General features: G+C 41.5%; 2 protein-coding genes across 3 annotated transcripts; both read left to right on the top strand.

Moving 5' to 3' along the window:
• Nucleotides 1-20531: 20531 nt before the first annotated feature.
• On the top strand, nt 20532-40069 carry LOC117721039 (uncharacterized). The gene is made up of 7 exons (XM_076913177.1): nt 20532-20643; nt 20782-20922; nt 21753-21915; nt 23087-23218; nt 23909-24095; nt 39553-39736; nt 39822-40069. The coding sequence occupies exons 1-7, from the start codon at nt 20532-20534 to the stop codon at nt 40067-40069; spliced, it is 1167 nt and encodes a 388-aa protein (XP_076769292.1).
• Nucleotides 39896-50214, top strand: Steap1 (STEAP family member 1). Of its 2 annotated transcripts, none has more exons than XM_034518742.2 (5): nt 39896-39986; nt 43910-44024; nt 46069-46581; nt 46984-47148; nt 49865-50214. In XM_034518742.2, the coding sequence occupies exons 2-5, from the start codon at nt 43941-43943 to the stop codon at nt 50120-50122; spliced, it is 1020 nt and encodes a 339-aa protein (XP_034374633.1). In that variant the 5' UTR covers nt 39896-39986; nt 43910-43940; the 3' UTR covers nt 50123-50214. The 2 variants fall into 2 exon arrangements, with proteins under 2 accessions (XP_034374633.1, XP_076769207.1); XM_076913092.1 differs by lacking the exon at nt 49865-50214 and adding an exon at nt 47837-49858.
• The last annotated feature ends 5770 nt before the right edge of the window (nt 50215-55984 follow it).

Below are 55984 nucleotides of genomic sequence, written 5' to 3'. Positions count from 1 at the left end.
AAAAGGCCTTAGTCCACACTGCATACTCAGGAAAGTTTAGTCTATGAAAGGCAGATGTCAAGCTGTTTTTTGCCCACACAAATGGCAGTAGTAAGAGCCAGGTTAATCTGCCTGGCTGGTAGCAATCATCAAGAGTCAAGCACTGTGCTGAGGACCTACAAGTAAGTAAGCCCCAGGCTCCTTCCACAGAATGGACAGGTTGACAAGAAGACTTATATCACATGATGGTGACTGGTCTCCTGTGTGTTTACAGGTGTCCCCTCTGTGTCAGCATGAGCTTAAAAAGAGTTGACCAACAGTGAGTAATTGAACCCCTTCCCTCAATACTTCTCAGGTTGCTGCTTAAAAGCCATGGTTTGACAGCATCAGGTTGGGGAGGCAGGGGATTGTGTGCTTCACACATGAAGTTTCTGACTCACTGTTAGTCTCAGAAATCAGATCTGTTTCAGTGGAACTTCTGAAGACTGAAGCATCTACTGGAAGAAATACTTCCTCAATATTCTGAAGTCTACTGTGGTTAAAGATCCATATCAACCATCGCTCGCTCCCCCTTCCTAGCTTTGCACAGGCATGCCCTCCACTAGAGGCATGTGACCTCTGCATCAGGTTCCATCCTGGCAGAATAGTTTGAAGCTTCATCTAAACACTGGTCAGCTGACTTGAAATGGTGTTTCCTTCCTCCACCTCTGCCCCAAAGAGGATCTACTTAATTGGGCATTTCATTATTAGGCATTCCATGCCTAATCTGCATGGTTATCCAGCATGAGAGGTGACAGATCTCCTCCAAACCTGACAATCTGTGATTCTAGGGCATAATCTTGAACCCACAAGAGTACTACATGGGTGCCTGGTAACCTAAGAAAACTAGCATGCCATCTTCAGGCACCTGTACCTAAATAAAGGTCTCCAGTAACTTCTATCTTTGGTTTGGGGTAATCTCTTTCAATGAGAAACCACACAAGTCTGGAAGGACAAAGATCAAATGTAGGGACTGGAGAGAAGGCTCTACATTAAGAGCATTTGTCCATCCACAATAGTACCCAGAGGGCAGTTAACAATCCCATTACTCTGGCTCTAGGTGGAAGGCCATGCCCTCTTCTGGCCTTGAGGGGAATTGCATGTGTGTGGTTCACAGATATCCAGCAGAGAAAGCTACATATAAATAAAAGAAAATAAACAACCCTCCAAAACCAAGCAACACCCTAAAAGCTCCGAATGTGTAGCCACACTAATATTAGATAAAAATAAAGCCACGTCTCCACATGTCTGGGTTTTCTCAATATGGAAATTTGGGACGTCTCAATGTGGGAAATCTTTTCAAGTTTACAGTTCTCCCCGAGGCTGTATTTCAAGGAAATGAGAGGCAGATGGCTCTGGATTTCCTGGTTTCTTGTATACACCCAGAATGAATACTTCTTTCCTAAGAGGCTTTAGAACAATACAGTTGTGACTCTCATTAATTTGGTCTGCATGACTAGTTCAGAAACATGTGAATTCCTGCACCATATTTTAGGAGTTTCTAAGTATATGACCTAAAGGATACAGTATGGATACATTTTTCATTATTAAGTGAGTATCCACAGAGTAGATCATGACATCCATGCCCCCTAAAAAGTACTGTGTAGAACTGGCTGGCTGGGAATTCACCATGTAGCCCATGGTGCCTGGAGCTCATAGAGATCCATCTCTGTCTGTGAATTCTGGGCTTACAAGAGTGTGCCAACACACCTGGTGACAAGAGCGGTCAAAAAGTGAAGACTTGGAAACTCATTTTTTTAATTCACAAAAATGCAGCCATTTCTCTTAATAGGGGCTTAAAGGAACCTCTAATCAGCTAGATCAGTGCAGTCAGTGTATATTGCCACAGCAAAATACCAAAATAAAGACCAGAACAAAAGAAAGAAAAATAAACATCAAAACCACAAACCAATGGAACAAAAAGCCTAAACCCCAAACCAAACCAAACAAACCCAAACCTAAACCAAACAAACAAACAATCAAAATGAGCAGTATTCTCTTGCTGCAGTTTCACAGCACTGAACTAAACCATATGGACAGCCCTGAAGACAGGGTATAAAGGAAGTTTCAAAGGTAATAGCCTATCAGGACAATGGTTCTTGCGCTTCTTTGGGGGCTTTTTAGGTGAAGCCTTCCCAAGGCTAAGGATTAAACATATTATAGGCTTTTGTGCAAAGACTTTTAACTTTAGTTAACTCTTCTCCTCTAAAGATTATTGGATGGCAGATCAACAGAAGTATTAATTTTTACTCTTGAACTTTTTCTCCTGAATTCTGAGCCACTATGGATGTGCTTCTGCCTTCTCTGAAGCCCTGCCTGGTGCAAGCTCAGCAAGAGGGGTATCCAGCACACCTCTGTGTACAAACAGATTCTCTTGCCTATCTGGACCCTCATGTTACCTCTGCTCAAGTATTTCTACTCCTAAGAAGATGAACTTCTTGATGTACACCAATAATTTTGTAACATAATATATAATGTACACAATATAATACAGGCTATAATTTCTACCATCCTAAGGGTTCTTGATGCTTTGTTGTGGATACTCATAGCTATCCTCCTGCTTTTTCTGACACATCCAGCACACAGCAGCACTGACCTAGATATGCTATTGCTTCCTTGGCTGTGGAATGGCTGTTGAGCCTAATTCTCTTAAGGCTTTGTTCATTCCCAAGTAGGCACTTTTTACAGTAGTTGCAAATAGTGAAGTTTCTTAGGTTCTTAGCTTGAACTATGATACAGGTTCTTACTGTTCCCACACAGGTATGTCTAATAATGACCTGATCCTGACCTATAACATTGAGAAATGAATAGTGGCAGTTAAACAGTAGCAGCAGAATTCTCTGAAATGCTATTTCACAGAAAGTTTTACAATTACACTTTTGAGATGATCCCTCTGAAACTCTTAATATGTCATCATTTATCAAAGGCGTTTTAAGAGTGGAGCAGGAATCCTAAGTTCTGTCTGTGACACTGGGTTTAACTTAATTGTGGATGATGCACTTCATATCCTGGACACATCTTCATGCCACATGCAATGGACAGCATGTATCTCGAAGAGTCCATGGTACCTCATGCTCCATAAGTTTAGGAGGACCCATCTTGAAAGAGCATACCCAAGACCTAGCATACCCAAACTTTTGGGACACAAGAAAAGCAGTGTTAAGGGGAAAATCACAGTACTGAGTGCTTTTATAAGGAATCTGGGGTTATCTAATCCCAGAAATTTAACAGCACACATGAGGTCTCTAGGACAAAAAGAGGCAAACCTATCTAAGAGGAGTAGATAGCAGGAAATACTCAAACTCAGGGCTGAAAACAACCACATAGAAACAAAGAGCAAGATACAAAGTGTCAACAAGAGCAAGAGCTGGTTCTTTGAGAAAAGCAACAAGAAAGATAAACCCTTAGACAAACTAAATAAAGGGCACTGAGACAGTACCCAAATTAACAAAATCTGAAATGAAAATGGAGATATAACAACAAAAACAGGAAATTAAAAATTCATCATGTCTTACTAGAAAAGCTTATACTCAACAAATCTGGAAAATCTAGATGAAATGGATGATTTTATAGACAGATACCACATACCCAAATTAAATCAAGATAAGGTAAACTATCTAAACAATCCCATAACCCCTATAGAAATAGAAAGAATCATTAAAAACCTCCCAATGAAAAATTCCCAACACAAATGAGGACAGTGATTCTCTGATCTGGAATGAGTCTGCACAAATCATCATTGAGACTTTGAAGACAGGTGATTTTGGCTCCAACACTAGCACTTCCAGATACCTCCAAACCTTTTCATCTACAGGCCCACCTTTTCATCTACAGGCCCATGAAACAAAAGCTACTGCAAAGGGTGTGGAACCATACATTTTAGGACATGGAATCACAGTGTCCTACACCTGTCCAAGCTAGTGGACCATGTACTGTCTGGCTTGTCCACTTGTGTAAGAGCTGTGGTGGCTACCAGTATTCTAGTGAAAGAAGCAGAGAAGTTAACTCTAGCATCTTATACTTACATTCACCCCATGCAGTTGAGACTCTTCTCAAAGGAACATGAGAACCCTGGCTGTTTAATGCACGTGTGAAACAGTAGCAGGTCCTATTTCTGAACCATCCTGCAGTCTGGTTTGAAAACCCCGCTGGCATCAATCTTGCCAGATGATGACCCACATATGCTCATCAGTAACTGTATGAGAAAACAAACATGATGAAAGAGATCAGTCTAGTACTAATAGAAACGCCCAGAATTCATGTAAGAGTCTGATGCAACACACAGGATGGGTGGTAAATCTTCATTAAACATGGAACCAGGTACACAGGGGCTTCAGCAGTTATTACAACAGAAACAATTTGGACCTAAGACTTATAGCCCAAATAGATGGTGAAAAAGAAGACCTGTTGTCAAGTATCAGGACACTGCTATGCTTTAGTTACTGCATATGTGGATGTTATGATCTATCAGGAAAGAGGGCTTATCACAGCTGGTGAGAAGGACATTAATATCAAAGAGGGATTCTTGGCTCTCCTCCAAACTATTTGCCTTCCTTTATGAGTTTTTTGCTTTCAATGCTGAGGACATAGAATTAATGACTCCTTCAGGGCCAGAGGTAACATGGAAGGGTGCTGTGTGGAAACAACAGGGCTCTGTGAGGAGGCCAGCATGAAGTTCTATGACCTATGTACCAAGCAGCAATAGGTACGATGCATGAAGCATCAGGGGCAGGTTGCCCCCTTACTAATAAACAAAGTCAAGCCCATGAAACCATCCTCCACCTTATCCAGGCATTCTCCTATGTCTTATCCAGTTGTTCTGTGATAATTTACAAGACATCTTCTGGAGTTAGCGTCTTTCAAGAAACTGCATGATTGGCAAGCAACCCCTCTACTCAATTACAAACTGCAGTTAATTAAGATAGATAAGCTGAACACACATTACACACCTACAGGCCATTATGCTAGAGGGGTTTTATTTGGGTGCCTACTTGACAGGAGCACAGAGCTTTGAGTTATATAGTCAGAGACTGTAGCTCATTTGCTTTGTAGGGGTCATATGATGTCACAGGTAGGAAGCAATTTGCAAGTTTTAGTGCCCTCTGGAATTGCAAAATGAGTGGTTCTAATTGTCTTTTTGCGGGGTGGGCACGGGGCAAGGTGTTGGCATGTTTTCTTTCTCTTTTCCCTGCATTGCAAAATGGTCTCTTAACCCAGCCTAGACCTTGGTTCACAATGACAGAGCCTGAGTAGCAGCTTGTCACTCCTGGTTCATGTCAGTGTTGCTAGGGTTCTTTCCTGGAGCTTCTATTCAGAAGCTGACTGGATGAACAGGGATGTGTGAAGAAAGGCTTCTCTCTGGCTGAGGGTTAGGGTGAAAGATGTTAGGCTTCAAGAAAAAAATGTCTCCAACTCTCTCAACCTAGTCTGCAGAAGAAGCTGCTCACTAAGCATTTTTAGTCCCTAAGGGATGGATAGCAGAGTCCTGGGTCTCAATTGAAACTTTAGCGTTTTTACATTCGATGGATCCTCCAGCATTGAGGTTTCCTTAATGCTTCCTGCTCACTTATGGTTTCTGGTGTGTCTGGGGTAGGGGCATGTCTGTGCCAATATGTATATTGTTGGGTGTGCTGAGAGGCCAGTTAATTACATGTGGTTTTACAGTCTTTCTGCAACATAAGCCCAGGTCTCTCACTGAATCTGAAACTTCCTGCTTTGGTTAAGCTATCTGACAAGCATCTTTGTATCATCTGTCACCTCACAGCAGAGCTCCTGGTATTATTTGGTCTCAAGTCACTGCTACAGGGTAAGTTACTCATAGAGAGGAAGAACATGGTAGCTCTTTCCACATTTTTACATATTTTATTGTTTTCAGTTTTGTTGTTATTGTTATAAAAACCACTTTATTAACAGGGACAAAGCCAATGCTGTCTGTTCCAAGTGTCAGACACACAACTTGGCCCACTGTGTTTTCTCATGAATTTCTTGTCATTAGGCTGAAATCCCTAGAGAAAGGGAGGAGTGTGTTGGTGACCCAGGATGGATCTTATCCTACAAACCTAGGCTCCACGTAAACCACAGGTGAGTTTTCCAACCCAATAATACTTTATTAAACAAACAGAACCCATATTGCCAAAACTTAAAAGTGAATAATTTCATTTTTAGCCCATCCTACCCTTCCCAAGTCTTACCATGTGACCTCAGATTCCCCTTCCCAGTCCTTCCCTCATTCATTACAACTTCCTATCCCTGGGTTGGTCGGCCCACCATGCGAGGAACAACCATGAAGCAGACATGTTACTCTTAGAACCAGAGCAGGATATGGGGCACAAAGGGGTGCTCAACAATAGCTAGCTGCATACATGTGACCAAAATTGTCTCCAAGGTTTTGGTGGTCCAATTAAATGATCAATAGGAATCTGAACACCAGCCTCTGATTCTCAAAAGGGAGTATGAGGCTCTTAGAGGGAAGAGGGCAAGAGTCCAGGAACCCCAGCATCACATAGGATGGTCCCCTAGTCTGATGGGAAAGCTGTGGGTTTGGTTGACTGACTACTGAGGCCATCTCACCTGGGTTCTTATAACTGGCCATCTGCTGGTCTTCAGAATCCAGTGGCCCCAGAGACCACGCTTCTTCCAGAATCTCCAGGTCAGGGTCCCTCCATGGCCCAGGGACTTTCACACAGCACTCTTCCTCTCACCTGCCTACCATATGGTGGCAAGAAGAGGAACATCTGCATCTCAAACACTCAGGTCATGGGGACAGGCGCCTAGGCTGGAAGTGACCTTCCTGGCTGATACTGCAAGGGCCTCTCCCTCTGCTCCACCTCCCAGGCTGCCAATGCTACCCTATCACTCTAGGCAGAGAAGCTCCTGGTCCTGAGACCACCACCCCTTCCAGCTCTATGGTATGGAGAGGTGTCTAAGGATGCCACTTCCGGAATTATCTAGGATACAGGTCATCCCTCCTGCTCTATGGTGCCTCACTCAGAGATGCTCTGGTCCAGCCTTCTCTAAGAAAGGCACCCATTTTATTGTTTTGTAATTAGAGTCTTTCATAATAAAAAGTTTTAAAATGTAACTATTATAAAAATAAAAAGTTAGACTTCTTTGCCTTTCCTGTACTGAGATAACACCCTGAAAATTCATGGTGTGTCTTATTGGCTTCACCATGAGGATTCACAAGAGGAACCCAGGCAGATTCCTGCACTCTAGATATAATAACAGTCTTCACTTGAATGGTTGCTAGGCTTCCTAGAAGGCCTCTGCACAGTGCTCTACTCAGACATTGTTATGCAGTTATTTGTCAATATAATATATATGGACCATTGGAGAAATGTGGTGTTTTATTTTAGCTCCAGCACAGTGTGTAGTTCACAATTCACTTGGAAGCTGTTTATTAAATCTGAGAAAAAATTCCAGGCCCAGATGCTCTGTGGCACTCCTTCTTTGGGGATACAGGGAAAGACCTTAGCTCAAAGGTCATACTGGATTGTCCTGCTGAATAAGCCTGGTGTTTGCTGGATAGCTGACATGACAGATCCTCACCAGGCCTTTATGTCTTCCTCCCTTAGGTCTGAAATACTCCAACAGAAACTCAAACAGGGAACAGAATAGGCCAAGATCTCCCGCAGACACAGTTCTTCACCAGGAGCACTGATTGTGCAAAGCAAGTAAACCACCATTGCATCTCATCCCTATAACCATGGCAATCTTGGGCTGCATTTTCTTCCTTTCTTTGGGTACCTATATGTCATAAAGGCCTTTATTTTGTCTAGCCTCTGGTCCAGCAAGAGTGCATGTTTGGAAGGCTTCAGAGAAGTGCTGAGGGTCATTAAGATCTGCTGGTCTTCCAGGAGGGGCCTGAGAATGTAAATTTTACTTGTCCTCATGGGTCATCGTGAATAATTTCATGGAGATCAGTCAAGCAAATTTTAAAGATTTTGAGGTATTGTCTGTAACATGACTCCTGCTTTGCCTTGCAAGGACTTGTCCAACAGCACCCGCCCCAGTTGGGGCAGAGCTACATTCATCTTGAAGACATTGTTACCATTAGTCACAGCCTTTGCACTGTATTTCTAAGGCCATCAACAGACTGTAGGTCTCTGTTGCAAAATCTACAGCAAGAGAATGCTGCTTACCTTAAGAATTGTGTTTTGGTTTTGGTTAGTTTTGGTTTCCTTGAGTATATGATTTTCTTTCTTTTCATTTGAAGTTTTGTTATTTATTTATTTTGTTACTATAATTAATTTGCTGTTTTGTGAAGGCTATGTAGTATATAGTTTGACTCTCCTACTTTAAGCTTGTATTGAATAAAATTAATGTATTCTTATGAATAAAATCATGATCTCTAATTTTTATCTCATAAGAACCTTCTGTATTCATCTGTGGTTCACAGTCTTGTAACACTAGAAGTATCAGGCAGGAATGGACCTCTTCAAGTGTAATTTGGCTTAGTGTTCATTATTCATTCCCAAAGAGTCACAGCTACACAGATAATTATGCTTTTGATGTGGATAGTGTGTCAAAATCTGTGGATCCTAACTTCATGATGAAAAACATATCCATGCAGTATCTTTCTGGTCATAAATTCAGCTTTGTTAAAATGTACTGTTCTGTGGATGCTCATGATAAACAAACAGAGGAGAAATGCAAGAGTGTTTTTTTAACACATCCCAAGAAATAAAATTATTCACTAAGGGAGTATCAAAGAAATCAGTAACCGCAGAGCTTTATGCCTCTTGTTTCCTTGAAAGGTAGCATCACTTCTAAGTGCACAGCAAAGATCATGAATTCCAAGATCATTTGGCAGACGTTAGGATGTTTGTATGCAGAAGAGAACACAGGACTGTGGTGGTGAATATTTCAGTTCAAGGCTAGCAGAGAGAGGGATGGTAGATGTTGCCTGTATCTTTGCTCTACCTACTGCCTTTACTCTGGGTAGTGACTGCTACCAGGCCCCTCCTAGCTGCCCTTAAATCTGAGGCTAACACACACACAAACACACACCCACACATTTTTACAAAAATACTTTATCTCAAAAAGATTAGGGTATCACATACCCACCATGACCTTCTATTCCTGAGAGTATGATGATCTGTATGTACAACCAGAAGTTTGAAATGTATAAGGCATTCAGTGATTAGTGACAGGCTTTGGTCCTGGCTGAACCCCAAGGCTGTACCTAGCATTCCTGGCCTGCTTGCCATGCTATTTTCTTTCCCACCAGCCACATCTGCTGCTCAGTGTCATCATTGTAGGAATCCGCTGTTAGCGGTGGTATAATTCGCCATTCCAAGATGGTGCGGACATCGTGTCCTCTCCACTAGTAAACAATTAACTGTGCAGATGCAAAGGCAGAAAGCCCGCCAAAGTCACTGGCCAATCCCAAGGCGTAATATTGGGTGATGAGTGAACAGCCAATCAGAAGTGAACACGTCACTCTAGGGTGTATTTAAGCTGTGCCTCTTCCTGTCTTTGGCCCTTCCGCAGTTTTCTCATCTGCTGATACAAGATTAAACCCTCACTGTGGTAATTACCCAAATACTGTCTCACGTGTCCTTGTTCGCGGGCGGAGGGGACACGGGAGGCGCACGGAACAACTGGTGCCGAAACCCGGGAAGCTGTGCCTCTTCCTGTCTTTGGCCCTTCCGCGGTCTTTCACGTTTGCTGATACAAGTAAAGCCTCGCTGTGGTGATACCCAAATTCTGCCTCTCGTGTTTCTCTTCCACGGGTGAAAAGGGGACATGGGAGGTGCGCGGAGCAACTGGAGCCGAAACCCAAGAGTTTCAAGGCAACGCGGAGGCCCCCAAGTTTTGGGGCAGGTTAAAAAACTACAGGATCGAGGTACACCTCTGGAAGGTATGCCTGGGGTAGAAACCTTTGTTGCGAGCGGATATTCACCCATTGCCTCTGCTACAGTAGTTGGCCTCTTGCTTGTGTTTTCGCTGTTAGCTTAATTATGTTGTGAGGATTCAGCCTGCAGCACAGCTATTAGGGCAAGTCAAGAGGTTGCAAGAGAGGTCCACTCCAGGCTATCAGAACCAGAGCTTGTTAGCCGGCATCAGGCTAAGGAGCCTGGAAAGGAAAAACAGGCAAAAAGGCCTGGACAACAGAGGCAGGCTAAAGAGCCTGGTCATAGGAAAGAGTACTCAAAAAGAACAAGGGCTACTGCAGAGCTCTTTAAGCTTATGGAACCTTCACTGGAGGGTGGAGAGAGAGTGGAGGATAAAAGGATCCTCCTTTATGACAGAATCTTTGGGGAACCAGAGCAAGCAATGCCAGTGATAGAACAGATGATCTTTGAAAATGCCACAGCTGAATGCAGTTTGGGAGACACCCTTACTAACGCAGGACTAGCGGCAGCTGATTTACAGAGGGCTGCTGTCCTTCTCCAAGGTCAGGGACGAGATAGGCCCGAACCATGGCCAGGAAGGGGGGCTGTTTGTGCTTATTCCACAGGTGAAAACAATTCAATTTGGGTCCCTACACGGCTGGTACAGATTGTGAATAATGAAGGTAGGTTGCAAGATTACAACCCTGATTCTCCTGACACTGATGTTCGATTTGGCGATAAGTATACCACTGTGGGACATAATTAGATCTTGGCCTGTTCCCTTGCCAGTACATTCAAATGCTGAAGTACTGCCTATTGTTACAGCTATTGAGTGTTACTTGGTTGCCCGCCCTCAGGGCACACCGGCCAGCAGCCTGAGTTATACAATGCTACAAGTTTTCCATTAAATTTTACACTTTGTTTTGTGGCAGCAAAACTTTATAGCATAAAGGTAATCTACTTGGTGTTGATTTGAGAGAAAATAGATTGCTTACATCGTTAAAGATTGGTTTTTTGATTTGCCTATGTTTATAGAGAAAAGATACAACATGTCTTTTAAGGTTTACAGTTTAAATTTAAGGTTTAAAGTTAAGGTCAAAATCACACAATTCAGGACTAGCCAAGCCTCAGAGAGCAGGCTGAGGGAGGTTAAGCACATTTACATTTGAATTAAGACAATGCAGACTGAGCTACAGAAGCCCAGGTGCTAAGCATTCCCTTTTGTCCTGGGTCTTTACAACCTGGCCCTAGAAATGTGCTTACCGGAATTCGTCTTTTGTCCTCATTGTTTCTTGTGAGAAGAGAGATAAATCTAAGACTCAAAGACTTTACAACAGTCTGTGGACTAAAAGTTATGATTTTAATTCCTTTATATTCAAAGTTGTTAAAGATGAGATGCTTTGGATTCCTCTAATGTATGTAACTATTATTAGAGAATAAGGTTGGCTTTTATCCGATATTCTCATTGGACTAAAAAGATTAGTTATTAGATTAATCCAAAATAAAGTTCAAATTTAAGAGTTATACAGCCTAACTTGTCTACTCCAGCTGCCATTTCAGTAAATGCTTATATAAAAGATGTTTTTATACCATCCCTTTACATTTCTGGTAAAGGTGAGAGATTTGCAGTTAGTAAATTTATTCATAATTTTTAAGAGCCCATAAAGCGATATTTGTTAAAAAATAATTGCTTCAGAAAATGGTTAATTGTTTTACATTTTATATATATAAATATTGTTGCTGCTTTAATACAAAAAATTAAGAGGTTAAATCTTTTAGTGTGTATTATTCATTGTGTGATACTTTATTAGTGGATTTCTCTAAAGAAGTTTTTTCTGCAAGCCATTGCTCCAATATAACAAGCTTTAAAAATTTTTAGAGTACTTGTTACTCCAAAAAAGGATTCAAAGACAGTGTCTTTCAATATTTGAGACCTCAGTTATATCCTAATCAGATGGGGCTAGAGAGATGGCTCAGCCGTTAAAGGCTGGACTTAATTTAAATTATAAAAGCTGAATTCCCAGCAACCACATGGTGGCTCACAACCATTTGTGGTGGGGATCTAACGCCATCTTCTGACTTGTGAATGTACATACAAAAAGAAAATGGTTTACTTTTAATCTTGATTTGCTCTTAGCGATTTTTAAAAGTTGTTAAGAGATATTATTTGGCCAAAACCTCATCTTAAACTTACCATAGGAGGATTTAAAACTCTGTTTGATGTTTTCAAAGGGATGCAAGTCCTAAATTAAATCATATGTGTATTTTCTTGGGTTTACCCTTCTTCAACACAATTAAATTATGTGTTGTAGCCACTGTTTAGAATGTTTAAAAGGGTGTATCTGCCTTTGTCTTGTTAAATGGTATATTTCATGAAGTGCAGAATGTTTCAGCTACATGATCTAATATCTCTAGCCATTTGAATAACATTAAAATTAATAAGGTGTTTCAGAATGCATCTACACAACCGGTGTTGGTGTGTGTGGACCCTCCATTTTTCTTTATGTTATCCAACTTTCAGAATAATTCTGATATCTTGGATTGTAAGAATGTTACATGCCTTTTGGCACAATGTTAGAATGGATCACTAGACATAGCCTTGGTTAATCAAGTTACAGCAGCTACTGTTGTTAATCAAAACTCAGAAAAGACTTCTGAGGCTTTGACCATTTTACAGAAAGTGGATGCACATCAGACATCCTGTTGGTCAATCAGAGAGTTGATTTGCTCCAAGCCCATGTGGAGCAGTTCATGGATGTGGTTCATATAAACTGCGTGTCAGCAACCCCACATCCAGGTATAACACCTCTGAGATTTGTGAATGATACATTTGTTCAAAGCCATAATCTTTCTGCTTATTTAAAAGAGAATTGAACTGGGGAGTTGGACCAGGTGCACCAACAATTGCAGATCTGGATTTCGAGCCTTGATGGAGCACAGATGGACCCTGTTTCCCTTGGCGATTTTACTTCTTGAATTTCTTCTGCTTTTTCTTTCTTTCTTAAATGGGTGGGAATAGGCCTGTTTGATGCAGCCCTATGTTGTGGATTAGTGTTCATGATGGTTGGTCTGTAAGCTCAGAGCCCAACAAAAACGTGACAAGGTCGCTAGCTCCCAAGCACTCGCAGTCTTGGAGCAAAGATCTCCCCCTGAAATTTGACTATCTAGGCTAAGAAAGTAGCCGATGACTGAGACCCTCAGTCGATGCACCCCAAGGGTTCAGTCCATTGCGCTGGGTCGATGAGAGGTCTAAGTCCAGCCAGCCCTTGCCTAAATAGCTGTGGTACCTGAATAGTAGGTTGACAGCCCTTGCACTCCTGGGAGCTATACTCCATTGCACAGAGATGGGTGTCAATTCCTCTTTACATCCCCTTAGCCCTTGCACCCAGAGGACTTGTTTCCATTGCACCTGGTAGGGTAAGGGAGAATCTTCAGGCTGTAAGCTCTTGATCGCTTATTCCCCCAAGATGGAGTTTGCTTGATCGGGCTTGAGTTCGAATCTTGATTGGTGCTGCACTTAATAGGCAAAAGGCTGTTCCATATTAATAATTTAAACAGGGAGAGATGTAGGAAGCCACTGTTAGCAGTGGTATAATTCGCCATTCCAAGATGGCATGGACATCGTGTCCTCTCCACTAGTAAACAATTAACTGCACAGCTGTAAAGGCAGAAAGCCTGCCAAAGTCACTGGCCAATCCCGAGGCGTAATATTGAAAGTGAACAGCCAATCAGAAGTGAACACGTCACTCTAGGGTGTATTTAAGCTGTGCCTCTTCCTGTCTTTGGCCCTTCCACGGTCTTTCACGTTTGCTGATACAAGTAAAGCCTCGCTGTGGTGATACCCAAATTCTGCCTCTCGTGTTTCTCTTCCACGGGTGAAAAGGGGACACGGGAGGCACAAGGAACACATCATGATTTTATCCAACTCTGCAGAGCAATTGTCCTGTCATCTCCTTAAACTTGGAAGTCCTACTGGGATTTGTTGAAGGTTTCCTCTTTTGGGGGAGGTCAATAATAAAAAGAAGGTAGTCTAGAATAAAACCTGCAATGGGATCATCTCCAGTTAGCTCTCTTTTGTGCAAGCTAGGAAAAGACAAAGTGTCTTGCCCTAGATCTTCAGTGATTGTCAACCCTGGTTATGCATGCTGACCTCTGGAAGTGTCTTTATACTAAAGGCTCACCCCTATACTCTACATTCATTGACTCACAACTCCAGGAATGTGACTGAGGCATAGGTGTCTTCAACAAAACTCTGGTGGTCATTCTAATGCTAAGGCACCGCTGTAAGCCACAATATTGCCTTCTCCCTCATTAGAGCAGTATTCTCTAATCCCAAGAAATACAGTTTTGGTGCAAACTAATAAGAGGTCATCAAGACTTTGAGACAGTTGGTCTAGGGAGGAAAGGGCAGGATTAGAAATTTTACATCTGGGCCCTCTTCAGGAGTGTTCATCTTTTCAAAAAATTTAAAAGCCCTTATACAAAGAGCAAAGACACAAGTCTGATGTATTTTAGAGGAAAAAAACAGATCCTCTGTCAGTGGAAGCTGACATCACTGGTAGTACAGGCAGTGAACCCCTTGCCATCAGATCCCATAAACAAGGGGGTGAGTCCCGGGTCTCCTTTGCAGGCTACTTGCTCCTCTCCTCCTCAGGCCTTGGGAATCTGCTCCGGGCCGAGGAGGAGGGGTGAGGAGGTCTCAGGAGTAGGCAAGAGGGCAGTGCTGCTCCAGGCAGCCCAGGTCTGATCGCCCCTTCAAACCCTCCCGGCTCTAGGCGAGCCCCTCAGGGAGCAGGTCTCTTGGTCCTGGTGCTAGAGCATAGGGTGCTGGTCAACTTTGCAGTCAAACTGGGTTTCACCACTAAAGTTTGCCAACTTGGCAGTTTCCAAAAGTTTGCCTAGCTGGATGAATGCTGGTACCTCATTGTGGCATTTGGGCTGGTTTACTAAATTGTGGATTTTCTTTCATTTTAAGTCCTTGGAACACCAGTTCTACTCTTTCAGGATCTGGGTAGGATTCAGGGTTTCTCCAAAATAGTCAAAACTTTTAAATAAGGCACTCTGGTGAAAGCAACTAGCAGGCATTTGTAGTGGTGGAATTTAAGTCCACTTCAAATTTGCTTATGCTGTTCCCTTGGGGTGGGGGATGCATCCACATCTCCATATTAAATAAAGGCAATATATTTAATATTAATGTTAAGCACATGGAGAAGTAATGCTTTAAGAAACAGCACTTCTTTAAACAGCTTCCCATCATCCAATAATTAATTGTGACAAAGCAAAAATACATTTGGAACACTCATGAGACATACCCTGCAAACCATTATGTGTTCCAGTCATTGGGTTTCTTGGAATCTAAACTCCTGGACATACACATGAGTCTGCTGGCTTGTGTCAACATTTAGTAAATACAGCAAGCCAGCCATCCTACTCCAGCAAAACAGAAATCACTGTTTAACTTGGAAGAAGGCTGGTGAGTGTTGGTTCAACACTGGGAGTTCTTGACATCTCTGCACTATTATGTTTCCTGCTGGGTTTGCTGTGCAGACTGATGAAACCTTCTCTCCTGTAGAAGTTCAATTACAGGTTTAGCTAATGTCTGGTGAAAGAAGGCATGTTTCATTTAACTGGTACTTTGGTTTCTCAGTTGGGGGCATACAGTCAACAATCACCCTTACTGACATGGGTTCTTTTCTTAGTGATATCCCTCAGCAATGTACCATGCAGACAAATGGCTAGGCATCTCTTCTGGGCCACTCTGGCCTTCCACCCAGAGTCTCTATGAAGTGGCTGTCTGTCAGAAAGCACCAACAACTTGCTGCAGGTCACCACCTGTCTATAAAGTGTCATCCTTATAAGATGACACTTAAGAGGAATGGAATTACCACACAGTTCTTGCTGGACTGTTTGCCTGCCATGCACCAAAAGGTTTTTGAGAACAGACATTTGAGTTTGTATTTGCTGTGTCTCCCATAATTGTTCAGTTTGGTTAAGGAGTTAACAGTGAACACCTATATATTTATGCATCGCTGTCTGCCAGCTTGAACCACCAGACTTAAAATACACTTAGAGTAAATTGTTTCTTATAATTTAGTACAATGAATGCTACTCTATTCCTAGGTACCTCATGCCAAACCACTCAATTTATAATATTGGTTAAAGTCAGCAAATGGCATGGAGTAATATATCCTGAAGACAGACTGTAAGCTCCTCACAGGCAGGCTTGAACTCTCCTTCTCTTTCTCCTCTTTAATGCCTATGTAATAACCAGCCTTCTAAGAACTTATTGAATGTCATAGATTTTGCCCAGAAGTCTTTCAAGTGGCAATGGTCAATATACAACTCAACTCAACCTGAGAAGTGACCTGGCTTCCGGTGCTTAAACTATTGCCAGCAGGATTTCTCACTGCCCTTCTTTATTTCTTGTTTGGCTTTTCTGTGTTTGCATTCTTGTGTTCACATGAAGACATTTTTTGTCTTACATGGACAGCATTCTAACTTAGCAAACATGTTAAGGGTATCACTTCACTCATTTCCACTGGAGATGATATCAGAAGAGGACTGTAACTTACCAACTAGATTTGGCTGCCATCCCTAAACATCTCAGTGTGATCACAGGAGTTAACTCTTGATGGCCAAACCTGTGTCATTTGCCTGTTTCTATAACCAGAGGATGGCTGTTACATGGGCCAATCAAAACAGATCTGTGTATCTTACATTCCAAATCAGCACTTAGAACCACAAATATTTTGTGTGGTAGGGTTTTTTAAAGTCCACATATGTAACATACAAATGTAATAAATTATATAATCAAAATAAGAGACCTTGCAGATAAGATAAAAGTTTAAACAGGAAGCTCATTCAGGTTTCATTTACACTTCATATACATATGCTTAGCCTGAAGATAATTTAATATAAATATTAGGACTTACTGTCAGATGTGGTGGTACACACTTTTAATCCCAGCACTTGGAAGGCAGAGACAAGTGGATCTCTGAGTTTGAGGTCTGCTATCCATAGCAACTTCCAAGTCAGCAAGGACTATATACTGAGAAGCTACTATAGAAATGTACAATTAGAATATATTTACTATGCCTGAAATTTCCATGCAAACCCTCATGTGAGGTCCCCTTGTGTTTTCATGAAGAGACTCCAATTTTGCACTTTGGAGCATTTCAACACTTCTGAGTTTTCACATGACGGATGCTCAATCTATCATCTCCTCCTGAATGTTCCAAGATAGGGAACTCTAGAATTTCCAGAGCACCTTAGTAAGAAAATACACAGTGCTGCTGTCAGGGAAAGGTGACCTTTAAAACTTGAAAACATTCTAAGTATTATAATCTACTCCTGAAAATAACTTTCCATTCAATAAGGCCTCACAGGTGGTCCAAAATCCCAAAGTATTTGAAATATTTTCCAGCAACCTACCTGGTGTGTACCTAACTTGTTTTTCTTTCATTGGACAAGGTACAGGTTGGAGGTATAACCTTCTAGAAGTGAATTAGAGCTCATTAAACACGATGGAGACTATGACTTCCTGTTTGTCATGCATAAGATGTGCAAAGCCAAGACTGGATCAGGCTCCATGAGGTTCTTAAGGAATAATTTTCTTGGTTTGGGGAAATTTTTAACAAGCTCCTCTCCACAGGGTTGACTGAGAAAGTGGGCTTGTTGGTGACTGAACACAACTTAATACCCATCAGAAATAGATGAGCAGCCACTTTTACCAACGGGGCTTGTCCAAAGGACACTCTGGCAGTGCAGCCTTTTGTGCCTTGAAGCAACTATTGGGATTCAGCTTCATGATTGTATCTCTTCTCTTTCCTACCTTCAGGAATGTTTCAGCAGACAAGCCAGTTCATTTTTGTTTCAGATTCCATCATTAACATGGAAGCCTAGGAAACATTATCTTCCTGAAGTTCTCTATCAACTGCCTTAAGCCTTGATGATAGAATCAATGCCCAAAACTGAAAAATGCATTCCTAATTCCATTTATCTTTAAGGGGAGCAGGCATTTGTCTAACTGAGAACTTGGAGTAAAATCTTCCTGAAGAAAAGAGAAACAGGCAATCCTATATGTTTCTTATAAGAAACAGGTCATTCATTGAACAAATAATTGATATTAGTGAACTGGTTGAAGGCTAGTTAAATGTGTAGCTTATTCACTATTTGAATCTTAATTGTGTTTTTCTATTCTAGTTCTCAACTGAATAAGTACTTTACATTGTTCCATCAAACAATAGTATTGTTTCTGGAAAATGGTGGTGTACACCTTTAGTCCAAGCACTCGAGAGAGAAAGACACAGACATATCTCTGAGGCTGAAGCCAGCCTGGTCTACAGAGCAAGGTCCAGGACAGCCAGGGATGCACAGAGAAGAGAAGCCCTCTCTCAAATACAAACCAACAACAAAGCAATAGTATCATAAAGGGAACAGACTTTCATTTTCTTTCTTTAGGTGGCTGAGGCCACACTATTTTATAGCATTCAAGGGGATCAGTAAAGATATTACAAACCCAGAACAACTGTGGAAAATGAAGCCTCAGCAGCACCTGGAAGATGACAGTTACTCACTAATACCTATAAAAGGTAATAATTAAAACCTATATATTTCAAGTGTATTCTGAATCTCCTAGTGTTGGGAAGGGCACTCCTTTCTAATCTGCTGATCTCTGTGCTCAGATGCCTGTAGCTGAAGCTGTATAGTACAATTGAAGTGACTTGACCAATTATCAGGGCTTAGCTGTATAACCTCCATGGGTCCTGAAAACCCTGGGTGGTGCATTTCTATGAATCAACTGGATCAGATCATCCCCAGAGCCTTTGGGACCTTTCTAACACCTGTGCTTCTGAGTTTCAAAGCAAAAGTCATGATGGCCTGTATAATAGTAGTTTTGTAAGCATTTTTATAGGCACTATGGTAGATTACTAGAGAGTTCACCACTTAATCAGTGACTCACTGCTTAATCCAAATAAACTTTTGTGTAAAGAATCATTTTTCTCACTTTAGATCAATAGCAATGTTTCTTGCTACATCATTTAAAAGGTGGCAGGAATTTTTGGTGCCAAAGAGTTACCATTTGAAAATATTTGAAGTGCAATTCTAAAAGACACAGGCAGATACGCCATAAAACAAAATTACTTTCACTTTTCAATTTAACTCTCTTACTTGCTGTAATGGAATGTGTAGCCAGAAAACTGTTCTTGCTGGTTCACTCAGGCTGTTTTAAAATGCAGGAATTACAGAGCCATTTCCTTTCTGGGTGGAGTGATTAGAAAGATATTGGATAGAAGAATGATTTATGTCAGCTGACAAGAGAACTCTTCCTTAGACACTGGCAACTGTGGGGTACTGTGGGGATGATTCTGTGTACAATGAGGAGGAGAGCCCGAACATCTGACAGCAGTGGAAGCTTCTCCTCCAGCACACTTGCAGCTATGAAAAAAAAGACTTAAATAAGCAACCAGTTCAAAAAGAACATGATAGGAAACACTCTGTGGTCTTCATTTGAGTCTTTAAAATTTTTATTTCACTTTATTCCCTGTGGAAAAAACAAATTGTTCAACACACTTTTTTGAATTGCCGACTGGCACAAAACACAGTGGGCAGAGAAGTATAATTTGTTGGAAAGCAGATTGTGTCTGCAGAAGTTCACTAGATAGTTAAATGGCTTTTTCTAAACTTTCTGATCATTAATTCATCTCATTTAGAAATATAAAAGCAAAGAGTAAGACTATACAATGAAATTCATACTTTCATTTATTAAAATCACCTTGCTATTCCTGCTGTTCTCATAAAACCACAAGCACATAATGAAATTCATTTCTATACTAGGATTGACTATTATTCCAAATCCTTTTCATTTTACCCAATAAATCCACTGCCATTTCTCTTCATAATTGCCACTGTTGATCATTGTTCTAGTGATACTATGTGGCTGAAGGAAGTAGCCCAGGACAACACAACCAATTTGGAAAGGACTTACATGATTTTTTCACTCTTACACCTGAGAGGTTAGGTCACATTGCAACATAGATTCAGAAGGCAGAAGCCACAGATGACAGTGCCAAACACAGTCCTTCCTGAACTACTGGACACATTTAAATTGAGGATTCACTGGATCTCAGTGAACTCTGAGTTCTCACTGGAACTCAGAAAGGTAGATATTGGAGAAGTGATGGCTAATGGAACTACAGAGCAGCAATCCAATGTCCCTGTTGAACTTTGCTCAAAATGCCTATGATGTCTGGTTGTAATGGAGAAAGGGAGACAGGGCGATTTTATCTTTTGAAGAAGAGACATAAACTACAATTGGATATTCCCCTGTACCTGAACTCCTTCATAAATTGCCATGAACAAGGGAGTTTACATTGCAAAAATGGGATTCACAGGTCTGAATATATTGAAACAATGTCTCCTCTCAAGGAATGTGCACAATAAGTAGATATAATTCAACTTGCATAAAATTAAAGGTGCAAGAGAACAATTGTTGCCTCTGGGAAACAGGACACCCTGGGGAACTGGACTGTGGTACATGAATGGAGCCTAAGGGTAGATTTATCATGGAGAAGAATCTCCCTCAAGCAAGGACCCTAGAGCTTTAGGTACTGACAAAGATGAGCTGCCCATGCCAAGGCCCTAAACAACTCTCCCATTAAAAGTGCTTGACTTGTAATGAAGCAGAGAGAAATCTCTAGCATTGAAAGAAGTTGTCAAGGGGTATCCCCTGAGTCAAAAGAGAGACTCCAGGAAAGGGCACCTCAGAAACTGGTCAATGTGGGGCAAGGTAAGCCATGACAGTTTCCAGTGACATCATCAGTAGTCACTTCCCTGGACAATCTCTTGTATCCAGGAGAACCCTAGAATCTTCTGTGATGTCACCAGTGTTGTGGTGACACCAACTGCCTGTGGGGTATTCCTTCAGAGCCTCTGGGTTCACAAGCAGTCATGTTGTCCATGCTGCTCAGGCTGTTTCATAGGGACAATACAATACAACCAGAGACCAGACCTAGGCAGAAGGCATTCTGTAAAGCAAGAAGAAGGAGATGGCCCTGGGGAAGACACAGTGAGTCCTGGGCAGTACATGGGGAAGCTTCCTGGAGTAGGGGATTTGAGCAGGTCCTTACAGGAGAAGGGCTTAGCATCTGGAGCCTTGACATTCCTCAATGGCAGACCCAGAGTGGAGAATTTCTGATGATTACTTTGGCAGAGATCCAGGAATTGACAAGCCTTCAGTTGCTTTACTGACAGATCTGAATTTCTTGCTGAATGGCAAAGGATGCAAGGAGAGAGTTCTGTGAGAATAACAAAGTCTTGCTCTCAGGATAGAGTGCTGAAGCATTTCATCCTCAATAGATTCCTGTAGGTTACATGAATATGTGATGCTAAGAACAGAGAGGGATAATCCCCTTGTCAGGTATCAAGGTCTCAGAGTCTTTGGTCTTGAACACACATGATGTGGGCTGAATTACAGTCTGGGATAAGTGTAGTAGTGTGTGGTTTTTCATCATGCATTTAAAAAGCAAGGATAGCTGTTAGGTTGTGGGAAATGTTTGGTGCTGGTGTTTATGGTCAATCTTTTTTCTGCTAAACAAAACAGACTACATCTTCAGATATAAACTGACAATGCCCTCAATTTCTTCTTGACTGGGAAAGCTTAAGCACTTCAGGGTTAGTGGGACTGCAGTAGGGACTGAGCCATATGTTTAGTGATGGAGGTTGGGAGCAGGGACATAGGTGAGGAGCCCTGCTTGAAGATAGCTTTCCTGCTCTTTCAGGGATTCACTGTGTCTCTAAAATTCCCTCTTCCTCAGGCTTCTCTTTGGGACTAAGTATGGTTTCTCCTTTCCCTGTCATATTTTCCCTTCAAGTTTCCTTGTGTTTATCTACCTGAAGGGTCTGTTGGGAAAGAGTCCTCCCAAGCCTACACCATCAGTGAGCAGGAGCAGAGAATGAAGAGGTTGGAGAAGCTCAAAAGGGACCTTCAACGAATGAATAACGAGAGAGACAAACTCCGGGGAATCCTGGCACATTATACCAACAAGGATTTGAACAACAGGTAATCATTATGCCCAGTTCTCACCTGACTATCTTGGGCCCTCTCTGATGACCCTAGATTTTTACATATCATAGGAGGCTACAACTCAAGGCTGTCCTCATGTCCAAATGCATTTTGCTGATTGGATATTAGACACAGAACTTGAAGTTCAGACAGGAGTGAGATGGGGTCACAGGCTCTTTTGATTCCTCCAAAAGAAAATTATAGCCTGTGGCATGAATCATTCAGAAAATAACAGTATTACTGTGTGAGCTCTTATCATGCATTTGAAGATGCCTGGACTGGTATTGCTTTCTGGGAGATGCTAGCTGCTGTGTGTTTATGGTGAATCATTTTTGTAATTTTCTGGAGCTGCTTTGGGTCCATTTAGTGCTGTCAACAACTGGGAGGACCTGGTTCTATATGTTGCCCCTCAGTGTGAGTGGATTTCTGGCAAGTCATCACTGCTGTTCTCAAATTCTGTTCATTTTACACTGAGATAATGTCACATCACTGTATGTATTTGGCATTATGATAGTGTGTGTTTGTGTGTGTGTGTCTGTGTGTGTCTGTGTGTGTGTGTGTGTGTGTGTGTGTGTGTGTGTGTGTGTCTGTGTGTGTGTACTCCTCTTAAGATCCAGGGAGTGTGTGTAGTGTGATGGGGCTGGAGAATTTGCCTGACTGACTTTTTAGGTAATGATAGTGATGAGGCCATAGAGAGTCACTTGTAGCATCACAGCACATGATCTCTTTGTGCACCTCTGATGTACATTGGAAACTCCTGATATAGGCAGTAAACCCTCTCCCCTGTAAATACTGTCCTTTGGGAATTTATGTAGTGATAGAACCAAGGATTGAGAAAAACTTGTCTACAAGGAGAAAAAGAGTCATTACAGGTTTAAGATGGACCCAGGACTGTGGCACAGGCTCCTGGAAAGTTCTTGGAGACCTAATCTATTCCTTCAAGACCCCTCATGGAGCCAAAGCAGGTCAGCTCCCATTTTTAATTCCCTAGCTCTACTGTGCCCAGATAAAGTGTAACACGTTTAATAAGAACCAAGAGGACCCAGTACAAAGACATCAGGTTGTGGCATATATGGGCTGGGGTAGCTCACGATTCAACTTAAATTGATGTAATCTTTAAATCCTTAGTTCAGGGATAATTTGCTCCTTGGGCCACACCCTTCCACAGGTTCAACTTTGACACCATGATGCTGGAGATGCAACACGACCAGGTGATGACCGATCTCAAACATATCCCACAGCAGATCAGTGAGGCCTTGTACAAGTGCCAGGAGTTGACTAAAAATAATCAACTTTACTGGTGAGTGACTCACACTGTTGTTTCCCCAGCACTAGGCACAGAATGTGTCTGCCCATCATTGTCTTTGAAACAAAATGAGGAATCTGGTTCTATACTGTTTGCCTCTCAACAGGAAGCTTGCCTCCCTCAAAGAAAGGCTCTAGGATTCTGACCTCTTGGACTCATTTTGATCAAGTGTGATGAGTCTGTGAGCCCACCCCCCCAATCATTGTCCTTCCCAACTCAGTATCCTCTAAATAGAAAAGGAGTGCACATGAGGGAGACATCAATCAACCTTGAGTCTCTGGGGCACTGAAAACACATTTATAGATCTGGTTTGCATGAGACACATAGAAAGAAGTGTACCTGTTGGGTCTTCTCTTTTCTCCTAGAGAAGCTTTGCCCTGTCTCTACCTAGAGGTGGTTCCCTAATACCAAAGATATACATGCAATCATGGGGCCCATATCCTCTTCTGGGAGATACATGAGTCCCTGTTGATGTCAGGGTTTTCAGAAGCACCTTGAATCTTCTGGAATGTTGCTTTCTTCTGGATTTGACCTTCCTATAGGTGATGTTCCATGGCTAATCTGGTCTGTAATGTGGGGCTGTCTGGGGATCAGGGCCCATGATGAGAAGGGATGGTACTTGGAGAAGTGGGAGGAAGATAGATGCTGCCTGGGAATAATCACCATTTCTTATTTGTGGTTCAGCATCAGGAGCTGTCACCTCCTTACAGAGTCTCTTCACATGAAGAGTGAAGTAAAAATGCTCTGGAATGAAAACAGGCAGCTGTTTAAGGAGCAGATTACACTGGAAGTGTGTTCTAAGGAAACAAGGAGGCTATGTGTGGAGGCCAGCATGAAGATCTATGACAAATATTCCAAGCATATCCAACAGGTAGGATGCATGAAGAATGATCAGGAGCAAGTTGCACTCATGTCTAACCATAAACAATGCCAAGCCCAGATAACCATCCTTCACCTTATCCAGGCACTCTCCTAAGTCTTATCCAGTTGTTCTGTGATCATTTACAAAACTTTCTGTGGTGTTAGGCTCTCTCAAGAAACTGGATGATTGGCCAGCACATCCTCTTGATCAACTACAAGCTGAAGTTCATTAAGACAGATGGGGTGAACACAAATTACACACCTACATGCCATTGTACTAGAGGGGTTCTATGTGGCTGCCTCCTTTGCAGTAGCACAGAATATTGAGTGATGGAGTCAGGGCCTGTAGCTTGTTTGCTTTGGACACATGGCTCCAGCTGCATATGTAGGGGAGGATGGCCTTGTGAGACATAGGTGGGAGAGGAGGTCCTTGGTCCCATGAAGGCTGGATGCCCCAGTGTGGAAGAATTCAAGGGCAGGTAGGTGTATGGGGAGGGTCAGTGGTGGTACTTCCTCATTGAAGGAGGAGGAGTTGGGATGGGATGGGGGTTTCTGGGTGGGGAAGATGAAGAAAGGGGATAACATCTGAAATGTAATAAATTATGTAAGAAAAAATTATTTAAGAAAAAATGGTGAAGGTGGAGGACTTGTTCCTTTTCTCTTCCTCAACCCCTGCATTGCAAGATGGTCTCCTAACCAAGCCTAGACACTGGTTCACTGACAGAACTTGATGGGTAGCTCTTCAGTTCTAGTTTCTGTCAGTGTTGCTAGAGTTCTTTCCTGTAGCTTGTATTCAGGAGCTTACTGGATGAACAGGGTTGTTTGAAAGGCTTCTCTCCTGCTGAGGATTGCAGTGAGGGATGTGAGGCTTCAAGAGAAAAATTTCTCAAATTCTCTCAACCTAGTCTGCAGAAGTTACTATGTTTTTTTAGTCCCCAAGCGATGGATTACACAGTCCTGGGTCTCACATGAAACATCACATTTTCACAGTCTACATTCAGTGGTTCCTCCTGCATTGTGGTCTCCTTATTGTTTCCTGCTCACTTATGATTTCTGGTATGTGTGTGGGGAGGGGGTCCTATGCATGTCTGTGACAATATGTATATTGATGCGTGTGTTGAGATGCCAGTTAATTATATGTGGTTTTGATCAGTCTTTCTGTTTTGGTTAAGCTGTCTGACCAGCATCTTTGAATCTTCTGTCACCTCCCAGACAGAGTTCCTGAAATTGCTTTGTCTCAAGTAATTACTACAAGGTTTCATTACTCACAGAGAGGAAGAACATGTTTACATGTTTCATTGTTTTGAGTTTTCTTGTTGCTGTTGTAAGAAAACAATTTCTTAACTTAGAAGAAGCTAATGCTGTCTGCTCCAGGTGTCAGACACACAACTTGGCCCACTGTGCCATCTTATGAGCTTTCTTGTCATTCAGCTGAAATCAGCAGGGAAAGGAGTCGGGCGTTTATTTACCAGTATGGGTCTTACCCAAGACACCTAGGCTCCACATAACCCACAGTTGAGTTATTCAACCCTTTATCAAACAAACAGAACTCATGTTGCCAACACTTAAAAGTCAATAATTTCACATTTAGCCCAGCCCACCCTTCCCAAATCTTACCATGTGACTTCAGTTTCCCCTTCCCAGGCCTTCCTTCATTCATTACAATTTCCTAGCCCGGGGTTTGGAGGCCCACCCATGTGAGGAACAACCACAAAGCAGACATGTAACTCTTGTAACCACAGCAGGATATGGAGCACAAAGGGGTGCTCAGCAACAGCTGGCTGCACACATGAGACAATAGGTGGCCCCAAGGTGTTCCTATTCAAAGGAAACTTATGGACCTGAACACCAGCCTCTTGTTCTAAGATGGGAGTGTGGGGCTCACCACAGTTAAAAGTGTCAGTTCACTTTGCATCAAGGAAACATGAAACAGAGCAGCAGGTCATCATGCTGTTTCACCTAGCTCAATAGAACAAAAGGAGACAAATAGTGGTGTAAAGTCAGATTGTCAACCATTGGTAGTGGGAAATCTATTTTTCACTATTGAAACTGGTTATAGAGGGACATCTATTCACCCATATTGAAATCATTTGTAGGGAAACCAAACACTGTGGTACATGGAGGTGAGTAGGAGGCTGCTGTGTCAAATCTATGGGCCTGATAGTCAACAAGGCTGGCTAAGGGTCTGTGTCCATCTCTCTGCTCTTGGTGGATAGTGACTGCCTGCTGGAAGGTCAGGTGGCTCATTGCATCTTCTCAGCATCCTAGTTTGTTTTCCTCATTACCTCCTACCATTTTTTCCAAATTTGCCTAAGTTTGACTCAGTTATCTTTGGCCTTGGAGTTTGTCCTGGGTATAACTCTGTGAAACACTGAGTTGCTTGGTGTTGCATCTGCATCAAGCAGAAGGCCCATACCTATGATGAGGTGCTAGAACTGGGCTGCCTCAGACAGCCCCTTAGGCTCCTGGTAGTCTATAGCACTCACCCTGTGTTCTGTCTGTAGCACTCTGTAAAGGCTGTCATTCAAAAGTGATTTGCTTTGAGTTAAAATCATCCTCAAGGAGGGCTGGAAGAAAAGAGGAACTTCAGACATGGCTGATGATATAAAATGGGGCAGCCCTGTGAGAAGCCATGTAGAACTCTTCAGAAACTGTACAGTTTCTGTAGTCCCCACTGACCCAACGACTCCAGAACAAGAACTAGGTGTCCACAGAGAAATTAGGGCAAATCATGGTTGTAGTGGTACTCCACAGAGCTGCCCTGAAGTAGAACTATCCAGATGTTCTTCAGTCAAGGAGTGAACAAGTAGACTGTAGTCCAGCCCTTCCATGGACTATTGCCTAGGCTGATCATACATACCACCATTTGGTCTTGAACTAGTCAGACTTATTTTCCACAAAATATCCCTGACAGAATCTCCTTACATGAAGAAAAGTCTCACTTTGCATCCTGGTTACAGAGATTTCCTAGTTGTCTGGGCTCATAGCTTTGGTTACAAAGCCACACAGGCTGTGGAAAATGGAGGGCCTGTTGGAAGATGCTGCTAATGTTAGAGTCCCTGAGAAACAGGGAGCCAGAGGCAGGAACTAGCTTGTCGACCCTGATCCCATGTGCCTTTGCTGGGAACCAAGCTGACTGTGCACAGCCTTGGGAACTTCCTAAGCAGGCTTGCATACCAGGCCAAAACTCCATATTTTCATCCTTTGTTTATTATGAGATAGCATTTATTTTATTGAGCTGTCTATAGGCTATGCCTACTATGTTCTTGTCCCATTCAAGATTTTTTTCTTTTTTCTTTTTTTTTTTTTTTTTTTAATTTACTCAGATTATGTTTGTGAGTACACTGTCTCTCTCATCAGAGACACCAGAAGAGGGCATCTGATTTTACTAAGATGGTTTGTAGGCTACCTTGTGGTTTGGGGGAATTGAATTGAGGACTTCCAGAAGACAAATCAGTGCTCCTAATCACTGAGATATCTCTCCAGGATTTTGTCAATTCAAGGGTTTATTTCTTATGGCTTTATAGTGTCCTGGATGATCTCTTATATTAACATGAACAGGGAAAGTCAAAATGTTTCTGCAACTGTATGTATGAACATGTGCTTGTGTGTGTTCAGGAATGTGTATGTCTGTCTCTGGGTGTGATTGTGTGTGTGTGTGTCTATGTATTTGTGAGTATGTGTGTGTGTGTGTGTGTGTGTGTGTGTGTGTGTGTGTGTGTGTTTATTTCTGGGCTCAAACAATGCAGGATCATTTTGCTGTCTCTGAGATATGAGGTACTAGGATGGGATAGTGGGAGCCAAGAAGATTTCCTATACCTGGTAACTGTATTTTTGGGTCTCAGGCCTTCCACATGATTCTCTGCTTCAGTCACCTAGGAGCAGCTCAGAATATTGTTCTGATCTAGTTTAAAAGAAATCCTGTCCATGATCACTCTGGTGATCCACAGAGTTTGTGTCGATTGTGTACTCTTTCTTCCCTTCTGAGCTCTCTGGTATGACCTGAGCCTGTTGTCCCTTAAGTCACCCCACAAATAATACTACAGTAACTATAAATATAGCAGGGGTATCCTTTTTCCTTCATGAATATTTGTTTTAGAGCTCAAGGCTTTCCCTTGGGAAGATTTGCATGCAGCATACTCTTGCTGATTATAGTATCACTTCAGTGAGCATGGATTTCCTGTGAGATGGATTCTCTAGGGATTCACAGATGGAGGGGTTCACAAGTAGAAGCAGGCAGATTCCTGCACTCCAGATATAATAATAACCTTCCCATCAATGGTAGCTAGGTTCCCTAGAAGGCCTCTGTATAGTGTTTGATTCAGACATTGCTACACAGTTATTTTTCAGTATAATATATATGGACCATTGGAGAAATGTGGTGTTTTATCTTAACTCCAGCAGAGTGTGTAGTTCACTCTTCACTTTCAAGACATTTTTTAAATCTGAGAAAATATTCCAGACCCAGGTGCTCTGTGGCCCTTCTCCTTTGGGGATAGAGGGAATGACCTTAGGCTGAAAGGTCATACTGGATTGTCCTGCTCAATAAAGCTGGGGTTTGCTGGATAGCTGTCATGGCAGGTCTTCAACAGGCCTTTGTCTCTTCCTCCCCTAGGTCTGAAATACTCCTCCTGAAGCTCAAAAAGGCAGACCAGGTCAAGATTTCCCTCAGACACAAATCTTCACACAGAGAACACATGTTGAAGAGATTATTACCATCGTTGGCAGCCTTTGGACAATATTTTCAAGGCCAGTAACAGGCTGTAGGTCTGTGCTGTAAAATCTGCAGCTAAAGAATGCTTATTAGTTTAATTATAAAGTTTTGGATTTGGTTAGAATTTTGATTGCTTTGAGTATATGGTTTCTTTGTTTTCATTTGAAGTTTTGTTGTTTATTTATTTTGTTGTTATTAATTTGTTTTACTAATTTTATATACTATATATATTGACTCCCCCACTTTAAGTTGGTATTGAATAAATGTAATGTATTTTCATGGATACAAATGTAACCACCAATTTTTCCCTCATGAGACCTTCTGTATTCATGTGTGGTTCACTGTCTTCTAACACTGGAACTTAAAAGTTTTCATTTGAAGTTTTGTTGTTTATTTATTTTTTATTATGTTATTAATTTGTTGTTTTACTAATTTTATATACTATATATATTGACTCCCCCACTTTAAGTTGGTATTGAATAAATTTAATGTATTTTCATGGATAAAAATGTAATCACTAATTTTTCCCTCATGAGACCTTCTGTATTCATGTGTGGTTCACTGTCTTCTAACACTGGAAGTATCAGGCAGGAATGGACATCTTCAAGGAGCATGTGGCTTCGGCTTCATTATTAGTTCCCAGTCAGTCACAGCTACACAGAAAATTGTGCTTTGGATATGGATAGTGTGTCAAAATCTGTGGATCCCAACTTCATGATCAAAAATGTATCCATGCTGTGTCTTTGTTGTTATAAATTTACCTATTTAAAAATGTACTACTATGTGGATAAGATTAAATTGAACAAAGTAGAAACACAAGTGTATTTCTCTAATACATCCCAAGAAATAAAAATATTCAATAAAGGAGTAGAAAAGAAATCAGTAAACATGGAGCTGTATGCCTCTTGTTTTCTTGAAATATAGCATCACTTAGGAATTCCCAACAGAGATAATGAATTTCAAGACCCTTTTGGAGATGTTGGTTTTTTTTTTTTTTTCAGGTTTGATTTTTTTATCCTTTGTTTTTTTTAATGTTGTTCTAATGATAATGATGGTTTCTTTTTCTTTTTGCTCTTGGTCTGGACAATGTATTTGATGCTTTTATAAAAAATGTTTTTTATAAAAAAATTTTGGAGGCATTGTTTCTGGTTTTGAGTTATTTCTTTTATATGTATGGGTGTTTTTCCTGCTGTAGGTTTTTGCACTACATGCTTGCAAGTCCCCAGAGGCCAGGCCAGAAGAGGTCAGTGGATTCCACCTGGAACTGAAGTGTCAGGGGATTGTTAATCACTGCTCTTTGGTCCTCTGAGAAACAAATTCTCAAGTGGATAAGCCATCTGTCAAACCACTGCCTGGACTTTTGTCCTTCCTTGAGTGGTGTATTAGCTGCACTGGATCGCACCCAACCAAAGAGAGATGATTCTTGAGACCTGTAGGGTCACATTCTTGGGGTAGGCATGCTCAGTGTTTAAACTTTGAGGCCTCCATGTAGGGCATTAGAGTGGCTTCCTGATCATACCTCTGGATCTCTTATTGTCATGGTTGGAGTTGATCTCTCATGTCTCTTCCTGCATGACAATGCAGATTGGGTTTATCAGATGAACTGCAGAATTGAGAACTCTCCTAAAGGTGGTAAATAAATCATGTTGAAGTACCATCAAAACAGTGTTTAGAGTAAGCTTCATACAAACCCAGGGGATGGAGCCTGCAGCAGAGGACACAAGACTGTGGGGTATTTCAGTTCAAGACTAGCAAGGGAGAGGGATGGTAGATGTTGCCAGTATATTTTTCATGTGGTCTGGAAATTTCATCTGCCATCCTTTAGTTTTGAATTTAGCTTTATTTATAATTTAAAACTGAAAGTAGAATGCAGACATATTTTTCTTTCTTTTTCTATGTTTTTTATTGAAAATGTTTCTTTTTAATACTATACATTCAGATTATGGTTTCCTCTCCCGCAACTCTTTTAAGATCTTCTCTCCCACTCTGTCTATCAGAATTCACACATTTTCAAATCTCTCCTAGACAACAAATAGCCATTTAGATAATATTGATCAACCAGCCTGCCTCCATCTTAGGTTTGAAAACCATTTTATAGGATAGGAAAATAATGTTCATTGCTAGTTAGGATTAAATATATCTCAAGGATTGGGCTATACTCAACCAATAACCTTAACTCAAATGGTTCTGTAGTAGCTGTTTCAGAATGGCAAAAATGCCTTTGTTTATCCTAAAGATAATCACCAACACCTGTGTTGATGACCACCTGTTATGACCACTTTGTCAGGATGCTCACCTTGCAACCATGTTTTGTCTCCGGTGGTTTTCATGATCCACTTGTTATTTTTAGGTTCTGCTTCTGTAACAACACTCATTTGCCTGGAAGTCACTAGGAAGACTATGTTCTAAACATAGGCAGAAACATGGAGGCAGAAACTGAAATAGAACCCGTGGAGAAACATTGCTCAATGGCTTACTCCTTAGGGAAGCTACTTTCTTATAATATTCAGAACCATCCCTTCAGTTGGCAACACCCACAGTGGGCTGGACCCACTCCTAACAACAATTAATCAGGAAATTGTCCAATAAAGTTGCATATAGGCCACCTTTATGGAGGCATTTTCTCAGTGGTGGGTCTCTCTTATTCCAATTGATTCTAGCTAATGTCAAGTTGATTATAAACTAGCCAGCATATTTAACAATGATAAATATAGCCTGAGAAAGAAATCAAAGAAACAATTGAATTCACAACAGCCTACAAAAGCAAATGATACTTTGGAGTAAACCTAACCAAGTACATAAAGGACATCTAAAGTCTAAAACACTGAAGAAATTGAAGATGACACTAGAGGGTAGAAAGATCTCACAGAACCACAGACTGGTAAGATTAATATTGTGAAAATGACCAAGCCTAATTGTCACAGTGCATGTAGATCCATGCCCTCACATTAGCCCACCATAGAAGATCATATAGCTAAATAGCCAGGGTAAACTTCCTTTTACCTTATAAGGTCATGTCCAGCAGCACCTGGAATTCCTCCTTATGCTAATGAAGCATCTTCAGCACACTGGCCCCAGCCAATGATATACACTCAACCTGAAAGCTTTTACTCACCCTCCAAAGGTTTAAATAGCCTTTGATCTCCCCTTAAATGAGCTTTTTCACTGAAGCTGCCCCCCAAGAGTCTGTTTTAACACTTTCAATGCAGCCTGTTATCTCTTTTGCTCTTGCTATCCACCTTGCTTCCCATCTCTAGATCCACTAATTATGATCAGTAGTAGGCTGAACAGGACACTATGGGTAGGCAGTCAGAAACTGAATAGCAGATGTTGTCTTTGGTTGCCTCCCAGGATCTGAAGGTAAGTCCCCATTGCTGAAGATACTACAGATTTTGACATAAGACTTAAAGAATTCAAGTAAGTTCTGACCCAGCGCTTCCACTCTGAGTAGTTTTCACACTACTCACCAGAGAGTGAAATGCAAGCTGTAAAGACAGGAAAGCAGTCAATATTTTGTATTGAAGTCAATACTTCTACCTACAAAGTCAGTGAACCACAACATGGCAAGTTCTCTCCAAAGGTGTAAAAGTGGTACTTATATCTCGGTGGTAACCAACAACTGTCTAATTGGACTCAAGGAGTGCTCAACAGGAGGGAAATGAGAACTGTCAACCTAGCCAACTGTTTGTGAGTAGTCAGGACATGGGTCTTGGGGAACATGCTACTGCCGCTTTCCTAAACCATCACTAATCCTAACTGTATTCTGAGTACTTATCCTTCTATCCATGGATAAGTAAGGTTCTCACCCTTTATTAAAGAAGCTTCTTATTGCAGCAGACAAAGACCATACTCATCAAAATGCAGGTAACCACTGACTGTAGGCTGCCCAGCACCATCTGATACATGTACTACACAATCCCTATACCTTAGGCTGCGGTGCCATCTCAGAAGTGGGGGCAAAAATGTTGTAAGAGTCTGTGGACTAGCAAGTCTGCTGTGAGACTGTGTCTTCTTGATATCACAGGGAAGCCACATCCATGATATCTCAACAATATGGCTGCTCAAATGAGACCTGAACAATGATGACATCTGCTGACATGCCAACATGGATGGAGTAGTCTCACATGGCTCCAGGTCTAAATAAAGAGCTGTGGGCAATTATCAGCAGCTGAGAGAGGTAGAATTAGTGTTCCCCAGGACGAGCCCTCTTACTGGTTATCTATTACACAATAGCCATTTCTAATAGAATAACAAAACATCAACAAGTAGACAACAATACATGGACTTATCAGGCTACACTTATATATTTATTCTAGTGTGTATAACAAGAGTAATTTTTAAAAAGAGACTGTGTAGTTGATAGTGAGTAGGACACACAGGTGTAGTTGAAGTGAAGAGGAGGGAATGTAATAGATATATTTTAATTAAAAACACAATTCAGAAGGAGACAGGGAGAAAGCTAGAAAGTTAGCTGTGTGCTGGAATTCCATTTACCCCTTCTTCTAATTGACTAAGACATGAGAAAGCAGCTTTACATGCCTGCCATCACATCTTCCACTCCATGATGACCCAATAGTGAGCCAAAATAAGACTTGTCCTAACTTGCTTTTTGTCAGGAATTTGGTTTCAAAAAGGAAAATAGTGACTAAGGCACAGATCCATCTGACCCTTGTAAGACCCCATCTTACATTGTTATGTCTCTAATTTGTCTGTCCTAGATAATATTCGAGTGCTGTGCATAGCCAAGGCAACTCTTGTGAAAGAAAGCATTTCATCGAGGGCTCGATTACAGTTTCAGGAGTTTAGGACATTATCCTCTTGATGGATAGTATGTCAATATGTTGTCAGACACTGGAGCACTGGTAGAGAGCTACATTCTGAGCTGTAGGCATAGAGGCAGGTATAGAACTGGGCCTAGCATGAGTTTTGAAACCTCAAAGTCCATCTTCTAGAAGGCCACACCTCCTAATCCTTTTCAAATAGTGCCACTCTCCAGTGACTAATCATTCAAGCATATGAGCCTATGGGGGCCATTCTTATTCAAACCACCATACAGTCTATTACTAAACAAGTTTACAGATCTAGGAGACTAAGGCTTCAATTCAGGAATCAATCAAATCAATCTATAAGAGAGCCGTAGTGTTTTCCAAGGGTACTTTTACAGGTTTGGCCTTGGGATGAAGAGGAAGAATTTGGTTCATCTGGAGAAGATAGACTGGTTTGTAGTGTGGGGAATTAGCATGATTGTGTCATGGGTTGGAGTTTTTTTTTTCTTTGAGGCAACATCTAAATAATAATTTAAAAAGAACCCTGCTCCCAAAAATGTTGTGTTTTTCAAAACTGGTACAAGTAATTCACTGTGTTCTTCAGCCCTGGTATCAAATGTCAGAGTAGCACAAATGGTTCATGACTAATGAAATGATAGTTTCTCTGTTTAATGAGTTAATAAAAGGTACTTACAGAAGCTAAGGTAAGAAATACAATAACAGTCATCAAAGATAAGTTGCGACCATATGTATAAGTTTATTAAATGTTTGCCTTTCATGCAATTATGTAATGGGATCATTCTTTGGGTGTTGTGATCTGTACCCTTGGTTGTAAACCACAGGACCCCCAGGCTCTGAGGGACCTTTTTAGGAAAGGAGCAGCTGAGTTTGGTCCAGTGGAAGCCCCAGGTTCCAGGGTAGGGAAGTGCTAGGGTGCTGAGGCAGGAATGGGTGGGTGGGTGAGGCAGCACCCGCATAAAGGCAGAGGGAGGCAGAGGAAAATGGTGTTATGGAGGGGAAATTGCGAAGGGGGATAACATTTGAAATATAAGTAATTTTAAAAAAACAAGAAAACACAAGAGCAAAAGAACCTTAGACAAATCACAGATGTAGACAACCCTGGAGATGGACAACATACAATAGGGATCAGTAGCTAAAGATGCAAGCATCACCAACAGAATACAAGAGATAGAAAAGAGAATCTCAGGCATAGGAGATATAATAGATGATACTGACAAGTCAGTCAAAGAAAATACAAAGTGTAAAATACCTGTAACCCAAAACATTCAGGAAATTCAGGATACAATGACAAGATCAAAAGTATTAGAATAATAGAAATAGAAGAGGGTGGAGATTACCAGTTTAATGGTGCAGAAAAAATATTCAACAAAATCATAGAATTTTGGGCTTCTGCTCAAAGACCATCTGTTGGACTCTAAAGATCCCAAACCAGGAAACACGGTCCCCCAGAGACACTCATGGGAAGGATTCCTTGCAATAACATGAGGTTTATTAATGATAAGATAATAAGATGACAACCAGCATGCTGGGGTTCTCTTGCATGGAAGCAAGAAGAACCCTGAATTAAACCTAAGGGCAGCTTATATACAATCTTTTACAAAATTTATGAGGGCAGTTATACAATTACTTCTTAAATAATATCCAAAAAGACCAAACTCCAACAGTCATTTCCAGGCCTGGTTTCCATTCCCAGGCAAGGTTTCTAAGTAACTCAAATTTGCACCTTATCTTTTTACAACAAAAAAGGTCAGCTTAAGTAGCTTCTCTTTACCCAAGTTTACTGTGTTAAGGGCTCATACACTCCTATCCTGTGTCTCTCTTCTTAGAATGTTTGTTTGAGTCTTTGGAATGTGCTCTTTCTGGGATGTGCCTCTGGGGCAGCTAATATTTGACTCAAACTTAAGAATCTTTTAATTTTAAGTTCAAGCTGAGACCTGAAATTACATTCTTACACATCCTGTGCTGTGCAAGGCTTTACCTCACCTTTCTTCACTGCCTGCCTTGCTTGTTCACTTTTCCTTCCATCTTGAATGCCTCTCTCATTGGGTTCCCATCCTTGAGTCTGTTAGTCCACAGCTGCCCCAACTATCTCCTTTCTCTTTCCCTACCCTTTCTCAAATACTGGAAGACCATGGTGATGAATCCCTCTGCCTGTTCCCCAGTTCTTCTTCAGTGCACAGCCTCAGTTGGGCTTTCCATCAAGGTAACTGAAGAGAAGATGGAGAAGCAGATTTTTCTCCATTTCCTCTTCTTAAAAAAGTCTGTCCTGTGTTTAACCATAGCTCCGAGTCATGCATTCATTTCCCCATCTGTTTATAGATACATACAAACAGACAATCATTGGCTATTATCTCTTAAGGGATGCAGGGGCACTTGCATCAGTATGCTGAACAGAAACACACATTTCAAACGCTTTCAAAAAAGCAAAATGAAGCTGATAGAAAGTTCAAACTTGGAGTAAAATTAAACAGCTTCCCTCTTTTCTGCATTCTGTTTTCTTGCACATTGATTACAGATATTTGTCTTCCAAGTACAATGTCTTTGCAGGACTCTAAGTAATGAGGTTGAATTTACAGGTTTTAACACAACACTGCATGTAACACAGTGTTGTTTTACTGTTTGTTCTCTCATATATTATTACATCCTGGCAAGAGTTTCCCCTCTTTCCTATCCTTCCTGTCTCTCCCCTTATCTCTGCCCCCACCCGATCTACTCCTCCTTTATTTCCCTTTAGAAAAAGGGAAGCCCCTCAGGATATGAAACAAATACAGCATATCAAGTTGCACCAAGACTAGGCACCTCCCCTCATATCAAGGCTGGAACTACACAACCCAGTAGGAGTGAAAGTGTCCTAAAAGGAGGAGAGAGAGAGAGAGAGAGAGAGAGAGAGAGAGAGAGAGAGAGAGAGAGAGAGAGAGATCCTCCTCTCCTGCTCCCAAAAGTTCCACAAGAAGATCAGACTACACACAAAGATAACATATGCAGCATTGCCTAGGTCAGATTCATGCAGGCTCCCTGGTTGTCAGTTCAGTCTCTGTGAGCTTCTGTGAGCTCAAATTAGTTGATTCTGTAGGTTTTCTTATAAGACAGTGTACTTAGTAAGTACTTATTAATAGACTGAAGGAATGTGTAGGGGGTGATCTGGTACTGCTATGTATTCAAATGCTAAATGCTCACCCCCAAGATCTGGCTACTACACCACTGTATTCCCCAAATACTTGCTGTTGAAATTTTTCTGGGTTATTGATATTCCAGCAGTCTGGGATCCTGGAGAGGCATCTCAGTCTGCACCTGCTGCTGGCCCATCAGGACTAATCCAGACCTTCTGATCTCTTTGTCTCCACTTCCTCCTCCTTCTCCTCTTCCTCCTCTTCCTTCTCCTCATCCTCCTTCTATCCCTCCTCCTCCTTGCCACTGCCTCCTCATATTCCTCTTCTTCCTCCCCTTCTTCATCCTCTTTTTCCTCCTCCTCCTCCTTCTCCTCTTCCACCCCTGCCTTTTTTCTATATGTATGTTTATATCTATCTCTTTCTGTCTCTCTCCTCTCTTCTCCTTGTGGTCCCTACCTGTGACCCACACCCCACCCCAACAACCCAGTGACTCAAACTTCACCTCCCTCTATTCCCTCCAGTAATTGGCTGTTGCCAGTTTTATTTAATCAATTGTTTTAAACTGGGGAGCAAAGTATATACAACAAACGCTGGTATACATGAAGATCCTCTTATCTTGGAGCAACCAGGTCTTGGGGTTCAGAACTTACCATTTCAATTACACCTGAGCAACCCCCTAAAAATATGCATATTAACACTTAAGAAATTTTGTATTTAAAATAAAACATGAAATGGGAAGCTAAGGTGCTATGAGAACTCAGAAAAGCTGCTGAGAAGAAGTCTGTGTTGCTGTGTGTAAGTGATCCTCTCTTAGGAATGTGAAGACCCTGAACAAGCAGAAATGCATGGAAATGAACAGGTGCTACCCAAAGTAGAATGAAGGCCAAACATGACTATAGCCAGGACGTCATCAGCAATGAGAAAAAGCAGATCCTGATCAGACTCCTTAGCGCCTGCATCTTCTGGATCAGTGGTACAGCATGAAGTCTTGGGCTCACATCCCCAGAAAAAAAGAAAAGAAAGAAAGGAAAGGAGGGGAAGGAAGGAGGGGGAGAGATGAAAGAAGGGAGGATGGGGAGGAAGAAAGGTGTTAACATAGCTACGGTGGTTATTCAGTTATGGCAAAGGGTTTAACTACTTCTCTGTGATTAAAAACAAAATCAGGTTGTGTCAGGGTTTGGAGACCTGTGTTGGACCTAAGCAGTTCCCCAACTCGCTATTTTTAATTTTAATTCTTTAGCCACACTAACATATCTCAATGGGCTCCATGTGATATCCAGCCCGTGATACAAAATGTGCTGATCACGTTCAGCCTCTCTTTATCTATGATGATCTCCTGTCATAATCAGTCTCAGTAGTGTCCTCTCTACTTTTTCTTTCATACCACATTACTCCATTCACCTCTAAAATGGCATCCCACACTCTATAGGGGTCCAGAAATTATCCTTCAAAGGCACATAGATTCATCAAGTTGGGAAGCCCTTGACCTAGAACCACATGAAAAACAATACTCAGGTTGGAGACCCAGCTCATATGGTGAATTGTAAATGTTTCCTACCACCTTGGGAGTTACAGTTTCTGGAGTCTGAGTTGAATCTGCAGAACTTCGTGGTGAGAGGAGAGAAGTCTCTGGAGTTGGAGCTACAGGTTTATTTTGAGGTCCTCTCAACCCTTGCTTCTTGTGACTGCCACACCGAGTTATCATGTGACCTCCACATGAGTACAGTGACATTCATCCACATGTCTACAATAAATAAATAAATGTGATAAAAGTATTTGAGTGCAGTTTAGGTGTACAGACTTATTTGTAGGAGCTAATTTGTTTAACCTTCTCGTGGATCAACTTTATTATAAAGATTCTGGCCAGCAAAGGAGACTCTGAAGGACAAGCTGGGTGCTCACAACTCGACCCTTTTCCCTGTGGTTGTGTGGTTTATCCCACTCACAAGAAGTTTCTCTAACCCTTTTTTTTAATGATTTTTCTTCCATCCTTAGAAATAGAAGCTGCAAAAGTCGATTTTACCACAAGGTGTCAGCACAGGGTAACATAACAAAGGCCTTTTACACTCTGATGAAAATCAGGGAATTCAAAATTTATATAAGAAGCATTAAAATATGCAGAACAGTGGAGTGCAGAAAATCTGTTTGATCCCAGCACTCAGGAGGCAGAAGCAGGCTGATGTCAGAAAGAGGGGAAGTTTGGAAATCAGAGTCACATTAAAAACAAGACCCAGCCCCACCATGGGAGTTACTATGTCTGAAGTCTGAGTTGAATCTGCAGAACTCTGAGGAAGGGTCCCTGAAGTCGGAGCTAATGGTTTATTTTGAAATCCTCTCCACCCTGCTTCTTGTGACCACCACACCGAGTTATCACGTGTGTATCATATTTATTCACATACTTAACAATAAGTAAATAAATAAATAAATAAATAGCTAGTTCTAAGCCAAAGCTCATGATGCGACCCTGTCTCAGCATTTGGCGCTGTGTGAAAAAAAAGATAATCATGAAAAATGTTTGCAGGAGTTTTTATTTATTTATTTATTTATTTATTTATTTTTACATTTTCTAATCAGACTAGTCTGGGAATGCTGTGCATGAAATTCCTGAGATGCTGTTATTGAGATCAAAGTCAGTAATTTCTGAGTAGGCCTCCATTTCAGAGGAGTAGATTACCCACTGACATTTTCTCAATTTTTCAGATATTGATGGTAACTTTTTTTTTTTTTGGTTCGTAATACTTGAGTGCTCCGGGAACCTGTTCTTAATAGAAGAAATTGGAAGGTGAGGTGGGAAGGAGTAAATCTGGTGTAAAAGTCACTCACAAACTCAGATTCATTCTTTGACTGTGCTACCAGCTAGTTCTCTGGGAAACTGCTACAAGTCTGGACAACAACCACATAATAGCTACAGAGCAGTTGGTCTCCAAGTGTGATCTAGGATCAGTACAGTATCACCCGCAACCGGCAAAATGCACAACTGCAGATTTCTTCCAGACCCGATCCCGGAATGGAACAGGTCCCAGGAGTCAGACTGTTTCCAGTGAGCCCTCCAAGTAATTCAGGGTCGGTCCCCTTGCTTTGAGACCCATTCTCCACTGGCGACGCCCCTCCCACCTCTGCCTCAGCGACCCTGGGTGTGAGCTGGATCGAGTCGCCGGCAGGGGGCGATGTGCGCGCGGCGGCGGAGGGGCGGAGTCAGCGGAGCGGGCGGTGTTCTACAGTGAGAGGCTCGCGTGGGACTGGGAGTCCGGGCAGCCAGCGCCTCGCAGTCGGATCCCACGGAGAAGGGGGTGAGTCCCGGGTTTCGTTTGCAGGCCACTTGCTCCCCGCCTCCTCAGGCCTTGGGAATCTGCTGCGGGCCGAGGAGGGGTGAGGCAATTCTCAGGAGTGGGCGAGCGGGTGGAGGTGCTCCAGGAAGCCCAGGTCTGAGCGCCCCTTCAGACCCTCCTGGCTCTAGGCTAGCCCCGTGGGGAGCAGGTCTCCTGGTCGCGGAGCTACAGTGTAGGGTGCTGGTCAACTTTGCAGTCAGATTGGGTTCCTTCACGAAAGTTTGCCAACTTGGCAGTTTCCACAAGTTTGCCTCCCTGGATGAATGACTGGTACCTCATCCTGCCTTTTGGGCTGGTTTCTTAGTGGAATTTTTTTCATTTTAAGTCCTTAAAACACCAGTCCTACTCTTTCGGGATCTGGGTAGGATTCGGGTTTTCTCCAATATAGTCAAGTTTTAAATAAGGCACTCTTGGTGAAAGGAACTAACAGGCATTTGTAGTGGTGGAATTTAAGTCCACTTCAAATTTGCTTATGCTGTTCCCTTGAGGTGGGGGATTCGTCCACATCTCAATATTAAATCAAGGTAATGTATTTAATATTCATGTTAAGCACTTGGAGGAGTAATGCTTTAAGAAACAGCACTGTGTAGAGCACCTTCCCCTCTTCCAATAATCAACTGTGGCAAAGCAAAAATACATTTGAAGGACTCATGGGACAAGCCCTGCAAACCACGATGTATTCCAGTCATTGGGTTTCTTGGATTCTAAACTCCTGGCCATACACATGAGTCTGTTGGGCTGTGTCAATATTTAGTAGGAACAGCAAGCCAGCCATCCAAATCCAGCAAAACAGAAATCACTGTTTAACTGGGAAGAAGGCTGGAGAGTGTTGGTTGAAATCCTGGAGTTCTTGACATCTCTGCACTATGCTGTTTCATGCTGGGTTTGCTGGGCAGCCTGATGAAACTTTCTCTCCTGTAGAAGTTCAATTATAGGTTTAGCTACTGCCTGGTGAAAGAAGGCATGTTTCATTTAACTGGTACTTTGGTTTCTCAGTTGGGGGCACACAGTCAACAATCACCCTTACTGACATGGGTTCTTTTCTTAGTGATGTCCCTCAGCAATGTACCATGCAGACAAATGGCTAGGCATCTCTTCTGGGCCACTCTGGCCTTCCACCCAGAATCTCTATGAAGTGGCTGTCTGTCAGAAAGCACCAACAACTTGCTGCAGGTCACCACCTGTCTATAAAGTGTCATCCTTTAAGAGGCATGGCATTACCACACAGTTCTTGCTGGACTGTTTGCCTGTCCTGAACCAAAAGGCTTTTGAGAACAGACATATCATTAGACTTTGTATTTTCGGTGTGTCCCATCATTGTTCAGTGTGGTTAGTGAATTAATAGTGAACAGAGATAGATTTATACATCGCTGTCTGCCAGCTTGAACCACCAGACTAAAATACACTCTAAACTTAGAGTAAACTGTTTCTTATACTTTAGTACAATGAATGCTAATCTATTCCTAGGTACCTCATGCCAAACCACTCACTTTATAATATTGGTTAAAGTCAGCAAATGGCATGGAGTAATATATCCTGAAGACAGACTGTAAGCATCTCACAGGCAGGCTTGAACTCTCCTTCTCTTTCTCCTCTTTAATGCCTATGTAATAATCAGCCTTCTAAGAACTTGTTGAATGGCATAGATTTTACCCAGAAGTCTTTCAAATGGCAATGGTCAATATACAACTCAACTCAACCAATCAGACAAACAAAAAAGAGGAAGGTATTAACTATGTACCCGAGTGAGAAGTGACCTGGCTTCCGGTGCTTAAACTACTGCCAGCAGGATTTGTCACTGTCCTTTATTTCTTGTTCGGCTTATCTGTGGTTGCATTCTTGTGTTCACATGAAGACATCTTCTGACTTACACAGGGTGGCATCCTACCTTAGCAAACATGTTAAGAGTATCTCTTCACTCTCTTCCACTGGAGATGATATCAGAAGAGGACTGTAACTTACTGACTAGATTTCCCTGACATCCCTAAGCAACTCAGTGTGATCACAGGAATTCACTCTGGATGGCCAAGCCTGTGTCTTCTGCCTGTTTCTATAACCAGAGGATAGTGGTTACATGGGCCAATCAAAACAGTTTTGTGTATTCTACATTCCAAAACAACACTTAGAACCACAAATATTTTGTGTGATAGGACTTTTTAAAATACACATATGTAACATACAAATATAATAATTTATATAAGCACAATAAGATATCTTGCAGATAAGATAAAAGTTTAAACAGAAAGCCCATTCAGGCTCCGTTTACACTTCATATACATATGCTTAGTCTGAAGATGATTTAATATAAATATAATGACTGACTGTCAGATGTGGTGGAGCACGCTTTTAATCCCAGCACTCGGGAGGCAGAGACAAGTGGATCTCTGAGTTTGAGGTCTGCTATCCATAGCAACTTCCAAGTCAGCAAGGACTATATACTGAGACCCTACTATAGAAATGTACAGTTAGAATATATTTACTATGCCTGAATTATCCATGCAAACCCTCATGTGAGGTCCACTTGTGTTTCCATGAAGAGACTCCAGTTTTGCACTTGGGAGAATTTCAACACTGTGAGTTTTCACATGAGGGATGCTCAAGCTATAGTCTCCTCCTGAATGTTCCAAGATAGAGAACTCTGGAATTTCCAGAGCACATTAGTAAGAAAGACATAATCCTGCTGTCAGGGAAAGGCTGACCTTTAAAACTTGGAAATATTCTAAGAATTATAATCTACTCCTGAAAATAATTTTCCACTTAATAAGGCATCACATGTGGTCCAAAATCCCAAAGTATTTGAAATATTTTCCAGCAACCTACCTGTTGTGTAACTAACTTGTTTTTCTTTCATTGGGCGAGGTACCGATTGGAGGTATAACCTTCTAGAAGTGAATTAGAGCTCATTAAACACGATGGAGACTATGACGTCCTGTTTGTCATGCATAAGATGTGTAAAGCCAAGACTGGATCAGGCTCCATGAAGCTCTTAAAGAATAATTTTCTTTGTTTGGGGAAATTTTTAACAAGCTCCTCTCCACAGGGTTGACTGAGAAAGTGGGCTTATCGGTGACTGAACACAACTTAATACCCCATCAGAAATAGATGAGCAGCCACTTTTACCAACAGGGCTTGTCCAAAGGACACTCTGGCAGTGCATGCAGCCTTTTGGCCCTTGAAGCAACTATTGGGATTCAGCTTCATGATTGTATCTCTTTTCTTTGCTACCTTTCATGATTGTATCTCTTTTCTTTGCTACCTTCAGGAATTTTTCAGCAGACAAACCAGTTCATTTTTGTTTCAGATTCTATCATTAACCGTGGAAGCCTAAGAAACATTATCTTTCTGAAGTTCTCTATCAACTGCCTCGAGCCTTGATGATAGAATCAATGCCCAAAACTGAACAATGAATTCCTAATTCCATTTATCATTAAGGGGAACCAGCTTTTGTCTAACTGAGAACCTGGAGTAAAGTCTTCCTGAAGAAAAGAAGAACAGCTAATCCTTTATGTTTCATATAAATAACAGGTCATTCGTTGAACAGATAATTGACATTAGTGAACTGGTTGAAGGCTAGTTAAATGTGCAGCTTATTCACTATTGGAATCTTAATTGTGTTTTTCTGCTCTAGTTTTCAAGTGAATAAATACTTTATATTGTTCCATCAAACAAAAGTACTGTAGGTGGTCAATGGTGGTGCCTACCTTTGATCCCAGCACTTGAGAGATAGACACAGGCAGATCTCTGAGGTTGAAGCCAGCCTGTTCTACAGAGCAAGGTCCAGGACAGCCAGGAATACCTAGTGTAGAGAAGCCCTTTCTCAAAAGCAAACCAACAACAAAACAATAGTATCATAAATGGAACATACTTTATTTTTCTTTTTCTAGGTGGCTGAAGCCAGACTATTTTATAACATTCATGGAGATCAGTAAAGATATTACAATCCCAGAAGAACTGTGGAAAATGAAGCCTCAGGGAAACCTGGAAGATGACAGTTACTTGGTAAAATAATGCCTATAAAAGCTAATAATTAAAATCTATATACTTCAAGTGTATTCTGAATCTCCTAATGTTGGGAAGGGCACTTCATTCTAATCTACTGATCTCTGTGCTTGGATGCCTGTAGCTGAAACTGTATGGTACAATTGAAGTGACTTGACCGATTATCAGGGCTTAGCTGTATAACCTCCTTGGGTCCCTGAAAACACTGGGTCCTGCATTTCTATGAATGAACTGGACCAGACCATCTCCAGAGCTCTTTGAGTCCTTTAGAACACTGCTGCTTCTAAGTTTAGAAGCTAAAGTCATGATGGACTATATAATAGTAGTTTTATAATCATTTAGTAGGCACTATGGTAGATTACCAGAGAGTCCACCAAGTCAGCGATGACTCACTGTTTAACCAAATAAACTGTTTTGTGCAAAGTATCAGTTGTCTCACTTTAGATCAATAGCAATGTTTCTTGCTACATCATTTAAAAAGTGGCAGAAATTTTTGGTGTCAGTTATCTTTTTAAATTTTTAAAGTGCAATTCTAAAAGTCACAAGCAGATATACCATAAAATGAAATTATTTTCATTTTTCAATTTAGCTCTCTTACTTACTGTAACATAATGTTTAGCCAGAAAACTGTTCTCGCTGGTTCACTCAGGCTGTGTTAACACACGGGAATTACAGAGCCATTTCCTTTATGGATGGCGTGATTAGAAAGACATTGGATAGAAGAATGATTTATGTCAGGTGGCAAGAGAACTCATCCTTAGACCCTGCCAACTGTGGGGTACTGTGGGGATGATTCTGTGTGCAATGAGGAAGAGCCCGAACATCTGACAGCAGTGGAAGCTTCTGCTCCAGCACACTTGGAGCTATGAAAAGGAAGACTTAAATAAGCAAGCGGTTCAGAAAGGAACACGATAGGAAACACTCTGTGGTCTTCATTTGAGTCTTTAAATTTTGTATTTCTGCTTATCCCCTGTGGAAACAACAAATTATTTAATATACTTTTCTTTTGAATTGCTGACTAGCACAAAACACAGTGGACAGAGCAGTATTAACTTGTTGGGAAGCAGATTGTGTCTGCAGAAGTTCACTAGATAGTTAAGTAGCTTTTTCTAAACTTTCTGATCATTAATTCATCTCTTTTAGAAATATAAAATCAAAGAGCAAGACTATATAATGAAATTTATACTTTCATTTATTGAAATCACCCTGTTATTCCTGCCGTTCTCATAAAGACCACAACCACATAATGAAATTCATATATTTCTGTATTAGGATTGACTACTATTCCAAATCCTTTGCATTTTAATTAATAAATTCACTGCTACTTCTGTGCATAATTGCCCAGGAACCAATAGAAATATTACAGAACACTTATGATATGCATACTTGCTGGGTTTGCCAAAGAATACTGGACTTTTAAAAAAAAAGTTTGTTTTTTTTTTAATTTTGACTTCTTAATAGTATTTCTCTGTGTGGTGTTGGTACATACCTTTAATTCAAGCACTTGAAAGGCAAACACAGGTAGATCTCTATGAGTTCAAGCCCAACCTAGTCTACAGGTTGAGTTCCAGGAGAGCCAGGGCTACACTGAGAAAACCTGTCTCCAAACAAATAAAACAAACAAACAAACAAAAATATTATTCCCATTATTCAAGTCTTCAAGAGACAGGGCTGTGTAAACCTTGGTGTGTTGGCATCTATCTCTTTTATTTTAAAGAGAAATTGAACCCAGCTTGGTAGTATATGCTGGTACTCCCAGCACTTGCCCAGAAGCTGGAGGATAGCATTGAAAGCCTGCTTGGGCTACAAGAGACACTATCTCAAACACAAAGGAGGAAATAAATAGGCAAGTGGAGAACACCAGTGTATTAGGTGAATCCTTGATCAGGCTTACATAGACTATACTGTCTTAGGTGCCTGGTATCCACAAGCGAGTAGATACTCTGTTCATCAAGAAGCACAGTGATGGAACAGCGAGTATTAGAGTAAAAGAAATCCCATTGCTTTGTCCAGTGTTAAGACGTTCCCTTCCTTTCTTTTGTAGACTAAGGACACGGGAGAGAGGAGCATGCCGAAAAGACCGGTGCTCTCTCATTTGCAGCACGCGGTCCACGTCGATGCGTTTGACTGCCCCTCCGAGCTTCAGCACACGCAGGAATTCTTTCCAAACTGGCGCTTGCCAGTTAAGGTTGCTGCCATCATATCATCCCTGACTTTCCTGTACACGATTCTGAGGGAAATCATTTACCCATTAGTAACTTCCCGTGAACAGTATTTTTATAAAATTCCAATCCTGGTCATTAACAAAGTCTTGCCAGTGGTCTCCATTACCCTCTTGGCACTGGTTTATTTGCCAGGAGAGATAGCGGCCGTTGTGCAGCTTCGCAATGGAACCAAGTACAAGAAGTTCCCACCCTGGCTAGATCGATGGATGCTGGCAAGGAAGCAGTTCGGACTCCTCAGCTTCTTTTTTGCTGTGCTACACGCTATTTACAGTCTCTCGTACCCAATGAGGCGATCCTACAGATACAAGCTGCTCAACTGGGCTTACAAACAGGTAGGAAGGTGACACGCCACAAGACTAACCAACTAAAACGTCTAAATTACCTAACAAATTAATCCTTTCTTCTTGTAGTAATAGCGATATTGACCCTCTGAGAAACTAGCCTGCATTTTTAATAGTCGTTTTGATAATTTTATCAGCACCTGTCATCTTGTACTGAAGAATGTTTTTAAACTGAAAATAGACAATACCTTTATAGCATAAAGAAGTGTTTTTGCATAGGTGGGGGTCATAGTTCAATCATAGCATCCTGACAGTGTGTCTTTGTGAGGACTGATTGATTCAATCATCTCCTTATTTACCAGAGTTCCTATGCTTTTTACATTTCTGTCTGAGTAAGCCATCAAGTAAAGTGCACATATTAATAAGTGTGGTTTGGATTCCTCCTTTTCTTAGGTTCAACAAAACAAAGAGGATGCCTGGATTGAGCATGATGTCTGGAGAATGGAAATTTATGTGTCCCTGGGGATTGTGGGACTGGCCATCTTGGCTCTCTTGGCTGTGACATCTATTCCATCTGTGAGCGACTCTTTAACCTGGAGAGAATTTCACTATATTCAGGTAAGTCATGTATAGAAATAATCCTAGTCTGCTTATAATGTTAAATACATTGATTTATCCCATTAAAATAATGTTTTCCAGTAGGAAAGATCTCATACTGTTCCATTCAATAATGAGTTTTCTCACAGTTTTTCCATTGCTTTTATAAATTATGGAACACATTTTTGTAGACATAAATAAAAGACATTATTAAAACAAAGATGTTTCTCACCTTTAAAACTTTGCAGATAATTTGCTGCTCCCATAAATAACTATAAATATATTTAGGAATATCAGTGGTTCACTAGTTCCCACAGACACAAATCAAGCATTATTTTACCTGTCTCTTGACTTTAGTCGTGCCTTTGAAGGTACAGTTTTGCATTCTCTAGGAGAAAATTAAAATATAAAATTCAAATTTATATTAATTCAAGGTATTTTGACACCTAATACTTTTTTGACAGAGTCTCACACTTCTACCTCAAGCTAGCCTGGATTAATTATGTAGCCCAGGCGAGTCTGGTATATAAGGCAGTCTTCCTTCTATGTCAGCCTCCCAAGCACTGCAATTACAGACATGAGGCACCACACCTGCCTCTGCTATCGAATTTTTAAAGATGGCATTTCTAAGTTATGTTTAAATTACATTAATCACTTGCAGTTTATCTCTGGGATTCAGAATCCTGTCACAAACTTACATATCTTCTAGGTAGAAGGACACATTTAAAAAGAACAGTGCACCGGAAGGGGCCCGTGTAACAACAGTCAAGGAGTGCAACTTAATTCAGGCATAAGTATCTGCCAAAACAGTTTAGACCATTTCCGACAAAGTGAATCCAAGTCTGGAGTCATCTAGAAGAATCTTGTCAGAATGCCTTAAAATTATGCTGGTGAACAGCTCTCTGAACCACTGTCTCTGTTTAATGTCAAAATGTTTCAAGTTGAAATTGTTCTTCATTTAGATTTACTTTGTTCAGTCACTGAAATGATTCCCAATGTTTTCCCATTGTATCTGAATATATGACTTTTTAAAAACATAGATCCCTATGAGTTCAGGCCAGCTTAATCTACATAGTGAGTTCCAGGTTAATGGGAACCCTTGTGCCGCACCAACCCTGACCAGCAGGAATTAAGACACGGAACAACCAGTTCCTTCTCACAACAGTTTACTCAGGATGTTTAGCAGTTGGTAGTCAAGATGGCGAGCCCCCGATCCCTTCCCGGGCGCAGCTTATAAACCCTGCCAGGAGCCCATGAACTCATGCCACGTGCACCATACAGCTGAGGTCACTAAACAGCAAAACAAGCTATGTGGGATAAACAATATATTTATCAGAGTGTGCTTCAGCTGTTATAGGCTTTTGAAAAATCAAGTCTTTCGTCAGGGTATATGGTTCCAGACGGCTGCAAAGTTGATCTAGCCGCTTTCTGCTAAAGTCGGCTCCCAACAAACCCTGGCTTAGAACGAGAAGAGGGAAAGCCTCATTCTCCATTGGTGGGAATACAAACTGGTCCTGCCACTGTGGATATCAGTGTGGAGGATTCTCAGAAGGCTAGAAATAAATCTATCATTTGTCTCAGCGATATCATTCCTTGACATATGCAAAAAGGACTCAACCCTCTACACCACAGATGCATGCCCGGTCATTTTCTAGAATGTGTTTTAAAGTACTCATAGACATACCAGTTGTGTCTGCCAGCACCCAGACACAGGAGTGAGGGTATATACACTTCCTGACATCACTAAACACATGTTTTCTCTGGCCTCATGTTTTTCCTTACTACTTTTTCTAGTACCCCCTAACATTTACAATTGTGCTGTCAACAGACCTGCTCTTATGTTGACGGATCACTAATTTTGTATGTCTGAGATTTTTTTCCAGCTTAGGGCATCAGGCAAGATTCTAGAATTAATAACTGAAGAAAGTGGTAGATTTAGGAAAACTTACAAGAAGACTAATTTGTGTGAAGGGAGAAATTCATACCAGCTTCTTTCATCTCCCTTACTAAAACCTTATGCTTGAAATTTTAAAAAATGGTTATTGGAAACTATATCTGTCCGTATGTCTGTATGTATATATGTATGTATGTATGTGTGTACATATATATAATCTATTTGCATATTCATTTACAAAATTAGAATAACATCAGTTGAGATAAGATTGATATTTTTTACAGTATTCTTCAGTGAATTCAGCAATATTCATTGAGCACCAAACCTGTTCAAATCATTGTGTTGCTTTTGCAAGGACCCTGCAGTAAGACAGTGACTATTTTAGACATTGCTTGGTAGCAAAGTTAAAATAAAATCAGTAAGACAGAGTATCATAATGCAAAAGCCGTAATGAGGTGGGGAATGTTACTCAACCGTAGACTGCTCAGGTAGCATGCACAAGGCCCCAGTTGTGCTCCCCATCACTGCCAATAAAACAAAAATGTCTTATGAAAGATAGTGTCTTCAACAGGATGGTAGAGAAAGCACCGATGGGGCTGATGACCACTTGACTTTTCCACTTAGCTTAGAAACAAGAAAAATTGCTCAAAGGTAATGTGGTGAGGAGAACACACAAAGGAATAACAAGGTGTGGTTGGACATTGTCAAACAACATGTTACATGAAAATAACTGTAGATAAATGAAAGGATTCTCCAAGCAACAGAACAACCCCAATGCGGTAGGGTAGAATTGACCGTTAAAGAATCACCCCTTACGTAGGGTCATGTTGTTTTCTTTTACAGAGCAAACTAGGAGTTGTCTCTCTTCTTCTGGGCACAGTACATGCTTTGGTTTTTGCATGGAATAAATGGGTAGATATAGGTCAATTTGTATGGTACATGCCTCCAACTTTTATGATAGCTGTTCTCCTTCCAACTGTGGTCCTGATGTGTAAAATCGTACTGTGCCTGCCCTGCTTGAGGAAGAAGATACTGAAGATTAGATGTGGTTGGGAAGATGTCAACAAAATTAACAGGACTGAGATGGCCTCCAGGTTATAGAACTACTGTTTGCACTTGTTTGCTTGATGTTGATGTCTTATCATAAACATTTCAAATTTGTGTTTGTTAATAAAATGAATACTTTGGGATCATTTTTTTTAGTTTGTATTACAACTATGTATTTGTTTCACAACTATTTATTTATTTGGTACATATGTGTGTAAACCCACACATGTGACAGCGTGCATGTGGATGTCAGCGAGACAAACGTGTGAGGCCCAGGGATCAAACCCACATTGTCAGACTTAGCAGCAAGCACCTTTCCCTATTGAGCCATATTACTGTCATGGGCTCAAGACTGCAGAATCTCAATGGATCTGTGTGTGAATATGACACATTTGAAATTTGGATGCTTTCTGGCAGATTTGATTTTAAAAAGGCTTAGAACCAGTCTTTAGCATATTCTCTCCGTGTGGAAAGGCTAAACAAAACTAAATGATCAGATTTATCAGGAAACACAGCATTAGAAATTTAGAGACCCATCAAAATACCAGCCTTTAACATGTTTTCAGATTTATTTTGTTATGTGTTTGAGTGTTTGTTTGTATGTATGTATGTATGTATGTACGTACATATGGGTACTATGTATATACCCTCAGATGCCAGAAGAACAAGTTGGATTCCCTAGAACTAGAATTAAGAGATAATCCACAGTGCGGATGTTCAGAGCCAAACCCAAATCTTCTGCAAGAGCAAGTGTTTTAACTGCCAAGCAGTTAGAATTTTAATGATTACGTATTACGTATTTATGGAATACAGAAGGATAATCCAGTAAATTTAATCCAGTAAATGACGTGTAATGGTCCAATGGGGCATTTAGCATAATAATTCTATTCATTAAACATACTTTACATTTTATTACTATGTATAGTGTATATATTTATGAGGTAGTTATGATTGTTGCTAAATGACTTTATTCTGCTTTGTCTTATAAACACAGTGATGTATCTCCAGAAATAGAACAAAGGAGTGATATCACATACACATCCAAGCCAGGCAAAGCTCCATCATCCAGGAGAAAAAGTAGATTCTATCATTTCTATGTGAGTTGTGGCAGACCAGGTGAACTTACTTTCATTCTTTGGTGAAAGCCCTCCAGGAGTGAGTTCCTGAAGAGCAAAGTGGTCAGCTCTGTGACACCCTACCTCAGCTCTCCACTCGGAGATTTTCAGAACTAGAAAACATCACCAGCTTTATCTTTTATACCCCTTCATTAGAATTAAAGACAACAGAGCTTTGCTGATGGTGAAAATTAGGGAAAAAAAAGCACTACTAAACCGTTGACTCGATTAATATTTTTTTCTTTTGCAATGGTTATTTTTCTTCTGTGACTGACACTGAGTGAAGAACCTACATAGAAATCTAAATTCCATAACCTTGAGTTCCAAAATACATAGCCATGTTTGCAGGTATAAACGCTAAAGCAGCACAGACAGTTATGACCTTGGGCAGTGATTCATCACAGGAGGAAAGGGAACTGAGGTACCTAGAATTATAACCAGATTCAGCAAGGAGATGTAAATATGGGCACACATACACACATACCCACACATACACACACTTGCACGCGCTTGCACGCATAACACACAGGATTTTTTTCCAACAAATAGAAGATACTATGCTTTGGTCTTGAGTTTCCTTTTCCTCAATCATCATTCACATAACACTTTGCATACAGGAAGCCAAGGGCAGTAAAGGATGTACAAGTAAAGTAGACCTAATTCTTACTCAGCCTCAGTTTTAGTAGATCCCTGGATTCTGGCATCACTAAGGAAGGAATGACTATTTAGAAAGGCAAAGACAGCACGATGTGAAGTTGATTGAAAAAAGAGGAACCACTGACAGATAATAGGGAGGACCTCAGGCAGAATAGGAGGGCCAGGTGAGGTGTAATAGACTGGAAAGTCTACTTCAGGCCTCCTTGGACTGTGTATCTGAAGAGGTAACACTGTAAACATGGAAGAAAGACACGTGGGTTATCAGGGTCATTTTATAACATGCTGCTGCTGTCTGAGCTTTGTCCTTCAGGGAAACCACTAAAACGCTACAAGCAGGGGCTTCACGCCATTGGAATTGCATGATAGAAAGATCTGGAAACTCTAACGCGCCCCCCTCGAGCCTTGCATCCGTGGGGAAGAAAGCACGAGATGCAGAGATCAGGTAGTTACTGCAAAAGGAGGCTTTTTAATCTTTCTCACACACATGGGGAAACGCGGAGAGGCGAGGAAGGGGAGAGCTGAGGAAGGGGTCCGGCTTAAGTACAATCTAGAGTGACGTATTCACTTCTGATTGGCTGTTCGCTCACCACCCAATATTATGCCTCGGGATTGGCAGTGACTTTGGCACGCCTATCAGCCTAGCAACTGCGCAGATAACTGTTTACATCTGGAGAAGACACGAGGCCAGCGCCATCTTGGAAATTGCAAATGTGTAGCCACTGAAACAGCGGCTCACTACAGCTCTCCCTGTTTAAATTATTAATATAAAACAGCCTTTTGCCCATTAAACGCAGCACCAACTCAGTGAGGGAAAGCAGAGGCCTGATCCCCTGTGCAAAATGAGATATTGTAATGGGTTTAATTCCCATACCCAATCTCGATGCCTTTTGACGGGGAAAGGAAGCCTTTACCCTGGGGCGCCACCAGGGGAGGTTTTTGGCATCAAACCTTTGTGCAATCAGGCATACTTTCGGGAAATCTATCCACACTCGTGGAACATTCCCTGTCGAGTACCCACTCGCAAACACCTCTAACTGCTCAGGTACCGGTTATTCAGGCAAGGGCTGACTGGACTTAGACCTCTCATCTACCCAGTGCAATGGGACGAACCCCTGGTGTGCATAGACTGAGAGGGTCCCTGTCATAGGCTATTTTCTTAGCCTAGATAGTCAAATTTCAGGGAGAGACTCTTGCTCTAAGGCTGCAAGTGCTTAGGCTTTAAGCTACCTTGTCACTTATTTTGTTGGGCTCTGAGCTTACAAACCAACCATCTATGAATACTAATTCACATCATAGGGCTGTACCAAGCAAGCCTATTCCCGCTCTTTAGAAAGAAAGAAAGAAAAGGGCAGAAGACATTTAAGAAGTAAAATCTCCACGGGAAACAGGTTCCATCCGCACTCCATCAAGGCTGGAAATCCGGATTTGCAATTGCTGTTGTACCTGGTCCACAGGAACCATGGTTGCTTTTCCCATTGCTATAACCACACGTGGCAAGAAGAAACTTGAGAGAGGAAGACTCATCATTTTAGGTGGCTGTTGGTGAGCTTAGCTTGTAGGTCTGTGGCCACCAAAGCCACCCTAAGGCAGTGGATTTGGGATTCTTTCTTCCCCCCTTAGGTTCTTGTCTTGGAAACTCAAATAAGAGATTCATGACTCATGGATGTTGTCTTTGAAATGGCTCTAATTACAGGGACCTTAAGAGAAGGAAGAAAGCCAGCTCCTCTGTAACTGGAGGGAGCCCCAAGACAGTCATCATTGATGTTTCTGTCTTAGATCTAAAAGGCTTCACTGGATGGAAAAGTGGAACAGCTGTGATGAGCTGGTCAGGTCAGGTTCCACTCCAGGTACCCAGGTACCGTGTAGTTTCAATCATATTTTCTGTATGGTTTCCAGGAGAGGATAAAAGGGAGAGGCAGACTAGTTCCTTTATGGCTCTCGTTTTACAGTCTTATAGATCAGGCTGGCCACTGGTTCCATACGCTTAAACTTCTGCTCCTTCTGACTCTGTGGTTGTACTGCACCCTATGTTGCCATACCCAGTTTAATCTGTGCTGGGACTCTAACCCTTGCCTTCAAGTTTGCTGGGCATGAACTTTACAAATGAGCCACACCCTCAACTCCTCTAACTTCCAGTAGTGTCGATAACTCTTCAAATTTTCCTCCAAAGAAACTGTGAAAGCTCCATTTCATTTGAAAACCTGTCTTCAAAGAAAGGGTATTAGAAATTTTCCAGTAAATTAGAAAATTGAATGTTGTATTCAGTTAGAGGTTTTCTTCTTTTTGTTTTGTTTCTGTTTGTTTGTTTGTTGTTTTGTTTTGTAACCTGAGATTTTTTTAATTATTTATTTTATTGACATTTCAAATGTTGCCCCATCCCAGTACCCCCTTCCAGAGTTCTTCACCCTATCCCCCTCCCCCTTCTCTGGAGAATCAAGTCTCTACAGGATTAGGCACATCCTCTCCCACTGAGGTCAGACAATGTGGTCCTCTGCTACACATGTGCCAGGGGCCACAGACCAGCCTGTGTATGTTCTTTGCTTAGTGGCTCAGACTCTGGGAGCTCTCAGGGGTCCAGGTTAGTTGATACTGTTGTTCTTTCTATGGCGTTGCCATCCCCTTCAGCTCCTTCAATACTTCCCTTAACTCTTTCATAGGGGTCCCCAACCTTAGTCCAATGGTTGGCTGTAAGTATCTGCAACTGTCTCAGTCAGCTGCTAGTAGAGCCTCTCAGAGGACAGCCATGCTAGTGTCCTGTCTGCAAGCAAAACATAGTATCAGTGATAGTGTCAAGGTTTGATGCCTACCCATGTGATGGATCCCAAGTTGGTCCAGTCACTGGATGGCCTTTCCTTCAAGCTTTGCTCCATTTTTGTCCCTGTATTTCTTTTAGACAGGAACAATTCTGGGTCAAAAATTTTAAAGGTAGGTTGGTGACCCCATCCCTCCACTGGGGGCCCTATCTACCTACTGGAGGTGGTCTCTTCAGGTTCCATCTCCCCACTATTGGGCATTTTGGCTAATGTCATCCCCACCAGGTCCTGGGAGCCTCTCACATCTTGGGTCTATGGGACTTTCTAGAAGTTCCCCCGGACCCCAGCCTCAGCAGCATCATATTCCCATCCATTCTCCTGACCCTCTGGGCTTCTCTCCTGTCTCCCATACCTCATCCTGCCTTCCTTTTCCCTTCCCCTTCCCCTCTCCCACCTAAGTCACTCCCTCCCTCTGCCTCCCATGATTATTTTGTTCCCCCCTTCTAAGTCGGATTGAAGCATCCTCACTTGGGCCTTCCTTCTTGTTTAACTTCTTATGGCCTCTGGGGTGTATCGTGGGTATTCTGTACTTTTTGGCTAATATCCATGTATCAGTGAATACATACCATGCAGATCCTTTTGGGTCTCAGTTGCCTCACTCATGATATTTTCTAGTCCCATCCATTTGCCTGAAAAATGCATGATGTCCTAGTTTGTAATAGCTGAATAGTATTCCGTTGTGTAAATGAACCACATTTTCTGAAACCATTCTTCAGTTGAGGGACATCTGGCCTGCTTCCAGTTCTGGCTATTACAAATAAGGCTGCTATGAACATAGTGAATCACGTGTCCTTGTGGTATGGTGGAGAGGCTCTCTTCTTGATGCCAGCTTTGCAGATATTTGTGAGAGGCTCTTCAAAGCCAATAATTTCTCTTTTACTTCTTGCAAACAATCCCGAGCTTGATGAGATCACTGACTTGTAACCATTCCACATGACAGAAAGGTAAAGTCCAGGACCTTCTACTCCCAATGCTCAGGGGATCTTGTTCCTTGTGGCTAATGACAATTACCAGAATAGTTTAGGGCTGCCCATTGGAAGTCAGCCAAGAACAAGCTCTCTTCCTGGAGTTATAACATCACTGAAGTGGAAAAGAACCTTGCCTAGGGACATGACTTCTAGTGAAACTAAGCTCCCCTCAGAAAATAGTGTGCATTTCTGTCCAGCACTGGAAAGAAGACAGGGGAAAAGAGGGCATCAGACATGAAATGTGAAGGACATCTTAGTCTAAGAGTCTCTGTGAAGCTGGTCTTCCCTTCTGCACTTTGCAAGACCTTCTGAGAGTCAGAGAAGCAGACAGTTAAGTGGGGAGTGGTTGGAGCAAGAATGAGG

Source organism: Arvicanthis niloticus, chromosome 15 (assembly GCF_011762505.2).
Source record: "Arvicanthis niloticus isolate mArvNil1 chromosome 15, mArvNil1.pat.X, whole genome shotgun sequence".
In the NCBI taxonomy this organism is placed as follows: domain Eukaryota; kingdom Metazoa; phylum Chordata; class Mammalia; order Rodentia; family Muridae; genus Arvicanthis; species Arvicanthis niloticus.
The sequence above is the reverse complement of the archived record's forward strand: the minus strand, read 5'-3'. Positions and strand labels throughout refer to the sequence as shown.

Excerpts from the sequence above, each read along its gene's own strand:
- LOC117721039 (XM_076913177.1), top strand. The coding sequence starts at position 20,532 with ATGAAGCAGAGAGAAATCTCTAGCATTGAAAGAAGTTGTCAAGGGGTA. Across the intron at positions 20,644-20,781 it reads ACTGGTCAATGTGGGGCAAG|AGCCTCTGGGTTCACAAGCA; the intron begins GTAAGCCATGAC and ends GTATTCCTTCAG. Across the intron at positions 23,219-23,908 it reads AAAAATAATCAACTTTACTG|CATCAGGAGCTGTCACCTCC; the intron begins GTGAGTGACTCA and ends TTTGTGGTTCAG.
- Steap1 (XM_034518742.2), top strand. The coding sequence starts at position 43,941 with ATGGAGATCAGTAAAGATATTACAATCCCAGAAGAACTGTGGAAAATG. Across the intron at positions 44,025-46,068 it reads TGGAAGATGACAGTTACTTG|ACTAAGGACACGGGAGAGAG; the intron begins GTAAAATAATGC and ends TTTCTTTTGTAG. Across the intron at positions 46,582-46,983 it reads TCAACTGGGCTTACAAACAG|GTTCAACAAAACAAAGAGGA; the intron begins GTAGGAAGGTGA and ends TCCTTTTCTTAG.